The 72,089-nt window shown below is 33.3% G+C and overlaps 1 long non-coding RNA gene across 1 annotated transcript; it reads right to left on the bottom strand.

The window, feature by feature from the left end:
• Positions 1-16,813: 16,813 nt before the first annotated feature.
• LOC309627686 lies at positions 16,814-42,850 on the bottom strand. The gene is made up of 2 exons (XR_014243912.1): positions 31,147-42,850; positions 16,814-22,328 (listed from the first exon to the last, which is right to left on the bottom strand). It is a non-coding gene; the product is annotated as an uncharacterized lncRNA (long non-coding RNA).
• Between the last annotated feature and the right edge of the window lie 29,239 nt (positions 42,851-72,089).

Raw genomic sequence — 72,089 nt, forward strand, 5'->3', positions numbered from 1 at the left:
CTGCTCCTCCACAATAAGCCATGGCTGATAGCTCAAACTTCCAGAATTCATGCAGATTACCTGAAATCAAAGATCAAATAATATTTCCCTCACTTCTTTCTTGAGCCAGTCTTCCAATACCTATGACTCCCTGCATAATTCCTTATAGATCATTAAGTTATAGGCTGGTCATATTATAAAATGCATTGTGTATTAGTCAGGGTTCTCCAGAGAAACAAATCTATGCTTGTACATCCTATTGGTTCTGGTTTCTCTCTCTCTCTGTCCCTCTCTGCCTCCCCCATATATATATATATATAATAAAGAACTGGCTGACATTTTATAGAAGCTGACAAGTCCCAAGATCTACAGGGTGAACCAGCCAACTGAGACCTAGGAGAGTCAATGGTGTAGTTCCAGTCCAAAGACTGTTAGGCTCAAGACCCAGGAAGAGCTGATGTTTCAGTTTCAGTGGGAAGGCAGCAAGAAAGCCAATGATGGGGCTTCCCTGGTGGCGCAGTGGTTGAGAATCTGCCTGCCAATGCAGGGGACACGGGTTCGAGCCCTGGTCCGGGAAGATCCCACATGCCGCGGAGCGACTGGGCCCGTGAGCCACAACTACTGAGCCTGCGTGTCTGGAGCCTGTGCTCCGCAACAAGAGAGGCCGTGATAGTGAGAGGCCCACGCACCGTGATGAAGAGTGGCCCCCGCTTGCCGCAACTAGAGAAAGCCCTTGCACAGAAATGAAGACCCAACACAGCCATAAATAAATAAATAAATAAATAAATAAATAAATAAATAAAATTTTAAAATAAATAAATAAATAAATGTTAACCTCAACCAAAAACATCCTCATAGAAACACCCAGGAAAGCATTTCAACAGATATCTGAGTACTCCATGGCCCAGCCAAGTTGACAAATAATATTAACCAGCAAAAAGTAATTTAGAAATGTCTGTGTATATATATAACCTATTACTACATATAATACAGTTATATATAACTAGAGGAAGAAATGTAGATAGAAATCTGAAAATAATTTTTCATTCCATTAAATAATTGGCCATACTGTCTTTTCCATTTGTAGCTGGTCCAGTGTCTTTAAAATACAACGCAGATTTTAAAAAGAAAATTTATACAGCAGAAATATTTCTTTTTCATAAACCAAAGAACACCTATGTTTCAGATTATATAAAATTAATTGATAGTTGAAAATATAAAAGAAGGAAATGATATTAAAATATTTGAGTTTTCTTTACTATTTTAAAAATATTATTGTTTTTGCTAAGTGAAATGTGGCACTTAAAAGTAGACAGCAAGGAAAATCATGAGTAAATTCACTTGATGCTGTTGATTCTGATTGAGAGTGGTCTTTTAGGAATTCCCAAATTGTTTTCAGGAACAACAGTAAGTCATCCACCCAAGACTACTGCACAGTTTTTCAAAAGACAAACCATTTCATGAAAAGTCTGCAATTATGTTCTATTAATGCAAACACATTGCAAATGCCATGGATTTAAATGGAAAACAAAAGAAGCTATAGAGTAGAAACTAACACAACACTGTAAACCAATTATACTCCAATAAAAATTTTTTTTAAAAAAGAAGATATCGTCAACACATTAAGATGCAGAGAGCTGGTTGTTATTTTATTTCTTAACACTTAATACTGGATTTCTTGATGTTATATAAAACTTAGTTCATTTTAAATCCGTGATTACAAATACTGTAGACGAAGAAAGACAGAGTGCTTTCAGATTTTTCCAGGCATGCTGAACACTCTTCTCTTGTCCCTTTCCAACCACTTTGCATCTTTCTCCACCCTGCTCTCTACCCAGGAGGCAGATATTTATCTGCCCATAAACTGTCTTATCTCATCCTCTGACTCCTCATTTGGTTTGACAAATAAGATGCATTGCCAGGACACTATGGACCGAAAACTGACAGTGCATCCACCCCCTCCCCAGCTCCCACCCCACCAGGCTTTAGGTTGGTAGTATGTATATGGCTACACTGAAGATCACATTTTGGAAACTGCTTTACCCAATCTTGCTCTTTCTGGCCTAGGTTGTTAAGGTCATTGGACACTATTGGTAGCTTTGCTGGGGTGATTCAACAACCCTTGTTGGTTTGCGAAAAAAACCTGTCCATACTTTTGCAATAAACTTTTCTCCAAACTCTTTCCTTTTCCTTTTCTCCTTTCTTTCCTTTCTCGCTTTCCTCCTTGCTTTTATTGAGGAATAATTTGACATATAACACTACATTAGTTTCAGGTGTACAATACAATGATTTGATATTTGTATATATTGCAAAATGATCACCACAATAAGTCTAGTTAACATTCATCACCAAACTCTTTGCAATTACCTCCTTTTAATGCACCCAGTTTCCTGCCATTGAATGATACATAAATAATTACAGAGTTAAGTTTGTGAATATTTTAGAATTATACAGAATGTTATTGAAGATAAGGTAAATAAGGGATATATTACATACGTATGTACATATACTATAGTTAGTTTTTAACTTTACATTTTGTAAGTTTTAGACTTACAAAAAAGGTTGCAAATAAGTACAAAGAATTTCCATAAATATATTTATTTCCATATATATTTCCATATGTATCCTGTACAAAGATGCCACCAATATTTTTATATAATCATAAAACAATGATTAATATCAGGTCTTACTAATTCAAAAACAGTAACAATAAACACCCCAAACAGTTGTTCCTTATGGAGATGAGATATGTTACACACTATGCTATTTCCATAGGGTTTCAAAATCCTTCTCACATATCCTACTTTATCGTGAGGGTTCTCTAACCCTCTGTTTCAAAAAGAAACATGAGCATGCACACACACACACACACACACACACACACACACACACAGACACACCCTATAATAAAAGATACTGAGGAAGACACAAATAAATGGAAGATATTACATGCTCATGGATTGGAAGAATTAATATTGTTAAAATATCCATATTACCCAAAGCAATATACAGATTCAATGCAACCCCTATCAAAACTCCAATTTTTCACAGAAAGAAAACAAAAAATCCTAAAACTTGTATGGAAGTACTAAAGACTCCAAATAGCCCAAGCAACCTTGAGAGAGAAAAACAAAGCTGGTGGCATCACACGTCCTGATTTCAAAATATAATACAAAGTTATATAATCAAAACAGAATGGTATTGACATAAAATAGACATATAGATTAATGGAACAGAATATACAGTCAGAAATAATCCCAAGCATAATATATGGACAATTAATTTATGATAAAGGAGCCACGAATATACAATAGGGAAAGGAAAGACTCTTCAATAAATGGTGTTGGGAAAAATTGGGCAGCCACATGAAAAAGCATAAAACTGGAGCCCTGACTTCCACCATAAACAGAAATCAACTACAAAATACTAAAGACTTAAATTTAAAACCTGAAACCATAAGGCTCCTAGAAGAAAACATGGGTGGTAAGCTGTTTGGTATGGAATTTTTGGACCTGACTCCCAAAGCAAAGTCAACAAAAACAAAAATAAAGAAGCAGGACTATGTCAAACTAAAGAGCTTCTGTACAGCAAAGGAACCATCAGCAAAATGAAAAGGCAACCCTGTGAATGGGAGAAAATACTTGCAAATCATACATTCAAAAAGGGACTAATTAAAATATATAAAAATACATTAAAAACTTAAGCAACTCAATAGCAAAAGAACAAATAATTTGAGTAAAAAATGGGCAGAGGATTTAGATAGACATTTTTTCCAAAGAAGACAGAGATGGTCAACAGACACATGAAAAGATGTTCAACATCACTAATTATCAGGGAAATGCAAATCAAAACCACAATGAGAGGACTTCCCTGGTGGCACAGTGGTTAAGAATCCACCTGCCAATGCAGGGGACACAGGTTTGAGCCCTGGTCCGGGAAGATCCCACATGCCATGGAGCAACTAAGCCTGTGCGCCACAACTACTGAGCCTGCACTCTAGAGCCCGCAAGCCACAACTACTGAGCCCATGTGCCACAACTACTGAAGCCCGCGCACCTAGAGCCCGTGTTCCACAACAAGAGAAGCCACCACAATGAGAAGCCCACGCACCACAACGAAGAGTAGCTCCTGCTCGCCGCAACTAGAGGAAGCCCATGCGCAGCATCAAAGACCCAATGCAGCCAAAAATACATAAATAAATAAACAAATTTATTTAAAAAAACCCCACACAATGAGATATCACCTCACACCTGTTAGAATATCAAGAGACAGCAACTGTTGGTGAGGATATAGAGAAAAGGGAACCTCTGTGCACTATTGATGGGAATGTAAATTGGACGCAGCTTCTATGGGAAACAATATGGAGGTCCCTCAAAACATTAAAAGTAGAACTATCATATGATCCAGCTATCTCATTTCTGGATACATACCCAAAGGAAAAGAAAACAGGATGTTGAAGCTTTATCTGCACTCACATGTTCCATTGCAGTAGTATTCACAATACCCAAAATATGGAAGCAATTTAACTGTTTGTCAGTGGATGAATAGATAAAGAAAATGTGTATATAAATACACTGAAATATTATTCAGCCATGAGAAAGAAGGAAATCCTGCCATTTATAAGAAATTGGATGGACTTTGAGGGCATTATGCTACGTGAAATAACCCAGACAGAGAAAGACAAATATTGCATGATACCACTTATATCTGGAATCAATCAATCAATCGATAAAAGTCAAACTCATAGAAATAGAAAGTAGAAAAGTAGTTACCTGCCTTGGATAGGGAAATAAGGAGAGGATAATAAAGGGTACAAACTTTCAGCTGTAAGATAAAAAAGATCTGAGGATCAAATGAAAACAGGGTGACTACAGTTGATAATAATGTATTGTATAACTGAAATTTACTGAGAGTAGAACTTAAATATTCTCACCCAAAAACTCCTATCTATCTATCTATAGATAAATATGTATTTTGATGGATGTGTTAAAAAAAGAAATAGTATAGATCTATGTTTACTTATAGGAGATATTTGCTAAAAATGTAATCTCTTGTGAAAAGAAAGCAAAATGCATAATTTTCTATATAAAATAGTATGATACCATTTTGTTACATTCATGTATCCATAAATAACACGTATTCAGTGCCCTATTTCCCACATTTTATGGTTTTCTAGAACATATAAAGTTATTCTATTTATTTTTTTTAAAAAAATCATGGTTACCAGGATTTTACTTAAAACAAAGGAGAAAGCTATAGAGACATTTCATCTAGTAACATTTTAAATAACATACTATAATCATCACCTGTTAAGTACCAATTAAGAAACACCTTTTTTACTTCTGCTGCTGCTGTTGCTGCTGTTGGGGTTATTCAGTAACGGTTCTTGAGAGATAAATTTGTGAATCTTTCTATAATTGAAAATTTCTTTACTTTACCCTCACAGTAGATATCATTTACCTGGAAATAAGATTCGGATTTCAAAATAATCCCCTGTCCCCAAATTTTGAAAGCTTTGACTAAATGTGTTTTTTCCTTTGCTATTAATGTTAAGATATAGGGAGGATGTTCCATTTCCATTAATTTATAAATAATCCACATTTTTTTCCTCAGGAGGCATTTTTCCTTCCATTTTGACCATTTTTGATTTTATAATACTTTTTAAAGAGAGAAATGCAGAGTATAACAATTAAATTTCATAAGGATGTGTGTAATTTTTTGTCTTTTATTTTTCCATGCTAGTTCCATTTAGTAGGGCTTTTCCATTTGGAAAATCCCTATTTTTATGCATTTCTGGAAATTTTTCTTCTATTATTCTATTGATATTTTTCTTGCTTCTATATTCACTCTACCGTCTTTATAGAAATTTTATTAAGATTCATTAAGTAATCAAATATGGTTTTATTTCCCCCCCAAGACAAAACATGGTGTGTCTGGAATTTTAGTAAAAGATACAATCAGATTGATGTGCATCACTAATGAGGAGCGACTTAATATGACTTTGAAGGATTAAGGCAACTGAAAGCGTTGGAGTAAATATCTCTATTCTATTATTCAAAACAATATGGGGTCAGCATCATTTCCTTTGTCTCTCCCCTTCAATTTACAACTAGTAGGACATCCGTAAGCCAACGGTTCCTCTGCACAGCACACCAGAACACTGTAGAGATACATATATCTGTATAGCTTATGGTGGGGGGATTGGACATTGTGGAGGTTGCAGAACCAGGGAAGCAGTGGCAGCAGTGCCTTCACTCAAGGTCCAGCAGTGGCAACGGCACTGGTGACCGCAGCACTGGCACCCCCTCTGGCAGAGGGGATCTAAGGTAAAAAGTGGCGAGTGGAAGTCTATCTGGCTCTGTGAGCTGCAGCTGAAGGGTCCTGTTGCAATTCAGCAGTACCCAGTCCTCAGAGGAGAGACATCTGTAACAGGGGGGAGGGAAAGGAAAGGGAAGGAGGCAGACAAAAAAGAATATCGTTATCTGCTATCTGCCCCAGAATTTAGCCAGAGGACCATCCAGAACCTCTGGGATTCCCTCACTTGAGGATCTCCCCTATGGGCTTGTCACACACCCAAAGCCCTAAGGTCCAAGCACATACTTCACCCCACTTTGTTCCCAGCCTTTTTTTTTCTTTCTTTTTCTTTTGAAAGCTTCCAAATACAGCCGTAAGGATCTATGGGGAAAAAAAAAGCAAAAATGTGTGCTATAGTGTCACCTGCTGGGAAACAATAGAAAGGCCTCTAATTGCCAATCTGTTGGACTGTTAGAATCAAAGTAAACAAAGCTTTACCTAAAAAACAAAGATGTTCACTACTTCAAATGTGCCAGCATAGGCACATATCATCAAACAACATGAAAAATTGTAGTAATATGGTATTACAAAAATAAAATGACAATTCTCCAGCAAGTAAACTGAAACTCACAAAAGAGTGTGATCTACCTGATAGAGAATTAAAAATAGCTGTTATGAATAAATTCAATGAGTTACAAGAAATTTCAGAAAGACAAGTCAACGAACTGGGGAATAAAATGAATGAACAGAAGGAGTGCTTTACCAAAGAGACTGAAATTATTGAAAAGAATCAAACAGAAATTCTGGAGCTGAAAAACTCAATAAACAAGACGAAGAATGCGTTAGAAAGCACTGGAAATAGAAAGATTAGCTAGAAGAGAGAATACACAATCTGAAAGATAGACATCTAGAAATAATTCAGCTGGAAGAGGAGACAGAACTAAGATTTTTAAAAAGTCAAGAAACTGTGTGAGAGCCTTCAGGCTCCATTAGGAGACCCAGCATAATAATGGTTATGTCAGAAGGAGAAAAGAAGAAGAAGGGGGAAGAGATGTTATTTAAAGAAATAATATCTGAAAACTCCCTAAACCTGGAGAAAGAACTGAGCATACAAGTCCACAAAGATAAAATAATGTATTGTGAATATTTATAAATGAAAGAATTTGGCTTTTCAGACTATAACAACATATGAAAGCAAGTTTGAAAGTGATGATATTTTTGTGTTGTTAGGGTTATATCAGGCTGTAAAGAGAAATTCCTAGCTATGGAGAAATTTAATAATTATGCTAAGTGACCTGAATGAAAATTATTATTTTAGAATAAGAGTGTTAGATGTAAAAAGTGTTGGCTTAAGATTATTCTGAGGATAAGATGGTATATTCTGAACATGAGAAATATAGTGAAGTGTCTCTTTATCTATTTGGGTCCAAACACTATTAAGAAGATGAAACCAATATACAGACTCTCTCTTTCTAAAATATGTCCAAACTTAAACACACAAAATTTGTAATTCTATGCTAGTAGTGCATGCACCCCGCCTTCCCAAATTATCAAAATATGTGATTACTAGAATAAGAAGATTGTGATAGAGGAACATATACAACACGGATATTAAAGAAGGATCTATGATTCCTGATAAATAATTAGTTATAGGCATCAACAATAAGAGAACTCAAAGAAAACACAAGATAAGAATTAGAGAATTATCTTTTCCACTGTCTACATTTTGTTCTAACAAGGACTGCTGCAAAGACCCCACCCCCACCAAAAGAGGTAAGGGCGACACTCTCTTTATAGAAATGAGTTCTAACCCACAGCCTATATCACAGTAAACAATGAAAAGTTAAAAGCATTTCCTTTAAGATCAGAAACAATAAGCATGCCCATTCTCACCATTTTTATTTAACATAGTATTAGAAGTCCTAGCCAGAGCAATCAGACAAGAGAAAGAAATAAACGGAACCTAAATTGGAAAAGAAGTAAAAACTGCCATTGTTCACAAACGACATGATATTGTACACGAAACATTCTAAGGACGCTATTAAACTAATAAATGAATTCATTAAAGTTGCAGGATACAAAATTAACATACAGAAATATGTTGCATTTCTATACACTAATTACAAACTATCAGAAAGAAAAATTAAGAAAACAATCTCACTTACACTTGTATCAAAAAGAATAAAATGCCTAGGAATAAATCTAACCAAAGACATGAAGGCTTGTACTCTGAAAACAATAAGACATGGATGAAATAAATTGAAGACACAAACAAATGGAAAAATATACCATGCTCTTAGATTGGAAGAATTGTATTGTTAAAATGTATTGTTAAAGTGACCATACTATCCCAGGCAATCTACAGATTCAGTGCAATCCCTATCAAAATACCAATGGCATTTTTCACAGAACTAAAGCAAATAATTCTAAAAATCTATATGAAACCACAAAAGATATCAAATAGTCAAAGCAATCTTGAGAAAAAAGAACAAAGCTGGAGGTTTCACACGTCCTGATTTCAAAATATGTTACAAAGCCACAATAATCAAAACAGTACGGTACTGGCACAAAAACAGACACATAGATTAATGGAACAAAGCAGAGAGCCCAGAAATAAACCCACGCTTATATGGTCAATTAATCTATAACAAAGGAGGCAAGATTATACAATGGGGAAAAGACAGCCTCTTCAATAAATGGTGTTTGGAAAACTGGACAGCTACATGCAAAAGAATCAAACTGGACTACTTTCCCACACTGTAAAAAAGTAAACTCAAAAATGGATTAAAAACTTAAATGTAAGACCTGAAACCATAAAACTCCTAGAAGAAAACATAGGCAGTACCTTCTTTGACATCTGTCTTAGCAACATATTTTTGGATCTGTCTCCGCAACATTTTTTTGGATCTGTCTCCTCAGGCAAGAGAACCAAAACCAAAAATAAACAAATGTGATTATGTCCAACTAAAAAGATTATTAACAATGAAGGAAACTATCAATTAAAAAAAAGGCAGCCCACTGAATGAGAGAAGATATTTGCAAATAATGTGTCTGACAAGGGGTTAATATCCAAAATACACACAAAATTCATACACCTCAATATCAAAAAACAACCAAGCAACTCCATTAAAAAATGGGCAGAGGAACTGAATAGACATTTTTCCAGAGAAGGCACACAGATGGCCAACAGACACATGAAAAGATGATCTACATCATTAATCATCAGGGAAATGCAAATCAAAACCACAATGAGAGACGATCTCATACCTGTCAGAATGGCTATCATCAAAAAGTCAAGAAACAACTAATATTGGCAAGGAGGTGGAGAAAAAGGAACCCTAGTGCACTGTTGGTGGGATTGTAAATTAATGCAACCACTATGGAAAACAATATGGAGCTTCTTCAAAAAATTAAAAATAGAACTGCTATGTGATCCAGCAATTTCACTTCTGAGTATTTACCTGAAGAAAACAAAAACATAAATTCAAAGAGATATATTCACCCCATGTTCATTGCAGCATTATTTACAATAGCCAAGATACAGAAGCAACCTATGTGTCCACTGGTAGATGAATGGATAAAGAAGATGTACCATATATATATATCATATACATACCTACATATACACACGGTGGAATATTAGTCACAAAACGGGAAATCCTGCTATTTGTCATAACATGCATGCATCTAGAGGATATTAAGCTAAGTGCAGTAAGTCAGAGAGAGACAAATACTGTAAGATTTCATTTATATGTGGAAAGTAAAAAACAGAACCAAAAGATAAAACAAAAAGAAAACAGAATCAGATACAGAGAACAAATGCGTGGTTGCCAGAGGGAAGGGATATGGGGGGATGAAAAAGATGAAGAGGATTAAGAGGTACAACCCTTCAGTTATAAAATAAATAAGCCATGGTGAAAAAATCTTTAGCATAGCTAACATGGTCAATAATATTGTAATACATTTTTGTGGGGACAGATGGTTACTAGACTTATTGTGGTGATCATCTCATAATGTATGCAAATGTCAGATCACTATGCAGTGCACCTGAAACTAACATAATATTGTTCATGAACTACATTTCAATTTAAAAAGACAGAAAGAAATGAGCCCTAGTTTCTATATCCTGAAAAAATGTTCTGTTTTCCATTATTTATGTCAAGGTGCTTTTGTCCTTGACAAAAGATAATTTACCTCATATATTTCAAAACTTGATGGTCAAAGGAAAAACTTGAAAAGTCTGACTTTCAAATATATACTTTTCAGTTTTATATGATATAGAATATTAGAATATCCTTTTATACAGACTGACCCACCTTGGAAAAAGCATCCAATTGTCCTTCATTTATTCATGTATTCATTTTTAAAAACAGTCAATGCCAGGACTGTGTTGGAGATACAGCAGGGATTAAGATAGATTTGATATTTCCCATTTTCAGTCCAGGAAACAAACAGAAGCAAAGACTTTTGCCAGGAACAACCCTGGCAATATAACCTATTATATGCCAGGAATTGTTCTGGGGATACAGCTGTGAGAAAGAAAGATAACAGCACTTGCTCTTAAGTTGTTCACAATCCTGTAGTGGAAAGCAAAGACTGTATTCCTAAGTTAGGTTGCCTGAGCAACTCTGTAGCTCCAAGTTCAGAAACACTATGTGTAAAGGTTTAAAAGCATATATGAATTGAAGACGGTTTTATTGAAGAAATGTGCCTTTTCAGAGGGAGGTCTTGGGTTGAGTTATTAAGAAAATCAATGCTAGTTTTGGTGAAGGGCTATGAGTAAGTGTGTAACTGGTCACATGCAATGCTGCTATGCCCAGTTAACAATTCTCTGCAATGAGTTATGCAGGAAGGAATTCTCTCTACTTCTGCACATTATATATGACTGCACTGACACTTTGAAGGTTGGTTGTTTGGGGAATGTTAGGAGATAAAACGATTTCACTGAACCTTGCTGTTCTCTGGATGAGCACTGAAAGGAGCTTCCTTTAAAACAGTCTCTCGAATAGAAGAAGCACAGGAAGGAAGCCTTAAGGCCATTATAGCTGGAAAACTATTTTGCAAGTACCAACAGATTCCCAATTTGATGTCTTTCAGAAATAAGAGTGAGCAATAAGCAATAGGTAGTAGAGGCGGTGCCAGTGTACCTGGGGTCATGAATAGTGTGATTTCATCTGTGTCCACAGCTGGAAGTATTTGCTATCATTTAGCTGTATGTACATACATCAATTTCTTCACTGATATAAGCTTCTGTGTGTGTGTATGTGTGTGTGTGTGTGTGTGTGTGTATGTATATATATATATATATCTCAATACCTTGATAAATATAAGCCTCATGTGTACATCTCCTAAAATACATTTCATGCCTTCCCTTTCAGACCAACATTCATTTCAAACCCACTCTATAAAAATTAATTCATTACAGAAAGCATATTAAGGAAATAACTGTTGTATAGACAGGTCAAGAGATGAGGCTGGTGTTGAAATAAGAGTAATTTAGAATGCAATATGGACAAAAATTGAGATTTGATTTAATAAATAAACTAGAAAATAAATCACTGAGCTTATTCAGGGATAATATTTCAATTTGCAACCTACACCAACACTGAGTTCACATGAATCCAATCATTAAAAGGTCGCTTACAGTTGACCAGAATGAATTTCAACCTCCCAAAGCTACCCATTATATAAAAGTAGTTTTATACTAAAGAGAAGAGATACTTTTATAGAGTAAAATAACCATAAAATGAATGAAGGTATTTCAAGGATATTAGATATTTGCAAAGTAGTTCTTTACAAAAATGCTCCATTAGGAATAAAGACTAAATGTTTTCTATAGAAAATAATGATGGGATTTGATATTGGAGGTGTCAGCTATGAAGACCACATGGTTATTGTGAGAAATAACATTTAACCTTTCTCTTGTGGCTGATGGAGGCCAATGCAGTATTTTATTATCAACATTGGCAGGTGATTTATTACCACTGCTTCTACTCCAGTAAAGCCACATTAGGCTGTGCTCAATGTATCATTTGTTATCTTCAACCCCCCTGCACACTTCCTGCATGCATAATCTCTTTGTTCTAGCAAATTTTAAACATAGAAGAGTAAATATTTAAGTAATTACTCCAGATTAATCAGAAACTACGGAGGTAAAGTCGACTAGCTAAATAGATTATGCCAGACAATGCCTGACGTAATCATAAAGTTCTGGCTTCAGGAAGAGTGATGGTTATACATCCGAAACATCCACTATGCATAATGGTGCATTAGTGTAGATAGAGCAGTGACAGAGAATAAATCACAGGCACAGTTTTAGAAGGGAATAAAATTTTGTGGAATAAATTCAGGTCAGATAGCTTTCAACAGTTTCTGTTTTCAGAACTTACTACCTAAAAAAAAAAAAAAAAAAAAAAATCAGTCAAATTGTCTGAAATTGCTTGGCAGATGCACTGAGAATGGTTTCCCTATCTTTCAACTCGTCTATTCGACATTAGTGTGGAAGCATATTTAGGAATATCAAATAGTTCTATCCTCTAAACTTTCACATTTTATATATGTATCCCTGATGAGTATTAGCATCTTTGGAAATGGAAGTCTTTGCTTCAGTAAAATGTGGTTAATGATCATCACTCTTAAATACAGAATGAACTTGTTTCCATACGTTTTTCTTTCAGTCAATGATCATAAATATTAACTAAGCTTATAAAGTGTTTTAGAGAAGAGTTCTTCTCTGTGTGGTGCTTTACTCTATGAGAAGTGTTTTTAATTACCTTAATTCCTAGCTTCTTTCTACCTCTTTATTCACTCTGCCCACAGGAGGTGGAGTAATTTACATGACTGGCAAATTTGGAAATAATTAACCAGGCAAGCTTTGCTCATCTCTGCCCTTCATCTTGATAGTAAGCAAGTCTACAGAGATAATCCATTCTCTATTGCTCGTTTAGGGATAGGTCTCCTCTGTGCTACTGTGACTGGGTCACTATTAATTTTGATGTTTGATATTAAGAAGCTTATTATTGGTTTTATATATAATCTATGTCTCCCAACCTATACTTTAGAAGTTATAATGGAATATTTTTGTTTCTCATTATCACTCTTCTCAGAACTTGGACAATTGAGAGGGGGGTTATTTACTGAAAATGCTCAGTAACTCCAACATGTCCTATGGATTAAAAAATATATAGATTCCTTCTTTTCCTCCATTTCAGGCAGTTCCTTTTGCTAGGATTCCATATGGTTGCCTATTCGTTAGCCTGGCAATCTCAAAGCTTGAATTCATTTCAGTTATTAAAAGAAAATAATAAGCACGCATTTCCTAAAATAAATGACCATAGATAAACATTTAACCCCCAGCATACGTGTGCCAAATATTCTAAGTGATTTTGAGCAAAGAACTAAACAATGTGATTGGACCGGAAATGAACACAAAGATTAAAAACTGAATGAAGTGATAAGGGAGAAAACATGGAGAGGATAGATATTCAATAAAATACATGTATGGAGGTGCTGTAATAAATAAAACCTGGCTGACATTATGAGGACCAGTAGACATATATTTGATTCAGAAATAACTGGAACTAAATCCTGACTATGCTACATATTTCAACTTTGAAAGCAATCTTTCTGAACCGAAGTTTTATCAATAGTAAAATTGTGCAAAAAACTTTTAAGTCATAGGGAAGTTAGCAGATTTTTCTTAATAATGTATGTAAAATACCAACACATATTAAGGAATCAATATATGTTTTCTCTAGTTCTCTCCAAAGTTTTTTAAGGTCTCTTTAAGAAAACTGACACACAAAGAGATGGGTATAGAGATATGGGTATAGAGTAGGAATTGGAGAAGAATAAAGTACTCTAAGTAATTACTGTTGAATAAAATAAGATAATAAGCATAAAGTGGTTATATGCAGATGCCAAGAGACTGATTGTTGGATCTGGGTGAACTAGAAAAACATGCTGAATGATATAATATTTTGCCTTAAATTTATATTCCTTGTGTGAGTTTGTGTATAATTGAATGTGAATATAAAAAGGAGATGTAGACTAGTAAATAGAACACACGTTCCTAAAATATGGGACTATGGAATAACGTGGGTAAAAAATTGGATATGCTAAATAAAGCTATTGCTATGGGAGTTATATAACTCTGGGAGTAACTGAAGTGATCAATGGCAGTAGACTATAAGTTTCAGTAAGGCAGGTATTTGTTATCCTTGTATGAAACAAAGTTCATCTCACGCAATGCTTGGTTGATGGTTTATTGATATTATAAATAAAACTAATGTAGTAGTGTTGAGCTTATAAAGAAGGTAAGTTGACACTAGGAATATAAATAATTCTAAATACTTTATTTTAAAGAGCACAGCAAATATAACCTTAAGAATGTCTGCTAAATAGTGGTAATAAATCTGAAGATATCTTCAATTTTGGCTGTGTAAATTTGCATGACAACATACAGAAACAGTAGTTGTATCTTTCCGTTTCTGTCACTCACAATAATACACATTGGTAAGCTTATTTAAATGTCTGTAACTTGAAACACAGACACATACACATATGCACATGCACGTATAAGTACGGCAAATTCATTGTAAAAAGCAACTGTCCTCAATATATTCAATTCAAAATTTAGTAAGAAATGGAAGGATTAATTGTTGGAGGTGAGACAAACTTGGATAGGCCAGTCTTGAAATTAAACCTGCTTACTTAAGTGTAGCACATACAAGAACACAGAAAAATCATATAAAGTCATAGAGATTCCAGGAGTGCAAGACAGTCCATCAACTGAGACCCCCAAATGGTAGAAACAAGCTGTATTTTCAAGGAATAACTTCACTATCCTAATATATAGATAAATTGTGGTCCCAGGAAAACTCTGACATGCCAACTTTCAGGAATCCAAGGAGTCACGTCTAGATGATGATACACAAAAATTAGGGACACAGTCACATTACTTTACTTACGTGGGAGAAATGGAAAAAGCATAAGCTTGTCTAGGTGAGGAGGTTACAAGATAGTCAAGATGAGTACAAAAAGAAAAAACCGAACCATAGCAGTACCTCACTGCACCGTTTGTGCCCCTATTTATTTTATGTCACAAGTCTTGGGACTATAAAGTATAGAGAGGGCTCTGTCTGGTCAAAGCTGCCTCAGAATAGCCTAGGCTCTGCATAATTTTTTTGGTATTGTTCTTTCATTCTTCTACATTTTAATTTGTGCCTTATGTTACCGATCTGGATTGTCGTAAGTATACTGGGTTAACCATTTTATGTGTAAATATCTCTATATCTTTTCATGTATAAGCTTCTCAAATTCTGCTATTTTATGTACTGGTTCCTCTGAAGATTATTTCATTCCAAGAGAATAATAATAATAATGATGGAGCTATCTGCTTCTGACCAAGATGGATTAACAGGATCTGGACTGACCCTCCCACCTGAAAATAACAACAAAATAAAATGAACAAAATAATGAAACTATGCTTTGCAAGATCCTGGAAATCAGACAACAAAGGATAATGATCCCTGAGAAATGGGAAACAAATGAGGTAATCCCTACAAGTAGCCAAGTTTATTGCCTTGAGAGAGTTCAAGTCTGTTGCACAGGGAAGACAAACCAAAGAAAAGTGACCAACTTCTTGAGTTGAGATGGAGCTGAGAGTTGGGAGGGAACAAGAAGACTGGAGTTTGCAGGACAAAAATGATAGAGGAGAGACTTGTACACAGAGAGGACCATAAGGATCTGCAGAGGTTGCCCAAGAGTATTCAGCTGAACAAGGCTATTTGGAAACAGCAAAAGGAAGCCAAGGGAAGAACCACATAAAAGATTGGAGGCAACAGTGCCTGGGACACATACACAACACTGGTAATAGTTCCTATTCCACCAATAAAATCAGGAAACCCCAGGATTCAAGGGGAAACGTGCAGAGATTACAGACCACCTTGCCTCAACAGTGGAAAATAGCTAATCCAAGATTGAGCACTGCTCTGGACTTGCCCACTAAATCTTAAAAGTAAGACATGAAAGGATCAAGCTTTTACCAAGTAACTTCAATATGCTCCAGAAAGAAAGCACAAGAATATTTATACAAGTACAAAAATATCCAGCATGCAACAAGGTAACATTCTCAGTTCCTGGCATTGAATCAAATGTTCCAAGGCTAGCCAAAAAAAGTAGGAAAACCGTCCCCCAAATAAGGACAAAATCAATCAATATATACCAGGAACAGACACATATGTAAACATTATGGAGAATATAAGTCTGGGTGTTTTTTAGCAGTGACCACTGTTCTTCTCACCCAGCTAGACCCATAACTGAGATTTATCAGAATTCTTCCTGATTTTCCCTGGGGACTCCTGATGGAGGTTCCTGGAGAAAAAGCTTGCAGGAGGATCTTAACTTCTTAGTACATTTACAATCCTTAACAGCTACACTCTCACACCAGGTCACAGTCAAATTTAATCAATTCACTAAAAATATCTGGTTTATTCTCCTTTTTTGATATTTTTTTTCCTTTTCTAGGGAGTGTTGGCTTTTTGTTTGTTTGTTTTATTGAAGTATAGTTGATTTACAATGTTATGTTAGTTTCTGGTATACAGCAAAATGATTCAGTTATACATATATATTATTTTTTATATTCTTTTACATTATGGCTTATTAGAGGATACTAACTATATTTCCCTATGCTATACAGTAGGACCTTGTTGTTTATCTATTTTATATATAGTAGTTTGTTAGTTCCAAACTCCTAATTTATCTCTCCCCCACCCCTTTTCCCCTTTGGTAACCATAAGTTTGTTTTCTTTGTTGTGAGTCTGTGTTTTGTAAATAAGTTCATTTGTGTCATATTTTAGATTCCACATAAAAGTGATATCATATGGCATTTGTCTTAGTCTGACTTACTTCACTTAGTATGATCATCCCTAGGTCCATCCATGTTGCTGCAAATGGCATTATTTCATTCTTTTTTGCAGCTGAGTAGTATTCCATTGTGCATATATACACCAGCTTCTTTACCCATTCATCTGTCCATGGACATTTAGGTTGTTTCCATGTCTTGTCTATTGTAAATAGTTCTGCTATGAACATTGGGCTGCATGTATCTTTTCGAATTAGAGTTTTCCCCAGATATATGTCTGGAAGTGGGATTGCTGGATCGTATGGCAACTCCATTTTTAGTTTTTTAAAGAACTTCCATAATGTTTTCCATAGTAGCTGTACCTGTTTACATTCCCACCAACAGTGTGGGAAGGTTCCCTTTTCTGCACTCCCTCTCTAGCATTTGTTATTCATAAACTTTTTAATGATGGCCATTCTGACTGGTGTGAGGTGATACCTCACTGTAGTTTTGATTTCCATTTATCTAGTAACTAGCAATGTTGAGCATCTTTTCATGTGCTTATTGGCACATGTTCATCTGTATGTCTTTTTTGGAGAAAGGTGTATCTAGGTCTTCTGCCCATACCTTGATTAGGTTGTTTGTATTTTTGTTATTGAGTTGTATGAGCTGTTTGTATATTTTGGAAATTAAGCCCTTGTTGTTCACATCATTTGCAAATATTTTCTCCCAGTCTGTAGCTTGTCTTTTCATTTTTTTTTTTTTTATGGTTTCGTTTGCTGTGCAAAAAGCTTATAAGTTTGATTAGGTCCCATTTGTTTATTTTTGCTTTAATTTCTATTGTCTTGGGAGACTGACCTAAGAAAACATTTGTACAATTTATGTCAGAGAATGTTTTGCCTCTGTTCTCTTTCAGGAGTTTTATGGTGTCACGTCTTATGTTTAAGTCTTTAAGCTATCTTGAGTATATTTTTGTGTGTTGTGTGAGGGTTCTAACTTCACTGATTTACATGCAGCTGTCCAGCTTTCCCAACGCTACTTGCTGAAGAGACTGTCTTTTCTCCATTGTAAGACTCCACACAAAAACTACTAGAACTGATGAACAAATTCAGCAAGGCAGAAGGATACAAGATTAACATACAGAAATCAATTGCATTTTTTACGCTAACAATGAAATATCATAAAGGGAAAGTAAAAAAATAAAATCCCTTTTAAAATAGCATCAAAAAATTAAAATACTTAGGAATAAATCTGACGAAGGAGGTGAAAGGCTTATATGCTGAGAACTACAAAACACTGATAAAGAAAACTGAAGATGATTCAAAGAAATGGAAAGATACCCAACATACTCTTGGATTGGAAGAATTAATATTGTTAAAATGGCCTTACTACCCAAAGCAATCTACAGATTTAATATGATCTTTATCAAATTACCCATGACATTTTTCACAGAACTACAACAAACAATCCAAATGTTTATATGGAATCACAAAAGACCCAGAACTGCCCAAGGAATCCTGAGGAAAAAGGACAAAGCAGGAGTCATAACCCTCCCAGACTTCAGACAATACTTCAAAGCTACAGTAATCAAACCAGCATGGTATTGGCACAAAGACATATGGACCACTGGAACAGAATAGACAGCCCAGAAATAAACTCACACACATTTGGTCAATTAATCTTCAACCAAAGAGGCAAAAATATACAATGGAGAAAAGACAGTCTAGTTTATTCTTTTTACTAGTTTACATTGTGGTCTGTAGCTTCTGTCCTAGGCGAACAAATGCTAGGGTCTTCTTTCTTCCTATAGGTCCCTGTCTCTTTCTAGATTTTGGGTTAGTCATGGTGTTGATCAGGTGAAAAAATTTAAGTCATTCAGGAGAAACCAAATGTATCTTTGTACTGATCAGTGAGAGTAATTTCTTCTGTGGATTTTAGTTAGAATACTGAAGTTTTAAACTGATCTGTTTCCTAGGCTGTATTTTGACTCTAAGAGACAAAAGGCATAATTATTTCTGTGATGCCAACTTCAAACTTTAGAAATATTTTATTACTCATTCAAAAATCTACAAATTAAATAAGCCATTTTCGTATTTTAACCTCTCCAACTTCCGTTAGAACTTCCTATGATTTGTTCTGTTTCAAAAGATTTTCTGTAGTTCTGATATAATATTTGTTCGATATACCTTATTTACCATATCCATCTTCAAAATGTCTAAATTTTCTCTTTTTAGGTAAGTTTAAAGAGAGAGAAATAAATGAAATATGTAAAAGTCAAATCAATTATTAATATCTCTTTAAACCCTATGAAATAAGATGCAGAATAAACATTTTCTTCAGCTCAACACTGTGAAGGTGTTTTCACAATTTATTTTGTTTAATTATTAAAAAAAAAACCTATGAATTAGATGTTACGATTGTTTACCTTCCAAAAGAAGAGTGAGGCTAAAAGAGTTTTAAGGAGCTAGCTCCAAACTGCTACTGAGCAAGGAGCAAGGATAAAATTTAAACTTAATTCTGATGTGGAAGTCTATTTTTTATAAAAACAAAATGGAGTTTATGGCAACTACACTCAACAGATACATAGTATTTCACTCAAACACTATTTCTAGCTACTATTCTCTAACTTAATTTTTTTAACCCATTATTAGAAAAGCTGCATCAAAGAGAAGGCCTAATGATTGCAGTTTCAAGTCTAGAAAATTCATTGTTATGGGTATAAATATGTTAGGATATAGAAATATAGTCAGGAACATTGTGGAGGCACAATGTTACCTACTGAACTGCACAAATATGCTATTTAGTTGTGCACATGTGTAAGAAGGATAATGTCATTTATTAAAAGAAAAAAACAGTTGCAAATGGCATTTTAATTTAAAATATACATATATAAAAAATCTCTTAAATGGAAAATTATTGCAAATCCACAAATTGTTAAATTATTTATACAATTTTCCTTCTGTTAATTAGAAAAGTTGAATAATGCAACATTTTCTTGTTGAATTTCAAAGCTAAAGTTACGGAAGAGGTAAGTGATCTATTTTCTGAAGTTAATAGTTATCTTGTAATTAAATTAGTTAATAACTGATACAAGTATTGGTTCAAGTATGAATAAAGAGTAAATTAAATATTCTAATAGTCCCAGCTTTTAAAAAAAGGATTTTTTTAAAATTTCATAATTGAAACAAATGGAATTCATTTGATAAAATACTGGATTAAAATGTTTATTTTTATTGCAATTTATTTTATAATTTTAATAGATAATTCATGGATATTGAAGATTATTTCAGAGACAAAAAATGCATAACAGACAGAATTATCTATAATTTCTAATGCCATATATACTGATTCTTTTCCTGCTTTAAATTTGATACTGTACTTAGTTTATTTTAGTTATGTAATTCAGTTACCTAATTATCACTTGTGATTTTAAAAATTAAATTGCTTGTTGCTAAAATATTTTTATTAATCATTTACATAAGTTGCATTGGCTTTTCAGAAAGTGATGCTAAATGTCAGTCAATATGATGAATTCAATCAGAAAACAGTTAAAAATTAATAATAGTTCATTGTATGGTTATTAGGATAAGTGGTCAATTACTAGTAAACAGTAGAACTGTTGCATTCTACTGAGTTGAAATTTACTAATTTTTCCTTTTGTAGATATGTTTCACTCATAGCAGCTGGCATGAGATTCCCCTTTCATTCTCTTTTGGAAACTGATTATGAGAATACAGGATAATTTTTACTTTCCTATATCTACTCCCATGTAGAGAAGTGTTTGCAATATAAATGGGAGTAGTATTAGTGTTAATTCAATACCCCAAACAAGCTTTTTTAATTTTTCTATGCTAAGCTATTTGATCTTTTTCAAGAGACTTTCTAATAGAGGAAAAGAGTAGGTGGAGAGGTGGGAGTTCAATATGAAGGCATAAGGTCACCTCTAATTCATGCTTTATTTACACATAGTGTTGTTTTAATTATAACTTAATTAGTAGTTTTGACCTTAGAACTTAATGCATTTAATAGTGAACAATCCACTTAAACAGTTCAGAGTCTGAATTCCTTATTATAAAAGATGGCCATAAAGAGTTACTGTGAGTCTCGAGATACTGAGTGGAAATACCTACTAGTATACAATGTTCTTTGTAAATATAAGACATAATTATTATTTTTCTTGATTGTTTTCCCCGTTGGAGTCTCTGTTCAAGATACTAATTTGAGTATCGTAATAACTTTATTCCTTCATGTACTAAGGTAAATCTCAACCTATACCTCTGTTAAACACAGAAATGATTTCGTTCTCAAATAATACAAGTGAAATTTCTTCTCTACTCAGAACAGCTTTGGTATGATTGGAAATGTTTATGATACATATGGCACACATTATCTCTCAAGAGTTCAAAGTGAATGTTCTTGGGTGAGCACTGAGCTTTTTTATTAGCAGATGAATTGACAAAGAGGAAAAACACAATTGACAGAATCTATAGCAAGAATCAGAGAAACTTATTTCTAAATATAGCTCTTATCACACTGCATGATGTAGTTAAGTTTGTAACATAGAGTTAGTTTCTTTATCTGTCCAGTAAATATTAGGGTATCTATTTTACAGTTTTTGAAGGAACATAGTATGAAATTATACACACACATCTATGTTAAAATGATGTACAAAGTAACACAGGTTTTTCCTTTGTCTTACTTTGTTTTAAACTGGAGAGTATTTTTAAGAGTAAAGTTTCTTTTTTAAACCATTTTATGATGTATGATTGACATATGATAAGCTGTGGTACTTAATGTCTACAATTGATGAGTTTGGAGATAAGTGTACACCCATGAAGCCATCACCACAATGTATGCCATAAACATATCCATTACCTCCAAAAGTTTCCTCCTGCCTTGTCTATTTATTATTAGTTTTCTCATAAAAACACTTAACATAAGATTCACCTTCCTAACAGTGTTTTAAGTATACAATACCATATTAACTGCAGACACTATGCTGTACAGTAGATTTCTAGGACCTAGTTATCTTGGGCAACTGAAACTATGTACCATTTTTCTAATACCTCCTTATTTCCCTCTCCCTCCAGTCCCTGGAAACCACCATTCCACTTTCTGCTTCTATGAATTTGAATATTTTAGATTTCTCATACAAGTGGTATCATGCAGTATTTGCCCTTCTGTGTCTGGCTTATTCACATAGCATAATGTCCTCCAGACTCATCTATGTTGTTGCAAATGGCAGAATTTCCATCTTTTTTTTTTTTAAGGTTGAATAATATTTAATTGTATATACCATAATTTTTTTACCCATTTATTGGTCAATGGAGATTTAGGTTACATCCATGTCTTTGGCTATTGTGAATAATGCTGCGATGAACATGGGAGTGCAGATAACTCTTTGAGATCCTAATTTTATTTTCTTTGGATTTATACCATAAATGGAACTGCTAGATTATATGATAGTATTACTTTTAATTTTTTGAGGAGTCACCATACTGTTTAGTTCTTGCATCAATTTACATTCCAACCAACAGTGTACAAGGATTACCTTTACTTCACATCTTTGCCAACACTTTTTTTTTTTTTTAAATAACAGCCATCCTAACAAGTGTGAGGTTTTGAGTACAAGGGGTTTTATTTGGTAGATGATCCCAGGAAACAAAATAGGGAAGCAGGAGTCAGAAAAGATGGAAGGCTGCCACATAAAGGCATATTTTCAAGTAAGTTACTACTGTAGGAAATCTGAGTTTATTCCTACTGGTGCAGTTTGGAAGCCAGTGTAGTATACATGCCTCATTGTAATGCCACTTAGAGGCAAAAGATCTGGGGTGTTTTTGTGCTGTCCATCCTTGACTGACGGCCCTTCTGGAAGGGACTTTACATTGCTGACACTTCTGTTGTGCAGTGTTCACAGGGAGAGCAGATCTGAGGGGGCAGAGAGCCTTCAGACATACAGATCCAAGTTCTGGCACTCGGAGGTCTGGGCTACATGCACAGCAATGGGAAAAGCGAGGGGATGGGACATTGGTTGTGTCTGTTGTTGACCCATTCACAGCTCAGATCTATACCACTTTATAACCATAGAAACTGTGAATGTTTCTTGACGGTAGTCAGCAGTCACAACAATATCTGAAGAAAAGACAACAAGAGAGTTGGTGTGTCAAGCTAGGTGTAGTAGTTAACGCTGAGGAAATAATTAATATTCATCACTTTTCTCCTCTGTCAAATATTTTGATGCTCTTCATTCTTGATAGGAATATCTGCTGATCTATATTTCTTACCATGTGAAGTAACCCAAATCTATGTTCCCAAAGGGATCTGAACCTCTGACTATCATGTCGTTTCTAGGCATGGTTGGTGCAATTGTCTAATCATGGTTATGATCATGGAAACAATAAATGGATTCAGAGTACATTTCAAGTCCTAGACATAGTATTTCTCTGATCTCATCCTGTAGTAAGAAGTACCATCTCATGATGATCAGTATTAATGAGTCTGAACATTTTAGTGGTCCCTTTCTCTGTCTACTGGTCTACTGGAATGAAGAACTCAAATGATCAAGTGGCAGCCTTAGCTTTTGTTTCAGTGGAATCTTTCTTCTGTCCATTATTAGAATTACTCCTCCACAGAAACCTGGACCTCTAGTCCAACAGAGACTGCAAGTGTGAAAATAGGAAGCAGAAATTCCCCAAGGGGGTACTTCTACCACCCCCTGGTTCAGAGACATGTATTCTATCTAAAGCAACACAGCGCCATATGATAGCCATTGGCTCAAAAAGTCTTGAAATCCTTCAGGGTTTCAGGCCCAAGCTGATGCTTTAGAATGCCTTAAGTCCAATCCAATATTCTATTAGTCTGGTGACTTCTGTATGATGTGGTACATGGTAGGACAAGGGAAAATCAAGGTCACGTGCTCATTCATCATAATGTGGGTCTACCTTGTGCCAATAGGCTAGCCAGAGTATGTTGTTTTCAGGTCAATGGGAAAGACACAAGAGAAAAAGAAGAAACACATGAGGCCTCTTTAGCCCTAGGCTTCACACCACCATAATGTCATTTCTGGCTCATGCAACTGGCTAAAGTGAAAAGTCAAAGAGTGAGGAAATAAAACAACCTACAATTAAGGCAATGATAAGTATGTGGATTCATGTAGGGGTGAACAGTTTGGGGCAGTCCTTCAATTTATCACATTAACTGACTTAAAAAAAATAGTGTCATATATATATATATTTTTAGTTCAAAAAATTAAAGATAATGTATGAACGCCCTCATATGAATATTTTACATACCTCATCTCAATATTTTACCTGAGATACATTTTAAATAGAGCTTCTCACTCTGTCAACAATACTTTATAAATTAGTGTAGTAAATTAGTATGTTTGACCCATTTATAGTTAGTTAAAAACATGTGAAGTAAAAAGCAGAAATATGTAATTGGGTTCAAGATACACACCTCATTTATGAAAGAAAATTTTTAAACTCTTAAAAGCAATGCAAAATTACTAAAGTTGGCTTAAAAGTATCTAAATGTTGACAAAAAGTAAAATGAAAAAAAATGAGATGGATTACCTCATTTTAACCAAACTGAGAAGTTTGGTTTAGAGAAATGCATTTTTAAAGGACAACAAGAATCAAATAAAGAAAAGAAAAATCAGTCAAATTTTAGGTAGTGAGAAACAATTGATGTTCGAATAGAAACAAGCAGATTAATTCTCCTAAACTGAATACCTATGCTCAAGCTAAAATTAAAATAAGTTTGGTTAAATATGGTTCTACCAGCTTAAGAAGAATAAAAATAGAAATACTTAGATATTTTGATATATACTCACAATAATGCTCTTTTTGTATTTTGTTGGTTATTTGAAAGTATCTTCATTTTGGAGTTTGCACATACTTTTTCTAAGTGTTTACCAGAGGTAGGTGTTCCACAAGATTTAGTGAATAATCAAGGATTCGTCTGAAATCAATAGAAGGTAGCAGCTTCACAACAAGTAGCAAATGAACAAAGAGCGTAAATTCGACATATCGAGATGATGGTAAGGCAAATTTAGGGAATCCATAGATAAACAGAAGTAGGAATAGAGTTTTACCTAATAAAAATTCATAAAAACTCAAATGAACTGAAGGAAATTTATGGGTTAAGGTCTTATTATAAGAAGCGACATAAATCAAAAGAATATGAGTCATCTTAGATATTATTGTTGCTCATAGAAAAAGAACAAAACACCCTTCAATAATGACAAGATATTGAAGAAGAAAATTAAGACATTTAAAAATTTCATTCAAACTCATTTATCCCATAATGTTATTATTAACATAATATTACCTAAGTTGACAACCGATATGGAAAAGTTAGGCATAATTCCAACAATTAATTCAAGAAATATTTCCCCCTATGTTATCTGAGAAATGGTTGAAAATACATTTGCTTGTACAGACATAGAATAAATATGATTTTACTGACATAATACGACCTAAATATTTCTAATAATATCTCTTTTTTCCTTTCAAAAAAGAATTTATGCACTCAATAAATCTACTCTGACAATGTCTCAAAGCGCAAGAAGTTTCTAAGACAAAAGATAATATACAAGGAAATTACGTTCTGTTACCAAAAAAAGGAACTGATTATGTGATCCTCAAATGAATAAGACATAAGACTGTATCATAAAGATACAGAATAAAGATTCTGCCTAGAGTGACTGTAAAAAATTACAAAACACCATAGTACATATGGTAGTTTATCTTTAACAAGAAGTCCAGAAAATAGCTAATTACTTTGTTGGGAACCCCCTTACAAGATTTACAGGAGGACAATTTTAATTATTCAGTCTCATGCTATTATGCTATTTGATGACACATCATTATCAAATAGACACTTTGTTTTCAGCAGAAATCATCCATCATTGTCAAACCAAAGCTTTGATCAATACATTTATACTTTATTACTTAGATTTTAATTTACATTATTTCTCAATTTTCCCTGAGTAATCATTTAAAAGGCTGGTCAAAAACCACGAAGGATTATTTTTAAACTATTTGAACAGCAACCATAATTTAGAACAAGTGAGTTGCAGCAGCAGTTCTTGCCTCTAGAGACTAGGCTCCAAAATGACCCCATATGCCATCGAATGAATTGCATAAAGATATGAGCTCAAAATAAGTTGCTCTTAACCTTGAATGTGTGAACAATTTTGCATATCCATAACTGTCAATATGGCACCCTTCAGGATACACTGGTTTCTCTGGGCACAGAGCCAATCAGTCTTATGTTCAGTTATATGTGAGCCAGCAGGACTTCTGACAGGTGCATTGTGGTGGTGAACTGCCCTCATCTACACTCTTTAACTCTCCAGTGACTTTTTGTTCTGTGATGCTTCCTAGGGAACAGGTCGTGATAGAGATGAGTAAAGCATAACATGTGTACCTTACAGTGATGAGGGCACCAGTAGTGTCCAAAGATAATATTCTAAAAAACAATATGACAATTCTGCAGGCCTCTTGTACATGCTCACTCATTGGAAAAAGCCATTCCCTGATTATCTCTTCAAACAGATGTAACTAGGTAGTTAACCTAAAATACCCAACGACCTTAGAGTATAGTAACGGATATGGACTTCATGCTAGATCAAGGCTGTCATGTAGATGCCTCCATTCCTAAAAATTTCCTTTAAATTTTAAGACCTTCTGAAAAGTAATTAGATAAGCCCCTTTCAAAATTAAGTATTATTGTCAAAAGTCCTATACCTATTGAACACCTAAATTCAACAGGCTTATTTAAAGTTGTTCCAGGAAAAGTGCCCTGATATGTGTTTTGTCTAATGGGAGGATTCTTTTTTCAACTCTAGATATAATGAAAATGAATGTTCCCTTTAAGAAAAGTACAATATTAAAATGTTAGTGATACATTCTCTTGATGATGTTACAGAGGAACATACACTCCTATACTGCTGGTAGAAATACACAGTTGCACAACATATATAAAAAGTTATTTGGTAATATCTAAAAATATAGTTACTGATTTGTCTCTTTATACAGAAATCCCTTCTTTAGGAATCTCTTCCAAAGATATCCTAGAAATACTAAAACGTCATATGCACAAGGTGATTTACTGTTGTCCTATTTGTCAAAACAAAAAAAACCGGAAGTAATCAAAATGTCCATTTATAAGGGACTTGTTGAACAAACTATGATACATCCATGGAAGGGAGTACTATATATCTCTAAAAAGAATGAGGAAAATTTTTATACATGATTATAGATTAATCTCTAAAAATCTTTTCATCTTTTTTGCAAAACAAAGTGATCACTATACTACCTTTTATTTATGAATGGGGTAAAAGATATATATAAAAGAAGTTAGATATATATGCATCTATACATATATATATACACACAACAGATGCTTATATTTAAAAAATGTAAGTAGAAACAAAAAACTAATGAAAATTATGACATACAGAGTGGAAGAAGAGAGACATAAGGAGGAAGAAATTGAATGTATACTTCTCGAATATATCTTGTTTTACAGATTGGAATTTAGAGCCTTCTAACTATTTTGCATAATTAAAACATTAAATATAAATTAATAAAATAACCCCTTTAAGTGGAAAGCAAAATAAAACTAAACTAAACTATATATCAATTTGATGGCTTAACCATGCAATATTTTTTTTAATGACCTTATAACACAGTAATCTTAAGGTCATCCTTACTGGGATATATCAGAATTAAAAAGAACTGAAAAGAAATCTCAAACAGTATTTAGTGACCATGTTCACAGTAAAAATATTGGCATTATTACTTTGAAGATTTGCATGTAGACAGATATATTAGATAGATACATAGATGATAAGTAGAAAATAAGTAACTGTATTAATATCTTTGGAAAATACAATTTTGAGAACAAAGATAAAAAAATTTAAAGATAAAGAATTTTAGTAAAAACTTCATATTTTTAAATTTTAATTGCAACCAGAATATAAACTCTTGGGGTGTTTATTTTCTCTTAAAATATGTATTTTCTGGCTGTTAAGCTGAAAAGGCCTAGAAGCAATGGCCGAACTGGCCAAACCAGATATAACGAACCAAGATTGTGGTATCTAAATAGCACTACATAGTAAAGTAAGCCAAGACCTCTTGCAAAAATAGTAGATTCTGCTCTGTGATAAAGAACTATACAATGTAAGCCTGGAACTATTTGTCATACCAAAAAGCAGCACAAAGAAACTACCTGAGTCCTGTTGGAAGGTCATGGGTGTCAAGTAAAGTGTTTCTACCAGTTGAAGACAGTTTGATTTAAACATCAAGAACTATAATGAATGCAATGAACCCTTCAAACATGTTAAAAATCCATGAGTTCATAATAATTTTAAAAAGTTCATTCATCACTCCTCTCGAGGTTGCTAGGGCATTAAGTCATTGTTCTGGAAACTTATAAATACATAACAGAAAAGAATCAAGCATTTACCCTTCCTTTCGTGTACCAATGTATTTAAGGGTAATCAAATAGTTGATGAGTAAATTTTTTTATGTAAGAATCACACCTAATATATCCAGAAAAAAATGGTAACATTGAAACAACACAATTTTGCATACCTTAATGAAGTAATGGGTCTTGCCAATGATGTTAAAAGGCTGCTAAAACATTAAATTAAAAAATGATGAAGAATTTTATAGCAGAGAGATCGAAAAATGAGAGTTGACCATATACTCTGAACCTCATAAGACATTCTTGACAAAAAAAAAAAAACTAAAATTGAGTCTAATCAAACCCTTTGATCTAATCAATTTATGTAAAATATAGGGAATACAGAATTATGTTAAATGATATCATAGTGATACAGATAATTAAACCCAAAATGTAGAAAATTATTTAAGGCAAAATAAATAAGAAATAAAATGCAAGACAAAAAATGAAGAGATTTTACAGTTTAAAAGAGACCAGGAGATATACAAAGTAAATAAAAGAGGAAGTTCTTTTTGATGTTGATATGAAAGAACCAATTATCAAAAAAGACATTTATGAGACAAATGGAGACATAATCATGAAGGGATATTAGATGATATTAGGAAATATTTTCCTTTTTTAGGTATAATAATGGATTCAGGTTATGTAATTTTATGTTATGTAATTTTATGTAAGTAATTTTTTCAAAAGTATTTCTTAGAGAAGCATGTTTTTTTAAGGGTAAACTTTTATAATGTCTGTGTATACTTTAAAACAATCCACTTTAGTGGGTGAGGGAAAGCTGGGTGGCATACCACACCTTCCCATTTCCACACCCACTGAATGTGGAGGAAGGGAGTCAGGAGACTCAGACACTTCATCAAACTAATGAATAAAGTGCTTAAGTTGAAAAAGCTGACATTATTTAGTATCAAAGAATGTAATCAGTTTATTTTTGATTATGTTATTTTTCTGATATTCAACTAATCTATGATCATTGGAGAGAAGCAAAGGTTTTTCTGGAAATTCATTGATGGTGGATTGTTTATATAAAGGCTGGGATTTGACCAAGTACACAAGCCAAGATTATGAACTTTCTCAGACTTAGTAATAAGACCAAGAAGTATGAAAAATTAGAACTCACACAGCACAGGATGAGGTGATATGTAAAACTCATGAACTCAAATAAAATAAAATAAAATAAAATTGGATCATAAGAACGTTGCCTTACAGTGGCTACAGGTCTTCCCCTGTTTTTTAGTTAAGAAAACATGGGCTGTGAAATCAGTTTCCATTTCACTCTATATATTCTTTATATTTTTATACAGTTCAGATTTTATTACACATGCTATACAATGCACTTATTTATTAGTTCTATCATTGTGAACAAATTGTATTCTCTTAAAAATTTCTCAAAGAACACCAAACTAGTGCTATATAAACTGCATCTGTGCAAATGTGCTCTCCAATTTCTGGTAGGAGAGGCTGCAACATGAGGAGCTAGATGTCTTAAACATTCTTACATGAAGACAGCAGTGACACTACATTTCAGAGTACAGTGCTAGCCAACAAATTTGCTCTCATTTAACCATGAAGTACTCAGATTCTTTCAAAAGTATACACTTAAACTTCAGAAAAATGTTTAATGGTTTGGATTTATTTTCTGAACAAAATCTAACACTGTTAGAGGTTAATTTTGAGCCAGGATTCATTTTTTTTTTAATTTAATTACCCCCAAGTATTGTCACAACTTATAAATATGCTAGTGACTAAAAGATTAAACTCACTTTCTTACCTCTAACCTCTGACACTCACAAACACTAAGACTTTACAAGAGGTAATTTCAAAGTTAAAAAGACATTTCCCCATGCTAAATTAGGAATAAGCTCTGGAAAGAATTAAATTAATTCTGCAGAGAAAAGGGGAGGATTTTATTACTTTATTATTTGTGCTAAATTTTGCCTTTAGAAAAAAATAGGTAAATTAATAAATGAGTTTGTATTACTTAGCCGTAAAAAAGAATGAAATAATGCCATTTGCAGCAACATGGATGCAAGTAGAGATTATCATACTAAGTGAAGTAAGTCAGAAAGAAAAAGACAAATACCACATGATATCACATATATGTGGAATCTAAAATAGGACACAAATGAACCTATCTATAAAAAACAGAAAAATAATCATTTACATAGAGAACAGACTGGTGGTTGCCAAGGAGGAGGGGGTTGGGGGAAGGATGGAGTGGGAGGTTGGGGTTAGCAGATGTAAGCTTTTATATATAAAATGGATAAGTAAAGGTCCTACTATATGGCACAGAGAACGATGTTGAATACCCTATGATAAACCATAATGGAAAAAATATAAAAAGAACGTATGTATGTATAACTGAATCACTTTGCTGTACAGCAGTAATTAACCCAACATTGTAAATCAATTATACTTCAATATAAATATATACATACATACATACATGAGTTTGGATTCAAGTTGCCTAGCCACACAATACATTGTTTGGTTACAGATATTAATTTTCTTTCTGATAATTTGTGGAAACATTTAAAAAATACCAAAAAGACCATGAACCAGAAAAATAATTTAAAGAAATCAATTTAAGAATTCTTAAAAATGTATAGATACTATTGTAAATAACAAATGCTTAAAATAATAATAAATTGCCAGGCAAAATTTTGTGAAAATGTTCAAAATCTGTCAAAACTCTTGAACATCAATATGTACTGTAACAAATTTTAAAAATAGTTTATAGAGATAAATTTTGGGTCAGTATGTAAATTCAGTATATTGGGAAATGAGCCATTTAGAGAACTTATAACTTATTATACTGATTTTTAAAGACATTTTTTTAGAGCAGTTTTAAGTTCACAGCAAAACTGAAAGGTATGTAGAGATTTCCCATAAACCCCCTTTTCCCACACATGCACAGTTTCCTCCATTATCCACATCCCCACCACAATGGTACATTTGTTAAAATTGATGAACCTACATTGACACATCACAGCCACCCAAACTCCATAGTTTACAGTGGGGTTCACTTTTGGTGTTATACACTGTATGGGTTTGGACAAGTGTATAATGACAAGTACCCACCATTATACTATCATGCAGAGTAGTTTTGCCACCCTAACCATTTATACTGATTTTTAATTAATTTGCTGAATTTTATTTTCATTCATATTGACCTAGCACCCTGGCACATTCTCTGACAAGAAGAAACTATTTCAACAGGGTCTCCTCTGATTTCCTCACAGCTGTTCTTAGATTTTACACAGTACAGATGCTTAAAACATAGTTAATACCTTAATAAGTAAATGAATAATATGACAAAGAAAAAGTATTTAACTGACTGACTTTTTATGACCAAAAGTGAATGTAATTATTACACCAAAGGAGACAAGAAAGCGTTAAATCTAGTCCCAGGTGTGAGAGGAAGAAGCAACAATAGAAGCCTAAAGAAATACTGCAGAAACATTTTCAATCTTTTTTTATTCCAATTAGAGTTATCATTCTGGGTTGCTTAAGTATCATTTTAAGTATCAAATGACATGTTATTAATCAGACTTCTGAGGAAAATGGAGAGAAAAATATCTTACATGTGATAGCTGCTCAACATTTGAAGATATCAATTATATTTGTCCCTCAGGCTTTCACAAGCTAAACATTCCACATTCCCTCAAGTGTTTCATGTGTCACATTTTCACTTGACTCCATATCCTCACATTATTCTCTATCTCTCTAAAAACATGACTCTCAGAGCTGGACATACAAATGTGAACTGATCAGCATGTTTGGAACATCACTTTTCTACTTAACTGTTTATTTTAATGTATCTTGTTGTTCACTTGTTTTGTGACACTCCCTCCCTAACGCCTTAATAGTCATAGTGACTTACACTGAACTTATGACAAACTGTATTCTAAAGTTTTTCACAGGAGTTGTTCTCAAAGATGTACTAATCTGCATTTATGAAAAACATTTTAATAAAAAATATAAATTTCATGTATTACTAAAAAAGTTATTTACTATACTAAGAATAACCCTCACACCAAAAATATTAGATCCATGCAGGCTACACAGGGATGTTCCCACATAAAAAGAGCCCTTCAAGATCACAGTAGATAACTGGTTTTCCTAAATTCATAGAGTCAGAGAAATTTAAGTAAAATGAAGAAGCAGAGGAACCGCCTCCAATTAAAGAACAAGAAAACTCCCCTGAAAGAACAATGAAACAGACCTCTCCTGTCTACCAGAATCCGAGATCAAAAAGGAGGTAATAAAAATACTGAAGGAAGTACGAAAGGCTATCAATAGAAATGTAGATCACCGTAACAAGGAACAAGAAAATATAAAGAAGAGCCACTTAAAATTAGAAAACTAATTTGCTGAGATGAAAGTCAAGCTAAAAGCAATAAATAACAAGTTAAAGAATGCAGAAGAAGGAATAAGTGATGTGGAAGATAGAATAATGAAAATCACCCAATTAAAACAGCAGACAAATGAAAACACAAATTAAAAAAAGAAAGAAAGGAGTATGAGAGACCTATGGGATCATATAAATCGAGGCAACCTAAGCATAACAGAGATCCCAGAAGAAGAAGAAAGAGAAAAGAGGATTGAAAATGTATTTGAAGAAATTATGGCTGAAAACTTCCCAAACCTAAAGAAGTAAATAGATATCCAGGTACAGTTAACAGATAGGGTCCCAAACAAGATGAACCCAAACAGACCTTCACCAAGACATATTATAATTAAAATGGTAAAAGTTAAAGATAAAGAGAGGATTCTAAAGGCACCAAGAAAAAAATCAAAGAGTTAGTTACAAAGGAACGCCCATAAGGCTATCAGCTGATTTCTCTACAGAAATGTTGAAGGCCAGAAGGGAGTAGCAAGGTATATTCAAAGTCCTGAAAGTGAAAAACCTAAAACGTAGGATACTCTACAAAGCAAGATTATCACTTAGAAAAGGAGGAGAGAGAAAGAATTTCTCAGACAAGAAAAAACTAAAAGAATGGAGCAATACTAAACCAATCCTGAAAGAAATATTGAAAGGTCTTCTCTAAATAGAAAAGAAGCAAGAATCTATAGGAGATAGATCTACAATCAACAGCAAAAGGATAAATATGAAGATATAAAAGAGGATATCAAAATCATAAAATGTGGGGGAGGGGTGTAAGAAAATATGTTTTTTTTTTTTTTTAGAATGTGTTTCAGTCTATATGACTATCAGTCTAAAGCAAGTAGATAGAGTAATAGATTAACATACTTAAAAACTAATATATTCCCTACAAAAGACCCACTTTAGGGTAAAGGACCCACATAGATCGAAAGTTAGGGGATGGAAAAAGATATTTCATGCAAATGGAAATGACAAGAAAGTAGGGGTAGCAAGACTTATAGCAAACAAAATAGACTTTAAAACAATGGCCATAGGGACTTCCCTGGTTGTCCGGTGGTTAAGAATCCACCTTCCAATGCAGGGAACGCAGGTTCAATCCCTGGTCAGGAAACTAAGGTCCTACATTCCGCGGGGCAACTAAGCCCATGCACTGTAACTACTGAGCCCACTCACACTATAGACCATGTGCCACAACTAGGGAGCCCGTGAGCTGCAACTACTGAGCCCATGCATTCTGGAGCCTGCATGCCACAACTACTGAGCTCGAGTGCTGTGGAGCTCGCACACCACAACTAGAGAGAAGCCCGTGCGCTGCAACTAGAGAAGCCCGTAATCCGCAACGAAGAGCTTGTGAGCCACAATGCAAGATCCCACATGCCGCGATGATCCCATGTGCCGCAACTATGACCTGACACAGCCAAATAAATAAAAATAAATAAATAAATGTAAAAAAACCACAAAGGCCATAAATAAAGAAAAAGGAGACCACTATATAATAATAAAAAAATCAATACAAGAAGAGGATGTTACACTTGTTAACATATATGCACCCAAGGTAAAACAAAACAAATACTAACAGACATAGAGGGAGAAACTGATGGGCATACAATAATAGCAAGAGACTTTTAACACCTCTCTGACAATAATGGACAGATCTTCTAGACAGAAAATAAATATGGCAACAGAGATCTTAAATAACACAATAGAACAATTAGACTTAATTGATATTTTCAAGACATTGCATCCAAAAAATCAAGAATATACATTCTTTTCAAGTGCATATGGAACATTCTCTAGGATAGACCACATGCTAGGACACAAAACAAACCTCAAGAAATTTAAGAGAACAGAAATTATTTCAAGCATCTTTTCTGACCACAGTGGCATAAAACTAGAAGTCAACCACAAAAAGAGAGACAAGAAAAAAAAAAAAGACTGCACAGAGACTAAACAACATGCTACTAAAAAACCAATGAGTCAACAATACAATCAAAGAGGAAATTAAAAAATACCTTGAGACAACTGACAATAAAAACACAACCATACAAAATCTGTGGGCTGCAACAAAAGCAGTCCTAAGACAGAACTTCATAGCAATACAGGCCTTCCTCAAAAAAAAAAAAGAAAGAAAAATCACAAATAAACAACCTAACCCACTACCTAAAAGAATTAGAAAAAGAAGAACAAACAAACCTGAAGTCAGCAGAAGGAACGAAGTAATAAAGACCAAAGGTGAAATAAATAATATAGAGATTTAAAAAATAGAAAAAAATCAATAAAACCAAGAGCTGGTTTTTTGAAAGGGTAAGCAAAATCAATAAACCTCTGGCCAGGATCACCGAGAAGAAAAGAGTAAGGACCCAAATAAACAGAAAAAGTAAATAAAAGAGGAGAAAAACAACAGATACTGCAGAAATGTAAAAAAGAAAAAAAAAAATCCGTAACTACGAACAATTATAAGCCAACAAATTGGACATCCTAGAGGAAGTGGACAAGTTTCTAGAAACATACATTCCACCAAAACTGAACCAGGAGGAAACATAATTTGAACAGACCTATCACCAGATGTCAAACAGAATGTATAAAAAAACAAAAACGACCTGCAAACAAAAGTCCAGGACTGGATGGCTTCACTGGGGAATTCTACCAAATATACAAAGAAGAATTTATACCAATCCTTCTCAAACTTTTCCAAATGATCGAACAGGTGGGAACACTCCCAAAGTCATTCAATGAAGCCACCATCACTCTGATACAGAAACCAGATAAAGACACCACTCAAAAAGAAAATTACATGCCAATATAGATTCAAATACTCTCAACAAAATATTAGCAAACCAAATCCAACAACACATAAAAAAGATCATACACCATGATCAAGCTGGATTCATCCCAGGGTCACAAGGATGGTTCAACATACACAAATCAATCAATGTGATACACCACATCAAGAAAAGAAAGGACAAAAACCACATGATCATCTAAATAGATGCAGAAAAAGCATTAAATAAAATTCAACATCCACTCCTGATAAAAAAAAAAAACTCTTACCAAAGTGGGTATAGACAGAACATATCTCAAAATAATAAAAGCTATTTATGACAAACCCACAGCTAACATAATACTCAATGGTGAAAACCTGAAAGCCTTCCCACTAAAATCTGGAACAAGACAAGGATGCTCACTCTCACCACTTCTATTCAACATAGTATTGGAAGTCCTAGCCTTGCAATCAGACAAGAAAAAGAAATAGAACGTGTCCAAATTGGAAGGGAAGAGTTAAAATTGTCATTATATGCACATGACATGATACTATATACAGAAAACCCTAAAGATTCCACACAAATCTACTAGAACTAATAAATGAATTCAGCAAGGTAGCAGGATACAAGATTAACATACAGAAATCAGTTGTGTTTCTTTACCCTAACAATGAAATATCAGAAAGGGAATGTAAAAAAAAAAAAAATTCTCTTTTAAAATCACGTCAAAAAAATTAAAATACTTAGGAATAAACCTGACCAAGGAGGTGAAAGACTCACATGCTGACAATTATAAAACATTGATAAAGGAAACTGAAGATGATTCAAAGAAATGGAAAGATATCCCATGCTCCTGGATTGGAAGAATTTATATTGTTAAAATGGCCATACTACCCAAAGCAATCTACAGATTTTAATGCAATCCTTATCAAATTACCCATGACATTTTTCACAGAACTAGAACAAACAATCCTAAAATTTATATGGAATCACAAAAGACCCAGAATTGCCCAAGCAATACTGAGGAAAAAGAACGAAGCTGGAGGTATAACCCTCCCACACTTCAGATAATACTACAAAGTTACAGTTATTAAAATGTATGGTATTGGCACAAAAACAGACATATGGATCAATGGAACAGAATAAGAGCCCAGAAATAAGCCAACACACCTTTGGTCAATTTATCTTGGACAAAGGAGGCAAGAATATACAATGGAGAAAAGACAGTCTCTTCAGCAGTGGTGTTGGGAAAGCTGGACAGCCCCATGTAAATCGATGAATTTAGAACACATCCCCACATCATACACAAAAAATAAACTTAAAATGGCTTAAAGACGTAAATAAAAGACAGAACAGCGTTAAGTCTCCTAGAAGAGAACATAGGCAAAATATTCTCCAACATAAATTGTACCAATGTTTTCTTAGGTCAGTCTCCCAAAGCAATAGAAATAAAAGCAAAAACAAACAAATGGGACCTAATCAAAATTATAAGCTTTTGCACAGCAAAGGAAACCATAAATAAAAAATGAAATGACAACCTATGGTATGGGAGAAAATATTTGCAAATGATGCGAATGATAAGGCCTTAATTTCCAAAATAAACAAACAGCTCATACAACTCAATAACAAAAAAACCAAACAACCCAATCAAGATATTGGCAGAGGACCTAAATACATATTTCTCCAAAGAAGACATATAAATGAATATGTGCCAATAGGCACATGAAAAGATGCTCAACATCGCTAACTATCAAAGAAATGCAAATCAAAGCTACAATGAGGTGTCACCTCGCACTGGTCAGAATGGCCATCATTAAAAAGTCCACAAACAATAAATGCTGAAGAGGTTGTGGAGAAAAGGGAACTTTCCTACAATACTGGTGGGAATGTAAACTGGTGCAGCCACTACAAAAAACAATATGGATTTTCCGTAAAAAACTAAAAATAGAGTTGCCATATGATCCCACAATCCCACTCCTGGGCATATCTCTGGAGAAAACTATAATTCAAAAAGATGCATGCACCCCAATGTTCACAGCAGTACTATTTACAATAGCCAAGACATGGAAGCAACCTAAATGTCCTTCACCAGATGAATGAATAAAGGATATATGGCATATATATATATATATATATATACACATACATACACACACATATACATACAATGAAATACTACTCAGTATTAAAAAGAATGAAATAATGCCATTTGCAGCAACATGGATGGACCTAGAGATTATCATACTAGGTGAAGTCAGACAGAGAAAGACAAATATCATATGATATCACTTATACGTGGAATCTAAAATAGGATACATATGCACTTATTTACAAAACAGAAATAAACTCACAGACATAGAAAAAAAAACTTATGGTTACCAAAGAAGAAAGGTGATGGGGAGGGATAAATTAGGAGTTTGGAATTAGCATATACATACTACTATGTACAAAATACATAAACAGGGTCCTATTGTATAGCACAGGGAAATATATTCAATATCTTGTAATAACCTATAATGAAAAAGAATATGAAAAAAGAAAATACATATAACTGAATCATTTTGCTCTACACCAGAAACTAACACAACATTGTGAATCAACGATACTTCAATAAAATAATAAATAAATAAGTTATTTATTAAATATCTATTGAATACCTGATATATTACCAGTACTATGTTAGGCACTAGAGAGACAGGGACAAATAGATGAATACTCTGTCTTTTTATTAATTGCTTCATATTAGATGAAGCAGAGAAAAAGAAAAAAAATTGTAAAGAAATACATTTCAAAAATAAATCACAAATGTTCATAAACAAGCAATATTCTGAGAGAAATATAGAAGGTAAGACACCCAATTTCAATACGATGATTAGGGAAGGCTTAGGAGGAGGTAACATTTAATTTAAAATATAAAACATGACAGTAAGCTACCTGTGAGATTGTGGCAGAATAAAAATGTCCACAAATTCACTGCCACTTTTCATATCAAGAGGTGGAATTTATGTTTCCTTGTCTTAAATTTGGGGGACTCAGACTTCCTTGAAAAATAAATTATGCTGGAATTGAATCTGCCAGTTTCCACACTCTAGCTTTAAAAGATTACCTTCTCCTTCTGATCTCTTTGAACACTCTTGGAGCCCTGAGGAGCCAAGGCAAAATAGCTTGCTAGTGAAGAAGTCCTGACGTTACATGAAGAGGAAGAATGGGCCAGCTGAGGCCAGCCCTTTCCCCACTAAGGCACCAAGGCTGTGAACAAAGCCATCTTGAGGTAGGCAGACGAGATCAGCCACCAACCATATGCCATTGAGCAACCACATTCCATTCAATGTAGAGCAGAAGGATTGGCCAGCTGAGTGAGTGCTGCCTGAATTCCTGATCCACGCTATTGTGAGATTTAATAAATTATTACTGTTTTAAGCCACTAAATTTTGGGGTATGCAGTAAGAGATATATATTGAATAAATACAGTATGATGATGACAACGGGAATGAAAGGGAATATAGGTATTTGAAATATATTTTTGAGATTAATTCAACAGGACTTGAATTCACAAGTTGATTATATGTGGGGGATGGTAGGGAGGAAAGGAATCAGCGATTATACCAAATAGTGTGATGTCACTTATTACGGGGTAAAATTAAGGGTAGAAAACACATCCCTAAAAAGTGGAGGAACTCAAGAGTTTCATTTTAGATTTTACTGTGATTAATATATTCAAGTAGTGATGTCACACAGAGAGCTAGATAATAGACAGTGGTGCTATCTAATGAATGATCTAGGCAAGGAATTTATGTTAGGAAGTAATCAGCAATTAAATGGAAGATAAATTTCAATGAACCAATGACATGTCCTAGGGAATGAGTATATGGAAAGAGGAGAAGAGGAAAAAGAAATAAGCTTTAAGGAATTCCAAAATTATGAACATAGACAGAGGAAGATGATCCAGAAAAGAAAACAAAATAAAGCAACCATGAAGTGAGAGCAAAACTAAGAGATAACATAAAAAACTTTACTGTGTTTCAGAAGGAATGGTGAAAATAGGTGAAAGATCTGAAAAGAAAAGACAGAAATATGTCTATTGAATTTATCAACAGTAAAGACAGTAGCTTGATACCAGTAAATAAGATGCAGAGTGGGAAGTAAAAGCAACATTGGTTAGATGAAGATTAAATGGGTGTTGAGTAAAAGGAGACAAAAAAATGTAGTAACTCTTTTGTGGCTCTGAAGGGGAAAAAACAGATGTAGTAATATCTGTATATGAGGTGGAGGACTTACTTTAGTATTTTTTAATGGGGTTGTCTAGGGCATATTGTCATGCTAACAACAATGATATATTTAACAGTAAAGATTTCCAAAGACTAAAAGCAAGAAGATCATTTGATGTGTTGAAATCCTTGAGATGGTGAAAGAGTGGACGGAATCTACAGCACACATGGAGGTATTGAATGGTGCTTGGCTTCCTCCATTGTAACAAAATAGGACAAAAGAAATAGATGGGTGCAAGCATGGTAAAATTTTATTTATTGATTGACTGATTGCAGGTAGGAGGAAGATAAGTTCATTTTTGGTGTTTTATATTTTTTCAAATAAAAAAAGGGAAAATCATCTGCCAAGACCGAGGAGAGAGGGAAACTGTAGACGACGTATGGTATGAAAGGAAGGTATAATGATTATCACTGGGATTAGAATAAAAGAAATTTCAGAGGAATATATTAGGATTGAAAATAGAGATACAGTGCCATGTGTTTTGTTTTCAATTTTGAAAATTTCATATGTAAGCTATACCTCCATTTTTATATTATCTGTTTTCCTAAACAATATTGCTATGTCTTCATTAAAAATACACTGATAAATATGTTAAAGAGACATAGGTCAAGGTCAGAAAGATGTGGCAATATTCCATAATTTAACAGTTTTATTGAGATATAACTGAAATACAATAAAGTGCACATATATAAAGTATATAGTTTGATAAGTTTTAACATGTGTATACACCCATGAAACCATCATCACAATCAAAACAGTAAATATACCTATCATCCCAGAAAACTTTCTTCTGCCTTTGATAGTACCTCTCCCATTCCTCATTACCCATGTAATTGGTTAATCGTTTTTTGTGGGGTTTTTTTTTTTTTTTTTGTCTTTTATCCATTTCAGCAATCACTTTCTTCTAGGTGATGTATTTAGATTATTTACATTTGATGTAATTATTTATGTGATGGCTTAAGTCTGCCATTTTCTTTTTTATTTTCTGACTGTTGTTTTTTTTTTTTTTTTCATTTTTGTTTCCTTTTTCCTGTCTTTCTATGGGTTACTTATTTTTAGAATTCCATTTTTATTTATTCATAGTGTTTTTTACTGTCTCTTTCTATAGCTTTTTTAAGCACTTGCTCTAGGTTTTTATTACTCGTAATAACTTATTAAAGTCTAGGATGTATAACTTTAGTGGATTTGGAAGGGGGGAAGCATTGCATGCTTATAAAGGATAGCATAATGGATGTTTTGGTGATAGAACACTTCTATATCTTGATTTTGGCGATAGTTATATAAATTCATACACGAGTAGAACTATACACACACATACATAAACAAACATATGAGTGCTTGTAAAATAGATGAAATCTGAATAAGACCTGTGTACTACTGGCAATCTGCTGGATTTGATTTTGTACTTAAAGTTAAGCAAGCTATCACCATTGGGGAAACTGGCTGAGGCGTACTCAAGACTACTCTGTGCTATTCTTTTCAAATTCTTTTGAATCTATGACTATTTTTATATACAAAGGGGAAGAAGATAGAGGTCATATTTGATTTTATGTGAAGTCAAGAGAAAATAGAATCTTATCATGAATCTCTCAAGAACTATAAAATGTACTAATTATAATCACAAATGGCTTCAACCAAGTAGTGGTTTTAACTGGACTTATTAACAAAGATAATTTATTTAAGTTACATCTCAAAATTACATAAACATCCTACATATAATTAGCATTACACCCTTTCTTTTTGCTTTCTAAAGTAACAAGTTGTTTTTGTTCACAGACATGATTAATATCTTTTCCTTATTCAGCTAGACATTATCTTCATGGATAATCAATCATGCATTCTAGCCCAATGAGCATGGGGTTTATGACAATAAGACAAACTTTTAGAAACTGAATTACTTTCATTTAAATAATTAAATTTATATAGAAAGGGGGAGGAAAGAAAAACACTTTAGTGCTGAAAATAGCCTTGTTATATTGCTGAAGGGTATGTTCCTTATTTGATTAAAATGTTCCAGAGAAATGGCTGATGAGTATACTTAATTCATATGGTAAATGTCTTCAATAAACACATCTAAGACAGGAGAATAAGACAATATATGAATGATATATGACCCTATTTCATGTCTACGAGATCCATTTAGCATAATTTCATTTTTTTCTTTTAAAAATCATTATTATTTGAAATTTAATGTGGGAAAAAGATGTTTTTAAACTTAAAATGTATTATAATATTTAAGAATATCATCAGAAAATAACTAAACAGTCATGCCTTCCTTCCTTTTTATCCCTTTTCCCTTTCACTTTAAATACACACATAATATGCACACATAATTATACACATATATGTAAGCTTGCAAAAACGAGATTATCTCATTTCCCTCTGATGTTCCAATACTATAGACATTATACCCCCAAATGTGTATAAAACAGTTCTTCATATGATAAATTTATAAATAATAATGATAATAATAAAGATAATAAAAGAGAAAAAGAAAACAAATGTCTTTCTCAAGCCTAAGAAAGTTGAAGGTTCTACATTTCTAAAACCTGTTAGTGAAAAAATTGAGTGAAGAAACCACTGTCCAGCAAAACTGGAACCAGAAGACTCTAACAACCAGAATATTGGAGAAGTGTACAACCAGAAAAACAGGGCTGACTTGGAACTAAAGGGGTGGAGCAGGAAAGCACCTAATAAGCCCAAAAAGCACCAGTGAGAGAAATCAACTTTAAACATTGCAAGTCCCCAAAAGCAGAAAGCCATCAGCAGTTTACAAAAAGCCCTGTCCCTTCTCTTGCAGTTTTCTCCTTTCCTACAAGCTAGCTCCAAAATCACTGAAGCTTCGAGAAAACAAGGAAGAGCCCACAACACTCTCTCCCCAAACTTTAGCATTAGCTGCAGGTGGGAGAGAAGGCCTTATCTTACAATGTGGATCGAACTGTTGCTCCGTATCTTATACTGGGTTTTTGATTGAGGCTGTGTTTTGAGATTTTTTTTTAATGACTTTAAAATTGTGTGTTAAATAAAAGTAAGCAAAATATTACAAACCGTGGCCAGTTTTTATTCAGGGTCAGAGAAAGATTATCACAGCTAGAATAACTATTAGAAGATAAGAATAATCATGCTTATTCAACATACCAGTTTTATATACTTACACTCAAGCATGTATACATATTTTTACTTAAGTGTGCTTTTATTCAATGCTGTAATTGCTCTTTTGCTCAATAACATTTCATAACATCATCTATTAACTACAAAAAAAAGTTAATAATAATTTTTTAATGATCTGTTAGAATTGACAAACAATCTATTCTTGTTTGTGTGTATTTGTTTTTAAGCAGTGAATTACAGAACTACTTTTGTCACCTCTAAATGACTACATTCTAATCTGAAGATTTTGATTAACTGATCAACCACACTTGAAGGGAACATCTGGCTGACTAAATTTACCAAAGCATTTACAGAATTATTGTCCAATTTAAAGCATTTTTATTATACTTTAAATAGCCACATACACTTAGCACTGTTTCTAAACCTTTGTTTTCTACTGTTAATCTCTTTTCCTGGAATCCATGCTATTTTGAATAGGATCTATCAAGAGAAACAAACAAAAAAATGGTTTTAAGTTAAACAGTGTTGGGTCAAATCCTCCTCCTCTTCCTATGTATGTGTTCACAGGCAAGATCTTTAACTTCTTGTTACCTCAATTTCCTCATTTTTAAATCTGAACATATAACTCAAATGTTATGAGGATAAAGTGTTTTCAGGCATTTAAAGCATATAATGTTCAAAAATATTTAATTTTATTTCTTCTATATTCTTTTCTTCATCCTTTTTGCTGCCCATTACCTTATTACCCAAGAGATAAATGTGCAGTATTCTTCTTCCATGAAAAGGCATAACCAAACATCTTTGAATTACAATCCCAAATTTCTTTGTAGTTTCATTATAGGATTCTTTCCTCCTGCAGAATCTCTACACTGAAGATGGGAAAATATATTAGTGCTCTACTGTTTTATGTTCCTGGATTTTAACACCTTCTTTGGTAAGCATGTGGATTAAATCCATAAGACTTATTCCAACTCTGAAAAATATACCAGTAAAGGAAACACTAAGAGGTTGCACTGTGACTATTTCACATTAATGTATACATCACAAATGGCTACAATTTTATGTATTTATTTCTCTAATGGGGGTAGGAAAAGGACACAGGAGCCCTACGGAAAAAGAAATTCAATATCCTTTCACACTCATTAACCATAAAATACCAGATGTTCATTATCAATTCTATTCTGTCAAGAAATGCCAAAAAACCTGAATGACTGGAAAAACAGCGTGTTTGATTAATGACTTTTTTAGTCGATTAAAACTGTTTTAAGTTATTTCAATTCCTACTGCTAAAAATACATGAATACATTTCTCTATCTTAGCAGATATAACATAATAAATATAATTTCATTTGTTGAAATTAAATTTCTTCACATAATCATATTCTGTGAAATTCATATGGGATTATTTATCCCAATTTAATTCATATGGGATTATGTTGACTATGAAGGAAATTGGGAATGGATATAACCCTTTTTCCAGAAAACAAACCAAAAATTTTCTTCTTTAGGATAATTGTTTTATTATATTTTATTTCTTTAAAATACAATGTTTAATTTGGGTTCACATTAAATCAATCAATTGCATTGCTTTAGCCGAAATTTCTTTAAACTTTGCTCTTTCCTTATCCTTTAAATAGCAGTATTTTTGTGCCCTGAGATATTATACCTATTGATAAGAAAGAAACAAACAAAAAGTATGTCATTTATTGACTTTTCTTTGGAGGTGTAAGTCACATATGGACATATTCCCATGAGAAAAATACAGTGCAATATATGTGACTATGAATAATAAGCATTTCCTTCAGAGATAATTCAGCACTAAGTTCAATTTCTAAAATTGCAATTTATATAACATATAGCACTATCATTTATAGTTTCACGTGTTGAGCAGCAGCACATTATCAACCTTTATGTTGTAAAGACTGAATCTGATTCTATATTTAGATTCTCAGCTGTTTGGTTTTTTCACAGATGCTTCCACCACTAAGATGAGCTTTTAAGAACAGATGAATGTGTCAAAATGTTTGTCTTTTATAGAGGAAATAAAAATAATTTATATTTAAAATGATTACTTGTTTTAAGGCCAACATCTACTGAGCTCTTTGCACTAGGATTGGAAAGCCATAAGGACACAAATAAAGACATTTCAAAGGAGGTCATGTCAGAAATGAGAGAGTCTTAGGTTTGCAAGTCATAATCGGTTCTCCTCTGTCTTTCTTAAAAGAACTAAATACTCAGATTACAATCACAGACAAAAGAATTACTTAATTTCCCCAAATGCTAAAGACAAAAGAATTACTTAAATTCCCCAAATGCTAATTTGTCTCTAATTTATACAAAATCATGTGTTCCTTCCATGTATAAGTGTAGCGCAAGTAAGGTCAAATGAAAAGTAGGTCAGGAGCTTGTCACATGAACTCTATTCTATATTATTTTGATTTCTAAAATTGAGTGAAGTACTTAAGAGCACAAACTTGGGAACGAGATATACCTGGACTCCTCAACCCAGCATTTCCGGCTATACAAATGGTGGTTAGTTTAACTTCTCTGCCCTTCTATTTCATCTCATCTGTACAACAAAGGTAATAATGGTAACTTCCTCAGGATTGTTTGAGGATTAAATTACATGTGAATTTAAAGTGCTAGTACAGTGTTTTGCATATAGTAACACTAAAATCACTTTTATTAAAATTATGACAATTTTCTTTTTTATCATGAAATAACTCTTGCACATATTAAAAACTAAAATGTTAAAAATATATATAAACATGTGAGCCATCTTTGCAACCTAGACCCAAAATTCTATTCTCAAAACTATCAAAAAGATCATATATATTAGTACATAATATTCACCTACAATTATATGTTTCATTTTTATACAGGTGGGAATGCACCATCCACATTTTCAGTTTCCTGTTTTTTAATTTAAATACCTCCTACTACAATAGTAGAGTCATTTAGAGTACAGATTGGCCATTAATAATTTAGTCTTCTATTAAAGGATATTCATGTTATTTACATTTTGTATGTTATTACAAATAATATTCTAAAGAATTTTAATTAACAAACATCTTTAGATGCAACTATAAACACGTGAAAAAAATTCCTACTGGATAAATTGTTGCATGAAAAAATGTGTGCATGTTCAGTTTTATACATAATCATAGGTGGCCAACATGGTAGTGCCTATTTCTCCACATTCTACTCTTATCAAATTTTAATTATGGCATATATTTTTTTTACTACATAGCTCTAAAGCTTACTATAGCTTTCTCTTTTTTATGTCTTCAATGTCTTTATTTCCACTTCACGCTTTCAAAGGTGGTTTAGCTGATTAAAGCATTTAAATTTGGCAGTTTTACCCTTAGCACTTTTTTTTTTTACAGTAGGTCCTTGTTGGTTATCTATTTTAAATGTAGAAGTGTGTACATAGCTTTAAGTGTATTTTGCTATTTAGACTTTTATATCAATATATTAATAGAACATTAGGCAAGTAATTTATTTCAGCTGTGTTTCTTTTTCCCTTGGAAAAATGGAATAACAACAACAACAATAATAACAACCACAATAATATAATCTACTGTGACATTGTACTGATTAACTGTTACAATTAATGCAAAGGCTTGCATATTTTTAATGCTTGCTTGAAAATAAATTGGTAGTTATTTTCTTTCTTGAAGGGTACCTATTAAAATCTACTTTCCTGTAGCAAAATTAAGTAGCATATTTCCTCAGAATAAAGGAGAGCTATATAATTCGTGTTTTAATCATTGTTAGGTTCACTACCTTGACTATAAAGGCATTAAAAAACTGTTTGGCCATACTCATTATCTAGTATACCTGGGACTTTTCCAATATTCAGTGATGTTAGCTGGAAAGGCTTATGCTCAATTAAAATTCTGATGGAAATTTCAACCAATCTATTTTTGTGCAATAAAGACTCATGTTTTTATTCAGAGCAATAAATCCATGTTCACTTTACCCTGGAAATGTTTATTCCTGATATGTAAAATTATCACTAATAGGGTGTGATAGGTGTGTGGTACATAGAATTACTGATCCTAACCCTTTTTTTTTCTCCTGCTTAATATTCCACAGTGTTTGCCACTGGACTTTGCATTACTTTCCATTTTGTTGACCAGAGTGAGCATCTACTTATCAACATACCTGTCTATCTAGAGAAAATGATGGATTTTAAACAGATTATTGCAATGTTTTTTGATACAAATGAGACCAATGATGGAAATAAAAATAGTGGAAAAATGTTTTAAAATATCTGGAATTATTAATTCATAACAAATCACTTTTTTCAGAAGTTTCATTTTTCATAATTATATCATCAATTTCTGTTCTTCTCACATCTAAAATATCCATGCTATAAATAAATCAAGTCTGAAATAAAGGTAGAGAAAGGCCTAATTACTGCCCTAGATTTCTGACTTCACACTAGCTTGAAAATTTGGATGAAGTAACTCAGTTCAAATATATATCCTTCAATGATATTTAATATGAAATTAAGACAAATCATTTTATCTAACTGAAAAAAAAGTTAAAGTTATTTCATTATTTTCCTGGTTTATATGCTAATGTTTTTTTTTTTCTTTGGCCAAAACTTCAACCACATTTATCTTGTTGTCTAAGTTCATGCTTGATATATACTGGATTATGAAATAAATTGATTGAATATGTGATAAGTATATACATAAACAAATTAATTAAAATATGCTTTTTAAATCATTAAAACATTAATAAATGGACTACATAAAAATTAATATGAAAATGTCTGTAGAAGCACTCAAATATATTAAAACAACTCAATAATTGCTAAGAGCATTACAATATTTTAACCATTTCACAATTAAAATGTCTAGCCTAAAAAATTATAATATATTTTAAAGTAAAATTTATATTATTTCTATGTGAAATATAAAGCAGAACGTGTTCATTTAGAAGAGATATTCTGTAACATTCACTGACAGAATAAATTCTATTGCTATCATTTCAAAATATAACTTCTCTAATCAGTTTACTATTTTGCTTCTGTGAAGCACTTAAATAATTGGAGATCACATATTTCTTAGACTGGTTGTCTGCTGAGTCTGATAAAATCTGAAAATTACACACCTTTCTGGTACCTCAAAATTTATCTTTTTGAATGTTTTGGCATCTTTACTATCCTTTGGTCTATTAAAAGCTTTAAATTGAACTAAGATACAATTCTGTTGGTGACTAAAAGGAGTGCTTTTAATCCCAAACAATGTATTTCAGTACTCTTATCTTCTGTAGGATACCCTGATCACAAAGACATGTAAAACTACAGCATTATGAGATCTCTACTTTCTCATCATTTTACAGAATATTAATGAATAGTGTCCATGTCATTGACTCCCTTGATTTTTGCTTAAGCAGCCTCTTGGAGGTACATGATCTTATCTCTATGGTTTCTGTCAAGCCATAGTTCTTAGAAAGACACGTTTACTACTTAAACATAGTCATTTAAAGCACATGGATTTGGCAGCACACTGACTCTCAGAATGCTTGACTATTGTGAGCTGGGCCAACTTAAACAAGATGATTAAGTCTACACATCGCCATAATATCAAGGAAGTAACACAACAGGAACAAAATAATTTTCCTCACTCTGGACTTATTTTACTGTTTCTTAAGACATATTTTGGTGATTGAACCAAATATTTAAAGATATCTTTATTTAAATTGGACAGTTGAAGAAAAATACAAATTTTTAAGATAATATTTAATTTTCATACAAACAGGATTTTATTCTTTTAAGGTGAGCAAATACTAATGTACATTGAAAAATGTTAACTTTAAAAAAAAAACCTACTCCCATTTAAGCAATAGAATGTGTACAAAAAATTTAAGGCATATGTAATAAAATTAACAATCTTAGCAACCAGTCTAAGGGTTTAGACTTTCCTTTTTATCACAAACCAGATGGGCCTTTTCAGTCTATCTACAATTTATAAAATCAAGTTATACATATTAACCTAATTATACAAATAAATAATCTAATTTATAGGAAGATAACTCATACAGTCTTAGACTCAGAAGAAATCTTTGAAATTCTCTACTCTAACCATGAATTCAATAAAGTTCCCATACATCCCTGTAGAATATAGTGACACAGAACCCACTATCAAAGTATCCCATTTCTTTTTTATGTAGTACCATATTTTTAGAAATGTAGCATTTGTTATATAGAGCTATAAATCAGACTCCTTCTGGCTAAATGTAATTCTAATCTCTTGAAAGAGTCAGAGTAAATCTGCTTCAAGTTCAACAATAGAACTCTTCACACTCATGAGGAAATATCATTTATCTAACAAATTACAGCTATTTCAAATCAAACATACCAAGTTCTTAGAATTCATAGGCAATAAACCAGAAACATGAGAATAAATAAACAGCCAATATAGGTCATTTATTTATGATAAATCCAAGGTTTGATAGTCAACCTAACATTAAACATATAGCACTAGGAGTAAAAAAAATGAAAACAAATGCCACTAGAAGACACTAAACAACATAATAGTTTAGCATAAACATGTGAAACTTCCATTTGAAACAGATTCAAGTGAAGATTCTCTTGTTAAATGAAGGGTGAAGGGCACAAGGGGACACTCACTGAGCTTCTCATTCACTTCGTTTCTTGTAGCAACCAAGGTTCATCTAAGGAAAGACTTTATAGTCTTTAAGAAATATAGTTTGAAATAATTAAACAATATGAAGTTTGATTCAAGAACATTTTTTACGTTGTCTTGATGGATGTAGTGGTCCTTTTCTTAGCAAAAGAAGAATAATTGTTTCTCCTGGGGATGGGTTTAGCTTCTCAAAGGAGAGAGAAACTATTCACCTATCTACCTAATTGCAATGTCAGATACTCACATGCTCCAATTCCATAATCATTAACAAGAGAAAATATCACAAGTAAAAAATCATCCTAATCCTTTCAGCAAATGTGTAACCATTAAAGAGGTGAAACTGGGCAGCATTAAGAAAACATTTTTGTTTGTCTTATGAGTGGTTATCTATTTCCAGAAAGAAAAGGTCATTTTCCATTATTAATGTGGTAGAACTGATTCAACATGTTAATAGTGTGGTGATGTTGCCCAATGATAAAGCTGAAAATTATTAGGCACTAGTATTATATAAGGTCCTGTAGCAGAGCCCTCTTAATAGACTTCATCTTGTCCATGCTTCCCTTTAATTCCATTGAAGATAAATGCAATTCCATTTAAAACAACTGTAATGCTTAAAGTTGATTTGCTTCAATTAGGTGGTTTCAATCTATGATTTTTGTAGCAGAGTTATGAAACTAAAATAAACAGATACTTTTACAATTTAAAATGGAATCAACATCACGTCCTAAAAATATTCCCTTTTTGAAAACACTGTCATCATTAGGAAGTTTGATCCAACATATTTATGGTATCACATGGAAAATACACATTCATATACAATGTTTAATTTAATTGATTCATTTGCTCAGCAAATATTCATTATGCACTTACAATATTTGGTGCCACTGTTACTACAATCAATACAAATCTGTTTTTGTTTATTAAATAAAAGTATAGTGATAAAGATAGATACTGCATGCATATTTGTTAAAAAAGAAAAACAAAAGCATGACACTCCCAGATCTTAGTTTTATACAAGTCACTCTTTGTCCTTGTTGCAGTAGAGATTTTAGAACTCACTGGGGATTGAAGTAACAGAATGAGAGAATGGAGCAGTCTCAAAACACAAATGTTCCCTCTCAAAATTTGTACTAAATTTTGAATCTGCATGGGAAACACAGCTAAAGTGCTTTGCTGAAAACACCAAAAAGAGCTGAAATGAATTGCCTTGGAAAGGCAAAAAAATTGCCTAGGAAAGGAAGACTTAATAAGGTTTCAACTGAAATTCATAGAGGGCCACATCCTAGTAAGAAGAATAAACCAGAGGTAGATACTATCTTACTAAATGGTAATTCAACTCAGGCCCAGCTTCATCCCAGGCAACACTGGGATGATCAGTTACATATCTCTAATACAGGAAATAATAATGCTCGCTGAGGAAGGCTAACATCATATTCTATAGCTAACTTATACAAAATGTTCAAAATATAATAATAAAAATCTTAGACATATTAAGAGCCAATAAAATGTGACCAATATTTAAGATGATGTTCAAGATAAAATCATGCCATAGAAGTAGATCCTGAGTTGATCTAGGAATTAGAGTTATTCAGGAAAAGACTTTTAAATAACTATGATTTATATGTTTAAGATAATGGAGGGAAGAATAGACAAAACAGATAAAAATGAGAATATAGTCAAAGATTCGAATGCACAGAAAAGGTAAAATAATCATTATAAAACTGAAAATAACAATATTTGAAATTAAGAATTTAATAGATGGGTTACTGACATGTTTGATGCAGTAGAAACAACCAAAAGTGCAATGAAGAAGTCAGTAAAAATATCTAAATTAACACAGAAATAAAAAAGAATAGAAAATAATTAGAGCATGAAACACGCTCTGAAAGAAAAAAAGGCAAGCACAAATACAATTTAGGGAATAGTAAAAATAAGAGAGTATATCAATGAAAAGAAAAAAATGTACAATAAAGAATATCTAAAATATTAAAATCTGATCATTTAAAAATGTAATAAAACATGATGAGCTTCTAGAAAACCTAGGTTTAGCAGGAGTAAGGAAGAGAGAGAGAGGGAGAAAAGAAGGATAAATTACTATTATCGGGAATAAACATAAGGCCATCAATACAAATCCTAAAGATATCAAAAAAAGGAGCTATTATGAAGAACTTAAAATGAATAAATTTCACAAAATTTAAATGACAAATACCTACAAAAACACAGCTAAACAAAGCTGACAAAGAAGATATAGAAAATCTGAGTATTTACTAATGATATTGAATATCTTATTAGAAATCTTTGTCACAAAGTAAACACAAGACCAGATATTTCCATCAATTAATTTTTCCGATCATTTACAGAGAAAAAAAACAAAAAACAAAAAACAAAATGCTGATCATCCACAGATTAGAAAAGGAGGTAACTCTTCTTTGGCATTATGGTTCTAGTGCACAAATAACCTTACTACCAAATCCTAAAAAGGATATAAAAGAGGAAAATTACAGATCAGCCTACCTTATGAACAAATATGCAAAAACTTTTAAGAGATAAAACACAACTTAACACATTTAAAATAATAAAAATGATACACTGCCTGCTCTCAGACCACAGTAGAATTAAACTAGAAATCTATAACAAAAAGATAGCTGGAAACTCCCAAACTACTTGGAAATTAAACAACATACTTCTGAATAACACAAGGGTCAAAGAAGAAATTTCAAGAAAGAATTTAAAATATTTTGATCTAAAGGAAAATTAAATACAACTTAACAAAATCTGTGAGACACAGTAAACAGCGCTTAGAAGGAACTTTATAGCATTGAATGCATATATTAGAAAAGAAGAAAGATCTAAAATCAATAATTTAAGTTTCTATATTAAGAAACTAGAAAGAGAACAGCAAATTAAATCCAAAATAAGCAGACGAGGAGAAATAATAAGTATTAAAGCATAAATAAATGCAATTTAAAGCAGGAAATCAATTAGAGAAAGTCAATGAAACCAAAACTTGTTTCATTAAAAAGATCAATAAAATCAATAAACCTCTAGCCAGGTTAACTAAGAAAAAAGATATGAAAGAGAGGACATCACTACAGGTCCCATGGAAGTCAAAAGGATAAAGAAGGAATACCATAAACTTTGCCCTTAAATTCAATAACCTAGATAACATGCACCAATTCCTTGAAAGACACAATCTGCCAAAACTCATACAAGAAGAAACAGACAATCTGATCCTTGGTATTTATCCAAAAGAATAGAAAACTTATCTCCACACAAAAACACACACAGAGATGTTTATAGCAACATTATTCATAATTGCCAAAACTTGGAAGCAACTAAGATGTCCTCAGTAGGTAAATGGATAAATAAACTGTGGTACGTCCAGACAATGGAATATTATTCAAAGCTAAAAAGAAGCGAGATATCAAGCCATGAAAAGACGTGGAAGAACCTTAAATGTGTATTAATACATGAAAATAGCCAGTCTAAAAAGGCTACATACTATGTTTCCATCTATATGACATTATGAAAAAGGCAAACTATGGAGATAAAAAAAAATCAGCATTCGCCAGTGGTTAGATGGGAAGGAGGAATAAGTAGACAGAGCACGGAGGATTCTCAAGGTAGTGAAACTATTTTGTATGATATTACGATGGTGGATACATGTTTATACATTTGTCCAGAATCACAGAATGTACAACATCAGTGTGAACCCTACTGTAAACTATGGACTTTGGGTGACAATGCTCTGCCAATGTAGGTTCACTGATTTTAACAAATGTACCATTGTGTTGGGGGATGTTGATAGTGGGAGAAGTTGTACAGGTGTGGGAGCAAGGTTTACATGGGAACTCTCTGTACCCTCTGCACAACTTTGCTATGAAACTAAAAGAGCTCCAAAAAAGTAGTCTCTTAAACACGTACACACACACACACACACACACACATGCACATAGACACATACCAAACAAACCATAAGAGAATATATGCAAGTAATACCAAGGGATATATACAAAGGGTAACTTATCATTATTGAACCAAGGTTATTCCAGAAATGCAAGGGTAGCTTATCATTCAAAATAGCTAATATGTTTTACCATATCCACTGAGAAAAGCAGAAAAATCATATGATTTTCTTCACAGACACAAATCAAACTTCTGACAAAATTCAACTCCTATTCATGATTTTTAAAAAATTTATTCAGTAAACCAAAAATAGAAGGGAATTTCTTTAATCAGATAAATACTTTATACCAATAAATGGCAAACATCATATACAATAATGAAATATTAAATATTTTTCTTTCAGTTTGGGAATGAAACAAAAATGCCCACATCTGTCAACACTTTTTATACCAATGATAATAAACTGGGTTATAGACTTTACACGCTGCTAGTTTGACAGGTTGGTTATATCAATTTACATTCCCTCCAACAATGCATGTGACTTATAGTTGTTCTACATCTTCGCCCATACTGACACCACTTGCAAGGGCTATAGGAGAGTGGCAGATGTCATCAGGCAAACATCTGGCTATGTCAAGGAGTTGATGGAAATGATCTAAAGGAATGGTGATAGATACAACAGTTTGCTTGTTAAATATGGTCAGTTCAGGATAGCACAGTGGAAAAGATTTGGGTAGTGGATCTGACTAAAGGACAAGAAACTATAGAGCATTTAGGGGATGAAGTTGGTATAGAGAATGTCTTTGCTCTACGCAGTGAGTGATAACAACATGGAATTAAAGCATGATGGGTTAGTGGCAACAGTTCCTTTGAGAAGTATCAGCACCGGGGCTAGGATTAGAGGACTTATTTCACTTCACATCACTTATATAATCTCTAGGTGTTTGTCAAATAGGATAATATGGTAATAATAGTGTTGATTTCCCTTATCTATAATAAATAAAGAAGAAAACTTCAACTACAACAACATCTGGTAGACCATAAGTGCTAAATAAAATGCTAACATTTTGTATTGCCAGTCCTAATTTTCTCCCTCGTTGGCAGCTGTAGTCTTTGGGGATTTGGAAAGTAACAAAAATAACGAGGCTAATCTGACTTAACTTTTAGAAGAGTTTGTTTGTTAAGACCTTGATGCCTGATGGCGTCATGAGAGCATGCTAAACCTTTGTTAAGCCACAAAGTAAGGCTTTAGCAATGAAAATTTGTCAACAAAATTACAAAAACACACAAACATACTCCAAATTTTATCTCACCATGACCCCTATTGGCAGCATGAGAAGGAGGAGAAGGAGGAAGAAGGAAAAAGGAAGAAGAAGAAATGGTGACGAAGGACATTCACAATACAGAATTAAGATTTTGATAAGCAATAATAGCTGTAGATGCCAACAACCAGACTGGTGATCAAAAGACATTCCAGATCCATCTAAAATTTAGACAGTCATTCACACTGGTTTTCTATTGGGTTTGCAAACTGCTAGGGAGAGCACTATAGTGGGGAATTCAGAGTCCATGGAAGCAAAAGAGGAAAACAGTAGCTGTTTTGCTAATCTGTACCAAACCAGTAGAGTATCTACCACAGAATGTTAGTTCAGTCCCCGAGGAATTTTTGCACAAAATCAGAGAATTTAAGGATGAGAACATTGTTCCATGTCCCTTCCCTTTTTTAAAAAAATTAAGAATTTAAAAAAATTATACAAAGCCCAAGCCAATTTATTCTAAGAAGGCAATTCTTCCTTAAAACTTTCTTTAAAACAATCTCTCAACTTTATCAATGTCATTTACTTATTTAGGAATTCAACAAAAGAGACTACTTCTGGCTTTCAGATGAAGATGCATGATGGTGAAAAAGTATCATTACATAAAAGTAAGTGTCAGCAAGAAGGCTAAATTTATGATACTGAATGGCGAAGAAGATAAATTGTCATGGTAATTTTTCTATTATATGTGAACAGAATAAAACTGTGCAGCACACCAGTTACTAAGTAGTTTTGTATAGCATTGAAAAATCACATCCTTTCACATTAGTTACATTACTTTCAATTTGACACGTATTTTCTCTAATAGCCTCTTGAACACTAAAATTGCAATAAATTCTACTAACTGGACTGCTCATAATAAAAATTTCATACTAGGTGAAATTTATCTTTGTAGCTCTGCCACTCTCCATATTTGCCCCTCTCATTTTCCTAGGAGAAGACAACCCTCCGATTTAAGAACTTTTGTGACTTTCGGTCTTCCTATTCTATACCCCCTGCTTTCAGTGCCTTGACTACTTTCAGTCTTCCACTGCACACTCTAAAATTGTCACTTGAGTCATCTCACATCATGCCATTAAGAAAACTTTGCTTCTATTTTTAATTATCTTGAAAAGATTGCTAATCAGTAGACACTAATATTTTGTGATAGCTCAAATAACCAACATCCTCTCTGCAGACTTGCCTCTATCGCTTATAACCTCTCTGTCCTATGTCTAATCTCTTCTTGCTTAGTGGCATTCATTCCCTTCATTCTATAAAAAGTTACCATTATTTCTCCCTAAAATTTTTTTTTTTAATATTCTTGTCTCTCTAATTACCAATATCTCCTTTTTCTTTTCTGTTTTTTTCTCTTCTCATCAAGTTGTTGGTACATATTCTCCTACCATTTACAATTCAAGCAGATTTTGGCTGAATCACATCCCAGAATCTGCTCTCGGGCCAACAGTCATTGCAATACTTTCAAGACTAATAAATACTTCTCTATCTTTAATTCATTTACGTTGTCTATACCTAACCTTGTCATAAATTTTTGAAGAAAAATCCAACAGTGCATGGAAACGCAGAGGTCTGCTGCCTGGAGTAAAATGGCTGGCTTCCAGAATATTTCTTCCCGTCTCAGAATAGAATTTAATTGGCAAATTCATCCTTCCAGGATCTTCCACAAATTTGCAGGTTCAGAAACTTTATTTGATTAGAAAATACAATTTATCAGATTCAGGAATCAATCTGAGAATCAATCTGAGAATGACAGTATAGTATATTGTTTAAAGCACAGATGCTGGGCCAAGCTGCTTGGGATGAATCCTGATTCTACCATTTTCTAGTGATGAGACTTAAGCAAATTACTTAACCATTCTTAACCCTTGGTCTTCCACTCTGTAAGATAAGAACATTAGTAGGGATGTTGCAAGGATTACATGGGATAAATACAATAAGACACAAAGAACAGTGCCTTCTCATTACAAATGCTTTATAAGTATTAACTATTATTTAATTAACTATTAACTGTTAGCATTTTAAGCTAAAAAGCTAATAAGAGAGTGATAGAAAGCACTTTGATAGAACCCTATACCCTGACATAATCTTTTGGTGACTGAACCCAAACTAGAAATAACTAGAGAAGCAATTTGGACAAATCATCATTCACTGTCAGTAAATATAAAGAATGTTTGAACTGAAATCCAGGACATGGTGAAAGAATTTTCTTTAAAAATAATCAGAAATTGTCATTAGTGTATAGGAAATAGACTGAAATAAACATATTATTTGTAATAGCAAGGGAGATTTCTTTGTAGATGTTGTGTGAGAGAGCCAGTCCCAACTCAGAAAAGAGTCACTTGACTATAGCTTCCTTCAGTTCATTGTCCAAAAGTTCACCCATCTATAATTCCTCGAGGAAGCAGTAGACACTGAAACCAAGGTTCATTCCTATGTTCAGCACAGACAAAAAACAGGCCAGAGAAAATGTACTGGCATTCTATGGACTACTGAGTCAGCAAAATTTATAAGACACAGTGAGGATCTGAGCAGACTGGACTTTTATTATTTTTTCTTATGAGATTTGAGAGAATGTTGAGTTTGAAAATGAATTAATGTCTATGTAGGACAATCTCCAAAGGTTTAGGGCTATTAATGTGAGAAATATGTACAAACTATTAGATAGATACATTGATTCCTCCAGAAAACAAATTCCTTTGCTCTCCTTCTTTTACTAAGTTTAAGCCACATGACTTAAGAGGAAAGGTAATTTCAGATACAGTGAGAAAGAACTAGAAAAAGTTGTCAACAAGTTCCCAGTTGACAGAAAGGAAATATAAAAAATTCTTCTGATTCCAGAAGGAGAGCAGGAAAAGGAGAGGATAGAGGAAAGAGAAAGAGGATAAACAAATCACTTTGCTTTTGTTTTAAACGCTGAGTCAAAAGAAGGTGAATATTCAGGGAAAAAAAGCTCCTATAGGATAGAAGAGAGAATCGTAAGTAATAGATGTTGTGTGTGCACTGCTATGCATTTTGGCCTTTATAGGAAATGGTTCCTAAGTCAAAAACCAATGGCTTAGCTGCAGCACATTAAAAATATAGCAACATATCTTTACTTCTTTATTTTTTATAAATTTATTTATTCATTTGTTTTTGTTTGTTTGTTTGTTTTTCGCTGTGCTGGGTCTTCATTGCTGCGCATTGGCTTTCTCTAATTGAAGCAAGCAGGGGCTTCTCTTCTTGCGGTGCGCGGGCTTCTCATTGTCATGGCTTCTCTTGCTGCAGAGCACGGGCTCTAGTAGTTGTGGCACACGGGCTTAGTTGCTCCGTGGCATGTGGGATCTTCCCGGACCAGGGATTGAACCCGTGTCCCCTGCATTGGCAGGCGGATTCTTAACCACTGTGCCACCAGGGAAGCCTGCAACATATCTTTAGATAAGGAGAGACCAGAGTTTCTACTGCCCAGCTTTCATGTCTCTTTGAAAGGATGCAAACATCATTGCATGCTCCCGTTGGGAGCCAGAGGGCCTGACATGTAGTCCTGCAGATGGTGGCAGGTTGAGCAGGTTATAAGCCACGGAAGGAGGAATCAGCCAAGATTCAGAAAGAACCAAGACAGTACTGATTCACTTGAAGGCAAACCTCAGAATTTGGACAGCACCTAGAGCACAGGACACTTATATAGCAAAAGTCTGTGGGAATGCCTTGTGTCCAGATGTATGAGCGACATCTGCTTAAAGGTTAGTGAAAACCTCAAGGTTAGCAAAAGGATGGACAAATGAACTGACTGCTCCTCTTCAACCACCACGATGACACTTAAGTTATTCTACAAACACATAAAACATGTTGGGGAATCAATAAAAGAGGAACAGTCCTGAAAAAGAGTTAAAACTTTAATAAATATTAGAACAGTAGAAACATAATTTTATTCTAGGCGGGTCAGATAAACTATTACGGGTCCCTGCTTCTCTTGCAGCCCAGAGTACTCATATAGACTTACGTGAAGATTGGCATGACGCTTCTGAGAAGGTCCATAAATGGGGGACAAACAGCTAGCGTTTTCACTGTTCTCCTTCCTGCAGCCTCGAACATGAGTATTTCAGATGGAACTGTAGATGACTTCTTCTGACAATGAAGTTGGAACCTCATGTTGAGCATGGCAGAGGAGAAAGATTTTCTGAAGACAATGGAGATCTCATATCAGCTGTGTCTGCCTTTCCCCAGAACTAGCTCTGAATTGCCATCTTTTGAACAGTGTTACGTGAGAAGCCAATATTATTTGTGCTGTTTCCCTAAGTGATAAATTCCCTAAGAATTTGGTACCTAAAACTACGATGCTGCATAAATGTGTAATTGACTGAATGGGAAGGATGGGAGGTGAATAATAAGGACTCACAAATATCAACTGGAAATTTTGATTGGAAACCTGATGACCCTTGTAATGCAATGGAAGAATATTTGGTCAAATTTTCACCTTCCTTATCTTGAACAGTGGACTGAGTCATCAGGCTATATAAAGCAGTAACAGAAATGTTAAAAATAAAAAAGATTTGCGATATTGTTCTATGTTTAGCAAAATCCTGCAAAACAGAGAAATCAGACCTGAGCAAGTCACTCAGGGGGAAATCACAACACTTCACATTGACAAGGGAAGCAAAGTTGGCAAAGTCTGTTACCTTGAAGTATTGCAGGACTGAAGAAACAAATGCTCTTCTCCAGTCTGAAATGATCAACAATGGTTGCAAAATAGGAGCCTTACCTGGAGACAGTGTGACATGACACAAGGTAGGAATTCTCAGGTGTTCAAATTCTGGATATTTAAAGAATATGTGATGTGATGTGATGTTTACTACACTATTTCAAATCACCAATGGCTTACTCTTTGACAATACTCTCCTAAATTGCCTCCTCCCTTCATTAATTGTTACATACTATTTATTTTGAAATATTTCAGGCATAAAAAAGAGAATTGTATAAATAATCATATATATGTTATATATTATATATGTTATATGATATACATATGATCATATATACCATATTACTATGCAACAATATAAACAATGGATAATCACCACCCAGCTGAAGAAATAAACCTTTTTAAGCATAGTTAAGTCCTAGCTCACATTCACCTCTCTACTGTCCCCTCCCCCCAGAGCTAACTGCAATCCTGAATTCAATCTTTGTAATTCTCATGTTTATTATACATTTCCTAATTATGTACTTGTCTCTAAATAATGTGCATATTTTTCCATATAAATGGTACCCTACACCGGGGGTACCCAACCCCCGGACCAGTACCGGTCCACAGCCTGTTAGGAACCAGGCTACACAGCAGGAGGTGAGGGGCGAGCGAGCAAAGCTTCATCTGCTGTTCCCCATCGCTCCCCATCGCTCACGTCACCGCCTGAACCATCACTCGCATTACCACCTGAACACGTCCCCCATCACACCCCGCCCCCACCGTCAGTGGAGAAATTGTCTTCCATGAAACCAGACCCTGGTGCCAAAAAGGTTGGAGACCGCTGTCCTACACTGTATGCCGTTCTGAAAATTCCTTTAGTTCAACTCTGTATGTTTTAGGTTTATCCACTTTGATAAATGTAAATATAGTTTACCATTTTTACCACTTTGTTGGTTTCCACAGAATGACTATACCAAAAGTACTGATTTGGTTATTCACGTTGTTTCAGAGTTTCATTATTGTTAATGCTGTTTTGCTACAGCAAAAAATGATACAAACATTATTTTTATATTTTTTTCTTGTACACATGTGGAAGACTTTCTCTATATTACACACTTTGGGCTATACAAAATGGGTGTCTCAAGAGTATGCACATATTTACTTCTCCTAGGTATTGCCAAATCGCTCCCCAAAGTGGCTGTAACAGTTTACACTTCCAGCAGCAATATATGAGATTTCCTATTTCCTTACTTTCTTTCCAACATTGTTATTGGAAGACATTTAAATTATTGTTCAGTTTAGGGAAATGACAAGTATTTAATTATAGTTATAATTTTACATTTCCATAATTTCTGAAGAATTTGAAATTCTTTTCATATATTTATGTATTATACAGCTCTCCCCCGCAGAAAGTGAGTTTGCATATTTTGCTACTTTTACAATTTAGCATTTCTGCATCTTACTTTTGATTTACAGGAGAATATTTTGAATTCTAGATACTAATTATCCGCCAGTTATGTGTATTTCAAATATATTCTTCTAGCCTAAAACCTGGTTTTTACTCTTTTTAATAGTATCTTTTCAAGCAATAAATTTAAACATAATCAAGTTATCACACTTTTTCCTATATGTCTTCTGTTTTCATATATCTTAATAAATACTCTGTATCCTTCAGTCATGAAGAAAATTCATATTTTCTATTAAAATTTCTAAAGTTTTCTTACACAGAAATATTTAATACCTAGGAATTTTGTATACAATGTGAGAAGCAATGATTCACTTTTTAAAATGGAAAACAAATTTTATCATCACTTGTTCTCCACTGACCTGTAATTCCACCTCTGTCATATATAAAGTATTAAAAAAACATGGGTCTATATCTGGGCTCCTTCCTTTGTGGCAATGACTGTCTTCACCACAGCAAAATTCCAGTGTCTCGGTTACCAATGGTTTATGGTATGTCTTAACTTGTGTCACTGCATTGACTCCCTCCTTATTTTTCCTTAAAATTATCTTGTTTGTCACTGAGTCTTTGCTAGTTCATATATATTTTTATATCAGCTTGTCAAGTTCCACCAAAAAATTTAAGATTTTAATGAGAATTACATTGAATATATTCATTAATCTGGAGAGAACTGACATCTATGTGACAATGAATCATTTTTACACATGAACACTATATATATATATATATATATATATATATATATATATATATATATATATCCAGTTGTTTATACCATATTTTATGCAATTAATAAAGTTTAAAAAAATTTTCTCCATAAAAGACTTGGACATCTCTTGTCAAATGCATTCCTGTGTACATCATATTGTAAACTTCATCCTTTGAAACTGATATTTTCATATTCTTTTTATCCAGGAATAGGAATGTAATTAATTGAAAAATGATTTTGTAGCCAAGAAACCTACTTAAAATCTTATCCATTCTATTAATTTGTCAGTATATTATCATTGTTCCTTCTCTCCAGTTCCTACACTAGTTCCTATCTTTGTCTTCCTGAGTTGGTTAAGGCCTCAGATATAATAGTGCATTAAAGTGGTTAGAAAAGATATTTGTTCTCATTCTTCGCTTTTAAAGAATATGCTTCTAACATTTTGCCATTAAATATTATGCTGTTCTTCATTAGCTTTAGGAAGTATCCTGCATCCTTAGTTTGCTAAAAGTTTTTATGATACATGGATACTGACTTTCAGTAAATACATTTTCCACAAATATGTACTTAATGCATTTTTCTCTCTTTTAATTTTAAATAAGGAAAATTATGTAAGTAGGTTCTCTAATAAGTCTAATCTGTCCTTACATACCTGGTGAAACTTACTTGGTCATAGTATACTATATTTAATGTATTGCTGGATTTACTTTGCTGAAATTTTTAGGACATTTTCCTTTGTTCATATTGGCACTAATCTATGATGATCATCCCATAGGTGTGTGGGTTTATCTCTGGGCTTTCTATCCTGTACCATTCATCCATATTTCTGTTTTTGTGCCACTACCATACTGTCTTGATAACTGTACCCTGTAGTATACTCTGAAGTCAGGGAGCCTGATTCCTCCAGCTCCATTTTTTTCCTTCAAGATTGCTTCTGCTATTTGAGGTCTTTTGTGTTTCCATACAAATTGTAAAATTTTTTGTTCTAGTTCTGTGAAAAATGCCATTGGTAATTTGACAGGGATTGCACTGAATCTGTACATTGCTTTGGGTAGTATAGTCATTTTCACAATATTGATTATTCCAATCAAAGAACATGGTATATCTCTCCATCTGTTTGTGTAGTCTTTGATTTCTTTCATCATTATCTTACAGTTTTCTGCATACAAGTCTTTTGCCTCCTTAGGTAGGTTTATTCCTAGGTATTTTATTCTTTTTGTTGTGATGGTAAATGAGATTGTTTCCTTAATTTCTCTTTCTGATCTTTCGTTGTTAGTGTATAGGAATGCAAGAGATTTCTATGTATTAATTTTGTATCATGCGACTTCACTGAATTCATTGGTTAGCTCAAGTAGTTTTCTGGTGGCTTCTTTAGGATTTTCTATGTATAGTGTCATGCCATTTGCAAACAGTGACAGTTTTACTTCTTCTTTGCCAATTTTGATTCCTTTTATTTCTTTTTCTTCTCTGATTGCTGTGGCTAGGACTTCCAAAACTATGTTAAATAACAGTGGCAAGAATGGGCACCCTTGTCTTGTTCCTGATTTTAGAGGAAGTGTTTTCAGTTTTTCACCATTGAGAATAATGTTTGCTGTGAGTTTGTCATATATGGCCTTTATTATGTTGAGGTAGGGTCCCTCTATGCCCACTTTCTGGAGACTTTTTATCATAAATGGATGTTGAATTTTATCAAAAGCTTTTTCTGCATCTATTGAGATGATCATATGGTTTTTACTCTTCAATTTATTAATATGGTGTATCACATTGATTGAGTTGCCTACACTGAAGAATCCTTGCATCCCTGGGATAAATCCCACTTGATAATGATGTATGATCCTTTTAATGTGTTGTTGAATTCAGCTTGCTAGTATTTTGTTGAGGATTTTTGCATCTATGTTCACCAGTGATATTGCCCTGTAATTTTCTTTTTTTGTGTGATATCTTTGTCTAGTTTTGGTATCAGGGTGATAGATCAATGGAAGGGGATAGAAAGACCAGAGAAAAACCCATGCACCTATGGTCACCTAATCTATGACAAAGGAGGCCAGAATATACAATGGACCAAAGACAGCCTCTTCAATTAGTGGTGCTGGGAAAACTGGACAGCTACATGTAAAAGAATGAAATTAGAACACTCCCGAACACCATACACAAAAATGAAATCAAAATGAATTATATACCTAAATGTAAGGCCAGACACCATAAAACTCTTAGAGGAAAACACAGGCAGAACACTTTCTGACATAAATCGCAGCAAGATCTTTTTTGACCCACCTCTTAGAGTAATGAGAATAAAAACCAAAAAAGAACAAATGGGATCTAATTAAACTTCAAAGCTTTTGCACAGCAAAGGAAACCATAAACAAGATGAAAAGACAACCCTCAGAATGAGAGAAAATATTTGCAAATGAAGCAATGGACAAAGGATTTATCTCCAAAATATACAAACAGCTCATATAACTCAATATCAAAAAAACAAACAAATCGATTGAAAAATGGGCAGAAGACCTAAATAGACCTTTCTCCAAAGAAGACATACAGATGGCCAACAAACACATGAAAAAATGCTCAACATCACTAATTATTAGAGAAATGCAAATCAAAACTAAAATGAGATATCACCTCACACTGGTCAGAATGGCCATCATCACAAAATCTACAAACAATAAATGCTGGAGAGGGTGTGGAGAAAAGGGAACCTTCTTGCACTATTGGTGGGAATGTAAATTGACACAGCCACTATGGAGAACAGTATGGAGGTTCCTTAAAAAACTAAAAATAGAACTACCATGTGACCTAGCAATCCCACTACTGGGCATATACCCAGAGAAAACCATAATTCAAAAAGACACATGCACCCCAATGTTCACTGTAGCACTATTTACAATAGCCAGGACATGGAAACAACCTAAACGTCCATCAACAGAGAAATGGATAGAGAAGATATGGTAATATATAGAGTGGAATATTACTCAGACATAAAAAGGAAAGAAACTGGGTCATTTGTAGAGACGTGGATGGACCTAGAGACTGTCATACAGAGTGAAGTAAGTTGGAAAGAGAAAAACAAATATCATATATTAATGCATATATGTGGAATCTGAAAAATTGTTTTAGATGATCTTATTTACAAAGCAGAAATAGAGACGCAGACAAAAAGAACAAACATATGGATACCAAGGGGGAAAGGGGGGGTTGGGATGAATTGGGAGATTGGGATTGACATATATACACTATTGATACTATGTATAAAACAGATAACTAATGAGAACCTACTGTGCAGCACAGGGAACTCTACTCAGTGCTCTGTGGTGACCTAAATGGGAAGGAAATCCAAAAAAGAGGGGATATATGTATGTGTATAGCTGATTCACTTCGCTGTACAGTAGAAACTAACACAACAATGTAAAGCAACAATACTCCAATAAAAACTAATAAAATAAAATAAACTTATTTCCCCCCCAAAAAAATAATCTATGACGACCATCCCAGATTTTCTGCCAAAAACAGTGAAAAAAGAAAAATTATGGAACACACAGTACATAAAATTTTCAAGGTGTTTTAAATGGATCACACTTAAACTTCATAACAGCTTTATAACGTAGGTAGTATTCATATACTCTTCTTTTATTTTTCAGCTAAGAGGTCAAAGTTTAAGGTGGTAGAATAACTTTCTCAATGACTATAAAAATGTTTATGGGAGAGACAGCATTCTAAAAAACTCAATTATGTTATCTGTTAAAATCTTCATTTGCTTTAGGCCCTATTTAAATGGCAGATTATCCAAAAAGCCTTCATCGACACCTGAACATTCTTTTAACCCATCCTCTCTCTTCCCTATTCTCTCTACCCTTGGTCTTCTGAACATCATGTCTTTGTGACTTTCCTCTTCCCTTCATTTTAATTTGTCTGTAATACAATTAATGTATCCTTCTTCTTATGCATTTGACTTGATTATAAGCTCTACAGGTCAATAACTCTCCCTTATCTGTTTTTGAAACTGTATGCAGTGCCTTGCATGTTGCTTTTTAAATATATAATGATTACCAACCCAGATATTTTCATAGTGGATTGAATTATTCTTCCTTAAAGCCAGAGTTTGTATTTTGGAAGAGTTGTTGGTTTTTCTTGTATTGTTTAAGTGAGAAAATTCCCTTGAGAAGTGAAGGAGAAAATTAGTTTAGAAGAGAAACAAAGTAATTAACATAGGATATAAAGCAAGCAATAAAGACAGTCAAAATATTACAAACATAGTGAAATTAAAATGGCATTAAGGGAACTATCAAAGTCAGAAGAATCAAAAATGGTAAATTTAAATTGTAATTTATTAAATTTTACATAATCAACATTCTAAAAATAATATCTTACAGAGTATTTCTGCAGGCTTTATTGGGTAAAGTCAACAGAAACTAAGGTAATTCAAGATACCGAGAAAAAGGAATGAGGAAACTGAAGGAAAAATGCAGCACTTTATTAGCCTAGGAATATGATTACGAAGACTACAGAGGAAAGCGATAGAGGAAATAGAGATAGAAGCACCAAAATCTCTTCCATTTCTGTTGACTAGTTCCATTTTGTTATATGAAATCTATATTTATTCCTGTTTCTCTACAAACAATTGCAACTTTGAAATCACAGTATAAAAAATAAAATATTTCCCTTATCCATCTTCCTATATTGTTTTTAATTTATTTTATCTTAATAAAACAAGTTATATTGTGCAATTATAATTCAGATTGTATTAACAGTCTCTTTATATGAAGACAAACATCTATTCAGAGCACACATTTGAGGCACACAATGGGATCAAAATGCCCACATGTCAGTAATCTCATTTATCTACTTTAAAGATACATTCACATATTCAATCAATTATTTAAGTGTTTTATATGAATATTCATTTTTCTCCTTGGAGGAATACACACACACACACACACACACATGCACAAGACATGGCTATAGATAACAACATGGGCACAGACCTCATGAGCTCATTCTCTAATCATGGAGCAAAACTTAGTAAGACACTTTGGAGAATAAAAAAATATGTAGCCACAATACAAATTAGAACTACAAGAGTCTTAGAGAAAATAAAGTGTGGTTGCAAATTCTGGAGGAGGTTCCATAACCTGGATCTAAAGGGTCTATGATATTACTGAATGTGCAAGTCAGGTGGGACATCTCTCTGAGCAGTAATATACATTAAGATGGAGGTGAAAATTAATATTCTATTGAATGGTAACAATACAGAATTAATTGGAGTTGAGGATAGCTACTTGATAAAAGTGAGAAATTGACAATATTGGCCAAGTGATAAGAGATTTAAAAAATTAGTACACTAGTCTGATGATATTTCTGCTTGATTATAAATTCTTGGAGCATAGCTTATCCACTGTACTTGAGAATGCAACCTTATTTGAAAAAGTTTTTGCAATGTAATCAAGTTAAGATGAGGTCATACTGGATCGGGGTAGGCCCTACTCCAATGACTGGTGTCCTTATAAAAAGAGGCAAATTTGGACACAGAGACACACAGACAGAGGGAGAATGCCATGTGACAATGGAGGCAGAGATTGGAATGATGCAGTTGTCAAGGAACACCAGGATTACCAGCCACCACCAAAATCTAGGAGAGAGGCATGGAACAGATTCTCCCTCAGAGCCTCCAAAAGAAATCAACCTTGCCAACACCTTGATTTTGTACTTCTAGTCTCCAAGAACTGTGAGAGAATAAATTTCTGTTGTTTTAAGCCACCTAGTTTGTGGTGATTTGTTATGGCAGCCCTAGGAAACTAAAACAGATCTCCTTCTCATACCTCGTGTGAAAGAATTCCAAGTGGCTCAAATAATGTTTTATTTAAGTCTTTACTTTGAAATATACATAGATTCATAGGAAATTGCAAAAAAATGTATAGATAGGTCTCATTCCACCCTTTACCCAGCCTCTCCTTTTAACATCTTGTATAAGTAGAGTACAGCATCAAATTCAGGAAATTGACGTTGGCACAATTCATAGACTTTACTCAGATTTCACCAGCTACACAGGCTCTCATTTGTGTGTGTGTGTGTGTGTGTGTGTGTGTGTAGCTATATGCAATTTTATCACAGAGGTAGCTACATGTAAGCACCCCAACAATCAAGATATTCAACTGTACCATTACCACAAATCTCCTTCAGGCTATACCTTTACAGCCACACCCAGCTCTTCCTACTTTCCCTAAACTCTTGTAACCACCAATCAATTATTCATCTTTCTAATTATGTTATTTCACAAATGTAATGGAATCATGCAATAATGACTTTTTTCACTTCACATAATTTTCTTGAGGTTCATTAAAATTGTGTGTATATCAATAGGTTGTTTCCTTATATTGCTGGATATTATGGCATGGTGTGGATATACCACAGTTGTTTAACCCTTCACTTATTGAAGGACGTTTGAGGAGGTTCAAGTTTTACACTATTTTTAAAAATAAATAAGTAAATAAACCTGTTGTGTACAAGCGTCTGTGTGAAAACAAATTTTCATTTCTCTGGGATAAATGCCCAGAAGTGAAATTGCTGGATCACCTGGTAAGTCCATTTTAGTTTTAAAAGGGAGTGCTAAACTATTTTTTCAGACTAGCTAGGCCATTTTAAATTCTCATGTATCAGTGATACAAGTTTTCATCAGCATATAGTTTTATCACTATTTTTTTATTTTAGCCATTCTGAGTGGTATATAGTAATATGTTATTGCAATTTTAATTTGCATTTTCCTAATGGTAATAAATTTGAACATCTTCTCACATGATGATTTGATAACTGTGTATCTTCTTTGGTGAAATGTCTATGCATTTTTTTTGCCATTTTACTAATTTTATTGTTTTTTCAAGGTTGATGTTTCATAGTTCTTTATTTAGTAAAGATAAAAGTTCTCTGGTAACTACAAGATTAACAAATATGTTCTCCTAGTCTGCAGCTTGACTTTTCATCCTCTTAACAGATTTTTTACAGACCAAAAGTTTTTAATGTTAGTGAGGTAAATTACCAATATTTTCTTTTATGGATTATGCTTTTGGTATCATGTCTAATAACCCTTCACTTGGACTTAGGACCTAAAGATTTTTTTCCTATATTTTTGTCTCGAAGTTTTATAGGTTTACATTTTACTTTAATTCCATGATCTATTTTGAGTTAATTTTTATATAAGGTGTGAGTTTCACATGGAGATTCACTTTTTTTGTCTATTGCTATCCCATTTCTCTAGCTCCATTCTTTGAAAAGGTAGCCCTCTTCCACTGAATTGTTTTTGTTCCTTTATCAAAAGTTAGACATATTAGTGTGGATCTATTTTTGAGTTCTGTATTTGGTTCCATTGATCTATGCGTCTCACCCAGCAATATCACAGTCTTGATACTGTACCATGAATTTGGTATGTCTCTTTAACTAGTAAATCTAATTTCATTTATTTCAATAGCATTTTATAGTTTTATTATAGTTACACCTAATGATTTCATTTTCTGTGGTGCAATTGGGAGTTATATTGCATTTTTCATTTCATTTCCCAAGTGCTTGTTGTTGGTATATAGAAATGCAATTGATTTTTGTGTGTTGATCTTGAATCCTGTGACTCAGTTCTAAGCCGTTCTATTTTTTTTCTTTCTGTAAATTCCTTGGGATTTTCTACATATACAATCATTTCATCTACAAAGACTTTTATTCCTTCCTTTACAAACTGTAAGCTTTTTTATTTTGTATTTTTTTCTTATTGCAGTGGCTAGAAATTCTGGAATTATTTGAATATGAGTCCTGGGAACAGACATCCTTACCCTGTTCTTGATCTTAGGAAACATTCAATCTTTTATCATTAAGTATTATGTTAGCTGTAGATGTTCTTTATAAGGTTAAGGAAGTTCTCCTTTATTCTTAGTGTATTAAGAGTTTCTTTTTTTTTTAAATCATAATTTGGTTTGAATTCTACCAAAGGCTTTTCCTTTCTTTCTCTCTTTCTTTTTTTTCCCTTTAAGTATAGGCCAATCCTAAACACTGTGTCAACTCCAGTTGCACAGCAAAGTGACCCACCCATATATATACATTTTTTTTTTTCTGATTATTCTCCATCACAGGTCACCACAAGATACTGAATATTGCTATACAGCAAATCTCGGTTGCCCATCCATTCCATGTTATACAGTAGTGTCAAAAGTGTCAATTGCTTTTTCTATGCCAATTGATATCATCATATGATTTTTCCTTTTAAGTTTGCCGACATGGTGGATGACAATGATTGATTTTCAAATACTGAATCACCTTTTCACACACGAAATACATCTCACTCATTCATGGGTATTATTATTTTTATATTTTTAAAATTTATATAAATATACTTAAGAGTTATTAGAAAGTTTTTAAAGTTATATATTTGTATAAATACATAAAAGTTATATTCGATTTGCTAAAATTTTGTTGAGGACTTTGCATCTATGTTCATGAGAGATATTGGAACCAGATCACCTCTGTCTTGAAAGGGAAATGAATGACTGAACTTTTAGTGAGCTCTCTAAGATTGTGGATGGATTTCCACTGTTTAGATGGTTGAAACAAAAAAGGAGAAGCTCACTAGGAGAGAAATAAGAAATGTCAGTGTAGGTAATATTGGATAACGCCTTATTTTTCTCTTGAGTAGAAAATAAATGGAGTCTTACTTTTCATAATACTTTGAATTATTTTTGTCTCTTGGAGCTCTGAATCTTTTGGTCATTGTTTCAAATATCTTAATTTAATGCACATAAAGGAGAAATTCGTATCCCTTAATATTTCACAACTCCCCCACACAAATAGCTCAATTATCAAAATGCTTATTAGTTTATCTTTTAAACTAATTAGTTTATCTTTTCAGGTTTCTTTAGAGTTCTACGTAGAGTGATTAGGCATTGCTCCAATTGTACTTAACGTACTATGGAATATTTCTTCATGATACTTCTTCCAATTAATAGTTAAATAATATTTAAGCTGCCAAAAATATGTATTTATTCTGTAATTATAATTTTCAGATCTAGCTCCTTAAGTAATTTACAAAAAAAAATTCTAAATACACTACTGATTACTATAAAAACAATTTATAGATTCCATTATTTAGAAGTTTAACTATAATCTGAAATATACATTTCAAAAAGAAATATGGCTAATTCAGAATAGTCAGGCTCAAATAACTTCTTATCAAAAGTCACTGAAACTAATTAACACTGCTTCAAACTTGAATTGCATTTACCTGAAGTACTTATTCTAGTGAAAATGTGAAAAAAGATAATTTCAATGAATAACTTACTCTTGCCTTTTCACTTTTTACTTCCCATGCCACGTAGTAAATCTTCTGATCTTTAATTAAACGTGGTAACAATATTCTCATGAAATCTAATACTGATCTGTAAGCATGAGTTAGACAATATTTGTAAAACTTGATATAATGTTAATTTACAATTTTCTGCTCTACAAATGTTTGCATAAATAATGGATTGAGTTGTTGCTGTTTCCATGATCTTTGTTTAATTAGACACTCTTGGCAATTCAACACATTGTAGGGAAAAAATGACAGATAATTTCTTCTTTGCATTAAATATAATTACATGAGCTCTTTGGAAAATACATTTCCAAAAATCTTCTTCATGCCAAAGTAGATTTTCTGTACTGTCTAATGAGAAGAGACTGTGTTTAATTCTGTTATAAAATATTCATAATTCATTTTAATAGTTCTAGAAAAAAAAGACTAACAGAACTTTTGAAAGAAGGCATTAATAATCCCCTTCTCTGCAGATATTTCACACACACACAACAAATGAAATTCTCTTTCTTCTAGACATCTACAGACAAAGAGGTGCACACACAGATCTCCAATTTAGAATATTCATTATGAATCTAAACAAGGGTAAAATATGGTCCTGAAATGTAGGATTAACTTAGTTCTCTCTTACAAACCCTTGTGTACAAATGCATACACCTACACACATGTAATGATACTCCACTAGGAGAATGGAAATAAAGTCTTCCATACTAACATAAAATATTCCTAACAAAGGTAAATACATTATCGGGATACAAACAGAGCAGAGTATATAATCATTTCCTAGTAGAGTCCTCTTTATCACAACACAGCAACATCTGACACTAGAGAAAAAGCTATCAGTTGCCAAGTTCTGCCTAATAACATACAGCATCCAGTCAAACTTCTTATTCTTTCACTGTTAAAAATCTATCTTTAAAGACA

Source organism: Balaenoptera borealis, assembly GCF_965194805.1.
Source record: "Balaenoptera borealis genome assembly, chromosome: 4".
Lineage (NCBI taxonomy): Eukaryota > Metazoa > Chordata > Mammalia > Artiodactyla > Balaenopteridae > Balaenoptera > Balaenoptera borealis.